Source organism: Schistocerca serialis, chromosome 7, assembly GCF_023864345.2.
Source record: "Schistocerca serialis cubense isolate TAMUIC-IGC-003099 chromosome 7, iqSchSeri2.2, whole genome shotgun sequence".
In the NCBI taxonomy this organism is placed as follows: domain Eukaryota; kingdom Metazoa; phylum Arthropoda; class Insecta; order Orthoptera; family Acrididae; genus Schistocerca; species Schistocerca serialis.
In genome coordinates, this window is record NC_064644.1 from 209,154,642 (window position 1) to 209,226,730 (window position 72,089).

A 72,089-nucleotide genomic window follows, 5' to 3' on the forward strand; every position below is an offset into this window, starting at 1 on the left:
ATGACCTGAAGAGGGCTGCGACGGGGGAAGACGATGAAATAGGGTAGCTGCGAATGAACCCTGGCCGACAGTCACTCTAGCGGGAACAAATGACGGGAAATTACGATGTAAGGAGAGATAAGAAGGCTCAGTTTGAGTATACAGGATCAATAAAAGGATGGATTTCGTGTAGAACTTGGCGGGAGAATGCACTGGTTGTCTATAAGCGAGGCTGATGGAGTGAGAAAGGCGATGCTATTAGGATACTTCGTCATTTCTAAATGTCTCGAGACCGGATTAACAAATTATGTAGAAAAGTTAAGATGATGTTTGTAATGCATCAGCTGTTCTACATAGTCCCATCCCCCCCTCCCCCCCCTCCCCCCCCCCCCCCCAAAGCCGTACTTGAGCACAACGCAGAGATTTTAACAACTCGCGAGTCACATAAGCGTCAGTACCACTTACTTCGTCAAAGCGTTGACCCTTTAAGTGAATTTCTAAACTTCGTCGTTTTCTGGCATATTCGTGTAGATAACACTAAGTCTCGTCACCCGTAGGGTTTTCTTCCAGCAATTAACTGTCCACGTCTTTCATTTCAAAGAAACTGAGGTAGGCGTCCACTCATTTTGTGTTTGTTCGAGAGTAAGGTGTGTGGACAACCTTGGCACACACTTTTTTGGGTCATCATAAATTGTGGAAAATATCTTGAACACTTGATTTACAGATGTTGCTCCAATGAGATCTGTGACACAAAACAACGGTGACACACTACGGCTTAACACTGCCCGCTCCCAAACGAGTGGTCGCCTGCGCATCTGCTGCTTACAGTCGCTAGTTCAAACTGTCACCATCGTTGATGCGCTCTCCCCGCTTATGAGCCAGGGATAAAATCAGTCTCGGAACTTTGTGGAAGGGCGGTGTACAAATGACGGATTATCTGAGTTACAACTGAAGGGGCTACACCTCGATTTGTGGAAGACATAGCGTCCTCCGTGAAGCACTGAAAACTACATTCATGCTCCTGACACAGAAAAACACAATGCTCTGTAAAATGGGTATGCTGTAAAATCAAAAACGTGACAAAAAATCAGTGTGTGATAAATGCAACCTTACCAGAAAATTAATGCCATTGTTGCATGAACTGAGAAATTTCAACTGCACCGTCGATATAGGACTACATTCATCTAAAGTTTACTATTTGACAACAGAACACACTAATATCTGTTCATTTGTGGTGTTCGCCATAAAATAACTTTTACAAATTTTAAGAAAATACCTACGGAACAAACAGACATGGTATTATTGCAAAGATAGCGGCGAGTCGCGTCTCTTACTCGCTATGTTCAATTGTGATGGGCTCTCGTTAGCAACGTTTCGCATTGCTAGACGTGTTTTGTCCCCCGACTGTGGTCTGAATTCTGTGCCCGTTGAGTGGATGCTCGGTGTACGCTTCCATAATGTGCAACGATGACGCCGAAATGCATAAGAGCTTTGTGATCCGATATTCGCTGCACTGTTCATTTGTTGGAGCATGAAGGTCTCACTCGCGTTCCGGCAGAGGTATACGAGCTGTGAACCCTCTTCCTCAACTCGTCCGACACGCATACATGCTCTCACACTTACTCAATCTGTATGTTCTTGTGTCAGGGAGAACTTTCAAAGAACTGAAACGAAATGCAGCCGGATTAAAGCACCTGCACTAGTATGTTCCTCTAACATAGTTAAAACAGTACTCTTTTCATGTGTGGCATTTTTCATATTATATACTTCAGTTATAAAGAATATCTCACCCAGTAATTCATAAATAGCTCAAGACATGGAAACAAATTTTTCGCCAAGTTGTAATATGGGGTGAATCAACTAAAAGATGTTCCGCAAATTATGTGGAATTGGAAAGTGCTATTGATGTGCAGTTCCCAGAATAGACTGGTAGTCAGGGGCTCGTATTGTTAGCCAATAAACAGACTGTAATAATAGAGAAACTATTTTTTGCGCTTAAATACACTTTTTTAAATAGAACAATGCCTATTGAGATTAACAAACGAAAAATTGGGTAAATTAGAATGTCAGTGTAGGTTCTTGCAGGATTCTAGTACGAGTCGTTTGCGAAGTATCATATTTTGAGAAGTTTCTTTTCTGCACTGACACTTGTTTGTGCTTTCCAACCTACGTATTTAATAACTACGATGATGTTACATTTGCTTACAGCGGGCTTGCGCGTTCCATAAGTGCATTGCGACTCGCTAGTCAGTGAGTGGGTGACGGTCAAAGCAGTAGACCGTGAGTGGACGTTGGGATTTACCAATGCAGAAAAAGCCGACAAGCACATACTGTATGGAGAGTGCAGGGAGAATGCATTCGTTCTTGTACGGTGTATGCGGGAAGATATACTATCAGACGTCAACCAACTCTGCAACTATTTGTCAACCTCTGCAACTAGTTACGTGAAAGTGGTATTGTAACACATAGACAATGTAACAGAAAGAAACAAGTGACGACAGAATGAGGGGAAATGAAAGTTCTTCGTGCTGTTGCAGTTGATACGTACGTTAGCTTCCGCACCATCGCACGAGGAAGTGGCAAGCATCCTACGAATTCTCCATCGACATAGGTACCATCCCTGTCACTTATGTGTAGATCAGGAGCTGCGTGGAAACTATTATGAGAATCTTGTTAACCTCTGTACATGAGCATTAAGACAGGATACCCCAAATGAATCATATATCTTGTTTAGTGATGAAGCCATATTTACCAATTTATGCCCAGGTAAACCGCCGAGACATGCACTGTCGGTCGATTGACAGTGCCTGTTGGCTTCAACAGGTGAAACTTCAGCGTCCATGTGGTGTAAACGTTTGATGTGGGATTAGTGACCATCAGCTCATAGGACCATTTATCGAAGGCGGATCACTGAACACGTACAAGTATCGCAGCCTCCTAACAAACCATCTTCCACAGATGCTAGAAGACGTTCCTCTGTAGACTAGGAGGAACCTGTGGTCGAACATGATGGCTGTCCAGCCCATAGCGCACGAAGTACTAAGGCACGTCTTCACGAATTGTTTCCAAATCGTTGGATTCTATGCAGAGGACTGTACCTTGGCCGGCCTGTTCCCCGCATTTGACACCTGTAGATTTCTTTCTGTGGGGAAAGCTGAAAGACGCTGTCTACAAGGACACGTCAACTTCAGCTGATGATATTCAACAACGTAGTACTGCAGTCTGTTTGGACATCACAGCTTAAATAAAAGCAGTCGTTCCATACTAGACTGGAAGCGTGTATTGCCACTATCGGTGGTCATTTTCCAAGCAACCTATGATGGTCAGTTGTCTCGTTACTGTTCAGAGTTCACATAACTAATGTACGTAGTCGTGTTGTTCTTTAGTGTGTGCTACCACAGGTATTGTACAGATCTCGGTGTGAGAACTTTTCAAAATACAATATCTCGTAAACCTACACAATATCTATACAATATCTATACAATATCTCGTAAACCTAGAAACCCGCAACGAACATCACTGACATTCTAATTTATCCTAATTTTACTCTTTCAGGTGAAGAGGCATTCTTCCATTTAATAAAAAAGTATGTTTACACAAAAAATGTACTGTTGAAGTATTATTTGAATCTGTTGATAAGCTGACAGTACGAGTCCTTGTCTACCAATCCTCTCTGCGAAATCGCACACCAGTAGCACTTTCCATTTCCGCAATACTTGCAGCATAAATTTTAGAGATTCACTCTATACATTCAAACGGGCAGGTTCAAAACATGTAAATAAGGATTTCGCTAGGGAGTAGAAGGCAAAAGGTGGATAATTTTTCTATGGTTGGCATTCACAACAATAAATACGCTCTTTATGATTAACTGGACGATGTACTGTTTATAATGGCATAACACAGATCTTGAAAAGACAGTTGAACTGGTGCAGCGAACTCCAATTTTTGGAGAAATACCTCGCAAAAACTGAAATTATGCTAAATTTGTTGAGTTCAGACTTCCAAACAAGCACATTCTGACGTAAGCGAATCGTAACAAGACGTAAACTGTATGTAGTACTCAGTTATTACATTAGTACGGCATCTTAAATCCGGCCGCTGTGGGACAGCGATAATAACCCTTCTGCCTACTAGCCCTAATTGAAATCTTAATTTCGATTTCTCGAACCATTTGTAAAAAAATAATAGAGGAGTCCACCGTCTGTGACAGACATTGCATAATCCATTAGCATCTTACACTGAGGAGACAAAAGTCATGGTATATCACCTAATATCGTGTCAGACCTTCTTTACAGTAACTCGACGTGGCTTGGGCTCAACAATCGTTGGACGTCCCCTGAAAAAATTTTGAGCCATGCTGCCTCAATAGGTGTCCATAATAGCGAAAGTGCTACCGGTGCACGATTTTGTGCACTAATTGAGCTCTCGATTACGTTCCATACATGCTAGATATGATTCATGCCGTCCAATATGAGTGTCAAGCCATGCGCTCGAAATGTCCACAAATTTCTTTAAACCAATCGCAAACAATTATGGCCCTATGACATGGTGCGTCCACAAAAATTCTATCGTTGTTGGGGAACTTGACGTCCTTGAAAGGCTGCAGATGGTTTCCAAGCAGCCGAAAATCAGGATACCCCCAGTCAGCTCCACGTAAACACAACCCACACCCTCATGTAGCGCCAAAAGCTCTCACAGTGTCTTGTTGATAACTTGCTTCCATGGCGTCATGGGATCGGTGCCACACTTGAACATTAGTATCAGCTCTTACCAATTGAAATTGGGACTCATCTGACCAGGCCACGGTTTTCCAGTCGTGTAGTGCCCAACCAGTATGGTCACGGGCCCAGGAGAAGTGCTGCAGGCGTTGTTGTACAGTTAGGAAAGACACTTCCGTCGTTCGTCTGAGGCAGTAGTCCATCAAAACCAGATTTCCCCACACTGTTCTAGTGAATAAGTCCGTAGTACGTTCAAAATTTATTGCTTCGATTGTTTCACGCATTGTTGCTTGTCTGTTAGCACTGGCAACTCTATGCAAACGGTGCTGGTCTCGGTCGTTAGGTGAATGTCGTCGGCCATCACGTTGCGGTGGTAAGAGGTAGTGCCTGAAATTTAGTACTCTCAGCACTCCCTTGACTCTGTGGATAGCAGAATACTGAATCCCGCAACGATTACCGAAATGGAATGTTCCATGTGCGTAGCTCCAACTACCATTCCGTGTTGGAAGTCTGTTAATTCTCATCGTGCGGCCATAGTCACGTCGGAAACCTTTTTACCTGAATCGTCTGAGTACAAATGAGAGCTACTCCAATCCAGTGCCCTTGTATACCTTTTGTATGCGAGTCTCCCGTTATCTCTATATGTGCATATCCCTATCCCATGACTTTGAGTATCTCAGCGTATTTCATATCAGGTTTCAGTGCTGTCCGAAATGTACTTCCTGTGATACTGGGACAATTTCGCAGTATAAATGGAGAGTAATTAACTTTGATCCGTTAACGCCCCATCCGAAGCAGTTGGTCAAATTACTTTCCAGCAACTATAAGGATGAGTTTTCATTAATGCTATAATATCCAAAATCATTATTCTTATTATTGACCAATTCCTTGAAAATAATGATGAAGGAATTAAGATCAGCGGCACTAAACTTCAGAAGCATCTAGGTACTCTCGATAGCCCCAGCAGTAGACCCCACAGGAGCTGCACAGAATACAACGTAAGGATGGAAGGAACGGAGGAGGAAGTTCACAACTCATAGAAACAGAAAGAAATGGTGTGGACGAAGTGCAGTGAGAATGGGGAAAGCTTGTAAATTGTCTTTCACTAAGAATACGCAGCGAGGACTTGGTGAGAGGTGTCGGGAACCACAATAACGGCCAGATTTCAGGTTTGCACCATAGCCATACATCAAAATCACACTAACCGCCATGAAACCGCATGCAGACGGCATGTTTATTGCATAAGGCGTTAGATGTTACCAACGGCATAAAACAGAGTATAATATAAACTGTGGCTCTGCTGGTGGGGCTACCTTAAAGTAAGCACGTGTCTTTTGGAGAACACAGTCACCTTACAATGCTGTTAATGGACATCCACCGCAACCACCGGCAGTTTTGCTACTATTGAACTCTACGCACGGTCTTTCACAATTTAAGTGGGCATGATACAATTGTAATTCGACCACCGAGATATTGAAAAGATTTCCCGGTCACGTGAATCATTCTTAATTACACACTGCATCGATAGCGTGGACGGGTATCTTGTCTTTCACTGTGTAAGTAGGCTGTTTATGTCTTCTTTATGTAAGTAGGCTGTTTATATTTTCTTTATGTAAGTAGGCTGTTTAGGTTCTTATATTGGTAACGCCGCCGCCACGTAGCGCTCTCTGTATGAAAATCACTGGCTGTGCTGTGGGCAGTCTGTGGCTAGTTTGCATTGTTGTCTGCCATTGTAGTGTTGGGCAGCGGCAGCTGGATGTGAACAGCGCGTAGCGTTGCGCAGTTGGAGGTGAGCCGCCAGCAGTGGTGGATGTGGGGAGAGAGATGGCGGAGTTTTGAAATTTGTCATGAACTGCTATATATATTATGACTATTAAGGTAAATACATTGTTTGTTCTCTATTAAAATCTTTCATTTGCTAACTATGCCTATCAGTAGTTAGTGCCTTCCGTAGTTTGAATCTTTTATTTAGCTGGCAGTAGTGGCGCTCGCTGTATTGCTGTAGTTCCAGTAACGCAGATTTTTGTGAGGTAAGTGATTTGTGAAAGGTATAGGTTAATGTTAGTCAGGGCCATTCTTTTGTAGGGATTTTTGAAAGTCAGATTGCGTTGCGCTAAAAACATTGTGTGTCAGTTTAAGCACAGTCTTGTATAAATTGTTCAAAGGGGAAGTTTCATATGTCGACCCTTAGCTGAGGATACCTCACTGAAATCTTCTGATTTTTTTCTTGTAGTTTGTGTAATTAGTGTAGATTTTGTTTATTGCTACTGCGTAATTGTAGAGAGAATCTCTTTGGTAGTTGTGGTTTTTCGTTGTTGCACAGTAAAACAGTTGTGGCATGCATGTAGATTTGCACCAAGTATTTCGCAGCTGCAATTAACTAGATATTATTTTCAGTTCTATGTTAATGTGTTCTCTTATTTTTGCTCTTAAAATTGTGCTTTTCTGTGTTGTCGTGTGAAATATCGTGACAATAATGGCGTGTGAAAAACGTAATACTAGGCTCCAAAGTAAACTGAGAAATGACAGTGAAGAAAGCAGTGTGTTAGCGCCACCGAGTAATGAATTAACTAATGTTCAAAGTAGTAATTTGGTAATTGTACATAGGGAAATGGAGCGGGCTGCAAACAATGGTGTAGACAGTGAAACAATTAGTGAACAGGGAAGCATTATCAATCGATCGGTCGGCAACAGCTCGCCTCAGGAATCCGAAATGACAGGACACAATCTTGCAAATACTGTAGATTCAGGTTTTGCGTCCTCACCCTTTTCTCAAATAAGTCAAGACACATTTTCTGCTATTCAAACTGCGAATATTGCCGGTTCAAATGTGTTGCCGAATAGCACTGAGGAACATGTTTCAGACACCAGTGCACTGTTATTACAGTTAATGCAACAAATGGGACAAAGGCTACAAAAGTTAGACACAATAGAACAGAATCTTCTAAAGTTAGACACAATGGAACAACACCAGAGACAAACACAGCAACAGTTAGACGCAATGGAACAAAATCTTCACACCACGCTTGAACAAACACGTGAAGATTTAACTACTGAGTTACATAACATTGAATCGAAATGTCAAAAAGTCTGTAATGACGTAAAAACACAAATTTGTGAGCATTTTCAACCTATTTTTTCGCGGCATGAAAATGCATTACAGAATCACGAAGCAGCCATAAAAGAACTGCAAACCATTGTTCATGAAAATAATGAGACCTTGTGGGCTAAAATTGACTCAGTTGCATCTACCGATTCGGTTACGCAACTTGCAAAAACTCAGGAAAACTTAAAGGACACAATAGATTCGATTTCAACACAAATGGACACTCTGAAACTTGGTTCAGAAAAACACATTGAGGAAATGTGTTCACTATCGGAGAAAGTAGCCGAACTTTCGGATCAGGTCACTAACTTATCTACAAAGGTAGATGATGATCTGAGTGACACAAGACCCGTAGCCTTCACTGACACAGAAGAGTATGAACAAATAAGAAAATTCAAACAAAATCAAAATCAAATCAATACACAGTACAAAAGAGAAATCCGGGAAGTACAAGATCAGTTGATGCAGGTGATACAAGAATTACATATTTCAGAGGACACTCGCGCTCCAACACGGGAAGAGGAACTTAGAAATACGGAAAAGCTACAAAATAATAACACAGGGCATTTCGGTAATTATGAAAGGAATTGGCAAGGTGGACCGAATTTTGAGATGGAACCGCCGACACGACGTAACAATGACCGATATGCTACTCGCCGACACGATGACTTTGACTATAAGCTGTTCATTACTACACGTAAATTCAAAACATTTAAGAATTCTGCCAACGACATTCATCCACAAGTGTGGCTCCATCAATTCTCTCATTGTTTTCCTCCCAACTGGTCATTAGAACACAGATTAGAATTTATGTGTGGCTACTTGGAGAATGAACCAGCTGTAAGAATGCGATCGGTCATTCACGATTGCCACAGTGAAGGAGAGTTTTACCATGCCTTCCTCTCAGCATATTGGTCTCAAGCCACACAAGACCGAGTAAAACATAGCATCATAATGATGAAACGTTTCGAACAATCTGAATTTTCCAGTCTTATGAAATATTTTGAAGACATGTTGCATAAGAATCAGTATCTTTCAAACCCATACAGCCCCTCAGAACTTATCCGCATTTCCTTAATCAAATTGCCTGAACCTTTACGACACATTATTTTGGCAGGACGTTGCAAAGACGACATTGAAGCTTTTCAGGGACTGTTACAAGAATTGGAAATTGACACTGACAATCGCGGAATGCGGAAACAGGAACACAACAATTACAGGTCACATCCGTCACAATTCCTCGATAATAACTGGACGCGACAAGGCTATTCTCACAACACATATCGTGACCAAAACAGACACCACCCGTATGACAACCGTTGGCAGAGTAGTAATAATTACAGGGAAAGATCACCTCTCCGCGGTAATGACTATCACAGAGACAATCAGAGTAACAGACAATATGGGAACCAAAACAATTATTATCAAGGGAGACAGAACAACTTTAGACGCAACGGTCCAGCGCACAGTTACGACTCAGGGAGAAATTCTCCACCACGTGACCGACAAGAAAGAAACTATGGAATCTACCGACATGACGACAGACGATATGATCGTAACGACAGACCTGAACTGCATCAGAACTGGCGGGATTCTCGTCACGGTGAATTTGTAGAAGTTAGGTCTCCAAATCCCAATAACGACGCGCGCCAACAAAGAGACAATAGGCAACGATTCACACCGCTGGGAGCCACAAAACATACTTATGAAATTGACGACGCTGCTGCCGTAGCTAGTAATTACGTAAAAATGGAAGACATTAGGGACATCTTACTCCAGGAACACGATGTAAAACATAACAACATTGCATATCCTGTGATTCACATTACAGTAAATGACGTAAAATTTATGGCAGTACTTGACTCTGGCAGTCCCATTTCAGTAATTAGTGAAACAGCTTTTAGCAAATGCAACAAATCGAACGATTGTGTAATATCTCTTTATATTCGATGAATAATTCTGATACAATTCTACCCTTGAATGACGTTTACTAATTTTCTATCTTCATACTCGCAGAAACCATGCGAAAAGTAATTCATACAATAGCTATGCCATGAGCGCATAAGTATTCTTTGTAGTACTCTCTCTGGTGGTTGTGAAAAAAAAAAAAAGAAAGGGAGCTTCCGAGATTGTCTTCGTGCCGATTAGCCTGAGCTTGGTTTGGATGAACTGTAATCTGATTATTGAGATTTATCACAGAAGATAACTGATACGAACTGTACGATTAAGAGGAAATATATATAGATTGCTCCTTCAAATAATAGGTGTGTATTTGAAATTTTAGAATTAATGTTACTATCGATATATTGCGTAGTTGTTAATCAGAAGGGAACTTCCGAAAGACTGGATACGAACCTGCATTTAATAATCCAAGAGCTCCATTACTTCTTCGGAAGGTTAAACTTCATCAAAGCCAAATATCCGCTTGATATGAGATTTCCCGACTGATTATACAACGCTCCCAAAATTACGAGGCATTTTATTTGTACAGATTAGCAGACTGCCGCAAAGCACGAGCCTGCAGAGAAGAAGAATCATCGCCTGATTTCATTCTAACAAGTAAAATTTCAGAATCATTTTTGAGTGACTGAACTATGACTGTGTTTCCTATCATGAATGATTGATTGCTTGAACGAATTGAGAGCTACATAATCACGTAGATTGGAGGAGAAATTACAGTGGCGCCAGTGTGACAGGACTCTCTTGGATTGTTATATAATATATGTATTTTTTTGTTTCATGAAAACCAACGAGAACGAGAGGTAACTAATCTGAAGAGAGATTCGGTGCCCATAGTAAAAGACTGCTGATACGAAGAAACGATTTCAACTATTGTACAACACCGAGACTACAGAACAAGGCCAGAGAAATCTAATTTTTTTATCCTGTAGTTAAAATAGTTTGAAATCAATTTAGAAAGAACTTTTTTCCAGATAGTAGTTAGATTGTAGAACTGTATATTGTGTGATTTTCGTATCTGGACATTGAACTTTATGCCACCTGTGAAGTAATTTGAAAGTTAAGTGTGTCTACGACAGTAAATTTGAAACCGTATTTAGTGATTAGAACCTGATATTGACAGTTATTTAATTGTATTGACTAGAGCGGCATTTAAAATGTCATTGAATCAGCAACGAGACGTGCAACAGCCTTCAGCTGTTTGCGCAGGAGCAGAGGCCACGGATAACAATTCTGAGACTGTTGTGGCTAGCGGTAGCAATATAAATAATCCCGCTGGTTCAGAAAACATTCATACAACAGCTGATCAGACTGTTGTTGACACATTAGTTGTTATTATGCAACAGTTGTCTCTATTAGCCGAAGGCCAAGCGGAGGTGAAACGAGACTTATCCGTTATACAAAATGAATTCAAAAATCAACTAGCCAAAAATCAAACAGAATTACAAAATCAGTTAAGAGCAACCTTTACCGAATTAGATCAGAGATTAAATACCCAGACACAGGAAATAAAGGAACAGGCAGAAAGGACCGAACAGAAACTTATTGCTCAAATTGAGCAGGTCCGCCAACAATGCCAAGAAAACAATAGTAAATTAAAAGCGGAACTAACCGAATATGTATCCGTCAAAATTGACACGATACAAAAACAAGTAGAACTGTTTCCTCAAGTAATACAAGCTCAAAAGGACATACAGTGTTCCGTAGCTATGATACCAGAAATAACAGAATTCCAAGATAATCTAAAGAAGCAATTTGACGAAGTGAAGGAAAAACAGGAGACAGTGGAACATAGAATGAATGTACTTGCGGGAAAGTTTTCAGAAATGACATTAGAGCGGCAAAATTCTCCTTCGGAAACGATAGAAGAAACTGTGAAAGTAGCTTTACAGTCAATTTCAGAGAGTTCTGAGGATAATTTTTTTAACAAAGGGTTAAAGGAAGTTCGAGAACAACTTGGCGAAGAATTCTCGCGTTGGAAAGAAAATATCGAAAGATCACCAAATCTCTCGCAGGAGGATTTAGAAACAGCGAGAAGTAGGAAACAACATCCTCAATCTGCGCGTGACATTCCGTCCACGTCAAGATCCGATGTAGACAGAACTGGAACGTCACAAGTTAGATTCGATATAACGGATAGCCACAGGGAAAAGTACGAACAGGATGATTTTTGGAATCGTAGTAGCGTTGAGGAGAAGATGATTAAACAGAGACAATTTCAAATCTTTAACCCTGACAAAAAGAATGTTCACCCTGTAGTCTTTATTCGAAGTTTCAGTGGTCTATTTCCACGATCTTGGACAGAATGGCAAAAGATTAGTTTTGTATCTGGATATATACAAGGAACAGGAGAATTGTGGGCATCCGAACAAACATCTTCTTGTAAATGTTACAAAGAATTTGAGCAGGCTTTTCTATCAAAATATTGGTCTGCTGGAGTACAAGAAAGACTTAGGCAGGAAGTATTATATCCTGAGCCTTTTTCATTTTCTAGAGGATCTCTAAAGAGATATTTTGAGAAATACATTAATAAATCTTTGTATTGGGATGTACCGATTCCTTTGCCGGATATACTTAGAATACTCAAGTCCAGACTACCCACCAGTATAAGGAATCAGCTGTTATATATAAATGATAAGGATATAGACTCATTTATGACTACGCTTGATCATATTGATATAATTGAGGAGGACAATAAAAGGGCAAGAGAAATGTCATATCAAAGAGGAGTAACAGAAGCGAATCCGAGCTGCAACTCGAATGGGAATGGCAGTAATGGTAGCAGTAACAATAATCATAACCAACTACACTCTCCGAGGAGACTTAGAAATGGACAAAATGCAAACAATAATTATTACCATAATGGAAAATTTAGTAATGGTGCAGCGAGGGGCTATTTTAGGAACCATAGGAATTTTAATCGATGTGATCCAATGTATGGCAACACAGGACAGTTCTACCAACACCAGCAAAACAACAACAATAATTACACGAATCAAGCAAGGCAATATAGTCAGAATTCACCACAACAACCGATAATCACTGAAGTAGCTGAAGAGACAAATACCAATCAGACCAATAATCAGTCAAACTAAACATGACCGCATCGTGCCCCGGAGGAGCGGTCAGGGGATCTGTTAGGGGCGAAACAGTAAAATTACAAATGTTAAGATATAATGATGGTGAGTTGTTGACTGAAGAGTTAACAAAGGATTTAATAACGTGTCATAATGACAGATCGAGTGTTCCGGTATCGGAAGTATGTGTTGAAATAGAGGAAGTTCCAACGAATGTGATATTGGACACCGCCGCTTCCGCCAATGTCATCTCAGGCGCTCTTTTTCGGAGAATTATTAGGAAGAAGAAGGTACCAATTTTGCCAGTACAGAACTGCAAAATCATCGGAGCTGTTGGAGCACGCTCTCCCAATGTCAAAATACAAACACAACTAGAGATGAAAATGGGAAATGTAGCAATAAAATGCACGTTCCTTGTAGTGGAGAAGTTATTAGTGGACTGTATTCTTGGTATTGGGAGTATGCAGGAGTACGAGTGTCAGATTGATTTTTTGGAAGGAATAGTTAAATTTAGATTAAATGGAGAAGAGATAGCACTGGATCTAACTAGAAAGGAAACGGTGCATGAGAAACATTGTCGCGGTGCCATAATTCAATTAACTGACACTACAAACGGTCGTTGGAAGGAGCTTTCAAAGGATTTGATCCAACAGGAGGACTTTAACCAAACAACAATGATAAAAGCTAGAGAATCAAATCAGCTTACCGGAGAACAAAGGCAGCAGCTTCATTATTTGTTAGAGGCATATGAAGAGATTTTTGATGAGAAACCAGGAATTATTAAAGGGTATATTTGTCACCTACAAGTGAAGCACATCAGACTTACTGTTACACGTACTACCCGACCCCCTGGCGTTTAAAACAATCTGTTCAAAGGGAGATAAATAGAATGTTAGAATGGAACTTGATTGAGCCATCAACTAGTCCATATTGTTCTCCGCTCTTAGTCGTTCCATAACCTGGAGGCAACGTAAGATTAGTTCTGGATGCGAGAGAGATTAATAAAATAATAGTACCTGTAATATGAAGGAAAATTGGAGGAAAAGATTCGACTCGCAGTTGTCAATTTAACTAAAACGGCAATACAACGGAAATTGACATATGATAAACGGATTCACCGGATTCAGACGTTTCATCTTGGAGAAAAGGTTTTATTGAGGCGACACATCCATTCCTCGAAACTGATGAAGAACATAAAGAAATGGAATCTTATTTATACCGGACCATATGTTATTGTAAATATACCAAATCCTGGATCATACTTGTTGGCATATCCCGAATCGAAAAGAATAAAGGGATTATTCCCGCATAATGATATTAAGAAATTTTTTGAAGGATCGTAGATCTGTGATACCAAATATGGAGAAGAATTTAGAGTGGAATTTGAATATGAGTCAAATGTGTACATAAATATCAAGAAGTTTATGTTGTCTAGAGGTTAAGAGACAGTGAGACTACTCCTGTGCTAGGTTAAGAGACAGTGAGATTACTCCTGTGATAGGTTAAGAGACAGTGAGATTACTCCTGTGATAGGTTAAGAGACAGTGAGATTACTTCTGTGATAGTTTAGCACAAAATTTTTAAGATAGGTAGAAGAATTTGTTAATCACTAGTGTTTGTAAGTGTGGACTATGAGCAGAAGCCACAGTGATATACAATGAAAGTGCATCTACATTTCCTCAAGACACGGCACTTATGTGAGAATTGCGTGTGAAACTTGAACAGTGTGGGATATGTAGGTAAATACGCTGTGTGTATGTGCGCTGTTCTCGCAAGAAAACAAATGAATTGTGAAATGAAGCAACAGTCGATAATGTTACTGTTGCAAACAATTGAAGAAACTCTCTGGTTGCGCGAGAGAAAATTATTATAATTTTTAGATTTTTTCATTATGCCTTCTTTACCAGGAGAATTAATTTAAGAATTTTAACTAACATTTTAAGAATAGCAGTTTGTGTGTTTCATATTATGGACATAATTGTTGAAATATATTTCCATAAATGTTCATGAGGGGATGAAGAAGATTCTACGAGTGGATGATTTGTTAAATGAACATACGTCATCATTAATGATATTTATTTGCAAGTGGATCTATAAATCAATTAATTATAAGAATAATGAAAATTTTTCAAATTATTCCTTTTGTGGAGTCAGTGTCATATGCCTGTTTTTAAAATTTTTCATCAGGTGTAAACTTAAATTTTATCCATAATTTCGTAATTGAAAGCAAACCTCGGACAGATTCAATGCTCTACTTCCACCTGCACTATAACAAAATGAAGATAAGATTAAAAATTTTTTTGAGAGGAATACATTCGATATGAGCTACAACAAAATTTAAATGCCCACAGTCTATTTGGCAGTGATTTGGACAATCAGCAGTTGTAATTGGTATTGAGGACTACAAAAAACTCGCAGTTGTCAGGACTGAAGGATGTTCCAGGCTAGTACAGATGGAAGAATATAAGAATCCACTCCGATTTTGAGTTCATCGATGAAATATGGACTTCGTTGCCTTAATCCACTCTCTTTCAGGGGTTTATTCAGTCAGAACCTTTTCTTATTCCACTTTAAACCTGTTTCATGTTCACGTCCCTGACCATCTGTTCCTGAGATCATCTTCCTGTTTCTACGGCACGTTGCCAGCTTCTATACTGTACCATCGCCTGTCCTCCGTGCCGCCTCCACCGAACGCTGTACGTCGCCTACCCGGTGTCCGTACCCAGTGTTCCTGTTCCATCGACTTCACAACGAGATCGCCGGCTACATCGTCGAAAGAAGAATTTATAAAAATTTTTTTTTGAGCAATATTGTAAAATTTTTTTTGGCTATGAGGCACTTTTCCTTCGATCGAATCTATGGAGCTTCTTATATTTCAAAATTACTGGATTTAGGCTTTCCTATCTTCTTTAATACCTGAGCTGGGGTCTATTCTTCCGGGTTTTCCAGGGTTTCCCTGTGAAGGCCAGTTCCCAAATGGGTAGACCTTTTTCGTAATTACACCAATCTACATCTTCCCTGGTTATGTACTCGGGATGCGGGTATACCCCGGTACATGTAAAAGCTACAGCTTAGGTATTCTCGTAACTTAACATGTTACCCGTACTCTCTATAGTAAAATTCAACTAATTCAAAATATTCCTCTTTTGAATAAACAACCCAGCAAATTTTTTTCTGTTAGCTCGCAAAGTGTATTATCATTAACTTTGCTCGCTGCGAGGGGCAATTGTAATATCTCTTTATATTCGATGAATAATTCTGATACAATTCTACCCTTGAATGACGTTTACTAATTTTCTATCTTCATACTCGCAGAAACCATGCGAAAAGTAGTTCATACAATAGCTATGCCATGAGCGCATAAGTATTCTTTGTAGTACTCTCTCTGGTGGTTGTGAAAAAAAAAAAAAGAAAGGGAGCTTCCGAGATTGTCTTCGTGCCGATTAGCCTGAGCTTGGTTTGGATGAACTGTAATCTGATTATTGAGATTTATCACAGAAGATAACTGATACGAACTGTACGATTAAGAGGAAATATATATAGATTGCTCCTTCAAATAATAGGTGTGTATTTGAAATTTTAGAATTAATGTTACTATCGATATATTGCGTAGTTGTTAATCAGAAGGGAACTTCCGAAAGACTGGATACGAACCTGCATTTAATAATCCAAGAGCTCCATTACTTCTTCGGAAGGTTAAACTTCATCAAAGCAAATATCCGCTTGATATGAGATTTCCCGACTGATTATACAACGCTCCCAAAATTACGAGGCATTTTATTTGTACAGATTAGCAGACTGCCGCAAAGCACGAGCCTGCAGAGAAGAAGAATCATCGCCTGATTTCATTCTAACAAGTAAAATTTCAGAATCATTTTGAGTGACTGAGCTATGACTGTGTTTCCTATCATGAATGATTGATTGCTCGAAGGAAATGAGAGCTACAGAATTACGTAGAAAGGAATAGATAGGAGGAAAAATTACAATTGCCCTACACTTCCGTTACGTAAGATTAAATTACAAGGTGCAATCTTTGGAAAAAGTGTAGATGTACGCCAACAAACCTATTTAGAATTCTTTTGCCAAAGCCACAGCTTCTCTACGAACTTTCTTATTGTTCCATTATTGTCGACGGAAATTATACTGGGAGTAGACTTTTTGAATGAATACAAAGCAGTCTTAAGCTTTCACGATGCTGAAATAAGTTTAGTGAAAGAAGGTAAGTCAATAGCTTTGAAATTTGAAGACTGGCTCTCAAACCATGATGAGGAAATTAATCGGCTTTACGTTCTGTTAGACAACAATTCGGAATTTTCTACGGAACTAGACACTAACAATCACTCTGCAAGTACTGACAGGGATGACATCGACGGCATATTTGAAATTAATGAGTTAATTCAGAATAAAATTCAAACAATTGAGAATTGTAATGACACTGATAGGCAGGACCTTTTTGAGATTTTACAAGCATATGCCACAGTTTTTACTCACAAAACAGGAACAATCAAGGGATTTCAATACCAATTTCGTGTTCGTGAGCATACTAAATTTTGTGTTAGAACATACGTAATTCCGTCGCATTATAGGGACCGTGTTAGAACAGAAATACAATCTATGCTTAATGAGGGCATTATCGAGCCTGCAGTAAGCTCATACAACAACCCATTACATGTTGTTGAGAAGAAAAATGGATCGATCAGGCTTGTTTTAGATTCGAGACAAATCAATACTATCATCATTCCTGAAACAGACAGGCCGCAGACGATGGAAGAACTTCTTCAAAATTTTAATGGTGTAAAAGTGTTGTCTTCCATTGATCTCAGATCCAGCTTTTATCAGATCGAACTTCATCCAGAATGTAGAAAATACACAGCTTTCCTTTGTTTCGGCGTTTGTTATCAGTTTCGGAAACTTCTTTTTGGTTTGAGCATTTCTTCGGCAGCATTCATTCGTGGGTTAAATTCCATATTACCTGAGTTCTTAAAACGTCACATCACCTTATATGTGGACGATATTCTGATAGCAGAAGCTTCATGGGAACAACATAATCGCATCCTCAACAGTTTGTTACGTATTTTTGCAGAAACTGGAATTACAGTTAACTTGGAAAAGTCTGAATTCGGTAGGACAAAGGTGAAGTTTTTGGAACATATTATTTCTTCTGAAGGCATTCAGCCGGATCCTGAAAAGTTAGAAGCAATCAGAGCCATTCCAGTTCCATCCACAAAAAAACAAGTCCGCAGTTTTCTGGGTCTCGTAAATTTTTACCGTCGTTTTCTGAATATGCAAATTCTTGTTACACCAAAACTTTGTTCTCTCACTGGAAAAAAATACTATTTGGAACTGGGACGAATAAGCACAATTGGAATTCAATTCTTTGAAAGAATCGCTACTTAACGCGCCAATACTAGCTCATCCAGATCTGTCACAAGATTTCTGCCTTAGCACGGATTCTTCCAAAGTCGGTCTTGGTGCCCATTTATTTCAAGAAGCCATAGAAGATGACATTACTGTTCAGAAAACCATTGCTTTTGCTAGCCGAGTGCTAACAAAATCTGAAAAAAATTATTCCGTTACTGAATTAGAAGCTTTAGCTATCGTTTGGGCATTTAACAAATTCCGTTTCTTTCTTTCTGGTAAGCACGTAAAAGTATACAGTGATCCTCGTGCATTACAATTTCTTATGTGTTCAAAATTAAATCATGACAGGTTAAAACGTTGGGCATTGTTTCTGCAAGAATTCCACTTTACAATAGTCTACATTCCCGGCAAGGAGAACATTGTTGCGGACGCACTGTCACGCGCACCAACTGGGCTTGAGAAAAGTAACACAGAAGGCAACCTCGAGAAAAATTTCAGTATTCTTTACATTCAGAAAGTCGCCTTTGAAAACTTCATCACCACATCTTTAAAGGACATTGCTCATGAACAAGATAAAGATCCGATTTGGAAAGACATCAAAAGTAAATGGCATGAAAAGACACACACTCAGATTCGGCATTATTACCTGGTTAGAAACAACATACTCTTCAAACGCTGCAATGTTGATGACAAGCTATGGGTACTTTGCATTCCAGACGATTTTGTTAATAAGCTCATTTGGTACATTCATTTCAGCTACGCACATTTTGGCCCACGAAAATGTTATCATATTCTTCGAACGACTTGTTATTTTAACAATATGGAAAAGAGAATTCGAAGAGTCTTGTCTATTTGTAAACTTTGTCAAAAGGCGAAACCATCTACTGTCTCACATCGTGCTCCGTTGTTTCCTATTATTCCTTCTAAATTAAAATAATTTGCTGCTGTTGATCTCTTGGGACCCCTTGTCAGAACATCGAATGGATTTTTGTACGTTCTAGTCGCTGTTGAACTTACTTCAAAATTTGTTTCTTTCACTCCGTTATGTAAAGCCACTGGACGGTCTGCATCCAACGCCTTTGTTAAAAATTTCTTACGTGAAGTTGGACACGTTAGTAAAGTCATTTCAGATAACGGACCTCAATTCAGATCTGCTGTTTGGTCACGCATGCTTCAGAATCATAAAATCAAACCTGTTTTTATTTCATTGTACTCACCACATTGCACCCGTCTGAAAGGATTATGAAAGAAATCAATAAGCTTTGCAGACTTTATTGTCACAGAAAGCATCAGCATTGGGACAGATATTTACACTTATTTCAAAATGTGCTGAATGAAATGCCTCATGATTCCACTGCTTTACCACCTATTCTTGTACTGAAGAATGAAGAACCACCGAACAGAATCAGAGAGCTTGTACCTGTCCCGAATACACGTAAACTTCGACACAAAGACATAATTGATTTGGCTCTTAAAAATATAAAATCTACAGCAGACAAAAGGAGAAAACTACACGGTAAAGCAAATGCAAAGAAATTGTATATTGGTCAGAAAGTTCTCATTAAAGCTCATTCATTGTCGCATAAGAAGAAACACTTGAGTCACAAATTCTTTCTAGTTTACAATGGACCTTACAGAATCTGACGTATACCACATGATAATTGCGTTGAAGTTGAAACTCTGCGTACTAGGAAGAGTAAAGGTTTACACCACATTTCACATGTAAAACCGTTTATTGAAAGATAATCTGCTTTTTAACTTTGTCTTTGCCATAAAACGTTTCACTTCACGTTACTAGTATGCTTCAGAAACTGTTACCATGCAACAATGTTTGAAGTTAAATATCCAGTCAAGAACCAAGAAAACTTATTTAAACAGAAATTACGAATGCATTGTTATTGCGAACAGACGACACAGTGTAATTGTGTGTGTACATTCTTGCTTGTTAGTTGCACGATTAGAACATTTACCAGTACTGCTAATGAGATTTTAATGCAACATTTTGGTTTACTTGAAAATACATTTGGGATTTAAAGTACTTTCTGTGAGATTAAAGATGACTTAGTATTTGGTTTCTTTGACAGCTACACGGTTATATTACGACACTACTAATGTGTGACATAATTTACATTGTTGCTTTTGCGGTGTATCTGTTTTATATCTGCACAGTTTTTCTGAATTCTTCTGGAAAGCAAAACATGTTTTATTAGTAACTTTTGTGGTATAGCTACAAGGAGACAGCCTTTTCCATAGCACAACAATACGTTACAGCACAGTACTTTCATCATCACAACAATAAGCGTAATAACTAAGATATCTCTACGCAAAGCATTTCACTTTTGTTTATCATGAGGTGAGTACATTGGCTTCTGCAGAACTTAGCTTTCGGAGGAAAATAACTACGACACTTCCACAGAGATTATCTTACAACAAGATGCACATTTAGCGCTACAGGACACGCATTTCAGTGATTAATTTTGTACTTAGAACATTTATTTTTAAAGATTTTTGAATTACAAAGAAAGTTTTCTGTGATACATTTCATTCCATTGCTGTAATCTGTAACACCTGAGGGTATGATTACATTAATCCTCAGGGGGGTACACGCCTACTTTGTGTACCATGTGTTTGGCAAGCACAAGGAGCCCTAGCTAATATGGTATTTGCTTATACAACTTTACACATCGCTACCATATTTCTCTATGACAGAATTACACAGCTATCTGATCATTTAACTGAGAGATAAACATATTTTTTTACTACATCAGTGACAGATGTTTACGTAATTACACAGTTGGATAACTTCACACTTACGAAATTGTATTTTGTCTGGACTTTGAAAAATGCTCATATTTTTCGGAACCATTGTGATACTACGAGAGCTTTGAATGATGTATTTGGTATGAGATCATGATTTTTAAAGTACGTTTGAGGCAGATGACACTATTGAAATGAGCAGAGAATATTTTTTATGGTTTGAAATTATTGCAGAAAGCTACGACCTTTTTGAGATTTGACTGAGGTGTTATGATGTTATTTTTACGACGACGATGTGTATTATGCTGTTGAGGTATGTTTATGTCAATAAGATGATGCTACCATATATGAGGAATGTGATTACGTGTTTATATGTATATGAATAATGAATAGAAGTTAGGGACTCCTGACTTGTGAAACAGGATGTTGGAAACCAAGAATCGTACTTTAAGAGTTATGAAATGTGTGTAAATGCGTGAATGTATCACAATGCCGGCGAAAATTTTTTTGGACACTGTTATATTCATAGGATTTTGTTTCTACACATTTGCAACGTAAATTCTCGACCTGTGAAATTTTTATATGAGACTGTCACTGTAGCGGAAACTGCTGTCGTAAATATTTCCATAAGAAAGTTAAGTGACCACCTGCATGTGCGTCGTCGGCACACCGCTGTGTCAGACACCTGGAGAACAAGCCATTAAGGTGTACCTTTCCGGAAGCACAGGTAGAAAAAAAAAAGGGGAGGCCATTATCCTCGCTATTGACATTTCCTTGTTGAAAGCATACTGTGGAGCTCGTAATTTATGATATTTACTGAAATGCCTAATGAAATGACGAGAAATATTTTTACATCTGCACACCTGATTACGACAAGCGTCTTTCTACGAGAGTTGAGAGAATTTCTACTAACTTATGAAATGTCACATGACTATTGAATGATATTTTTATGCTTTGGTTTGCGTAATTGCTTATTTCATTTGATACCTGTTTTCCAGCTGTGTTACAGCATTAGTTTTATAAAATATACTTAGATGCATTTGCTAATGTGAACACTTTCTGTCAACAGATCTATTAAATGATAATTTTGTAATCCACATTCTTTAAAAAAAGGAGCACTTGGAAAGGAAAGAACAATAAGAAGGGACTAGTAACAGTAACTGGACACATAATTTTCTTTTCAAGTACATGGTAATATTTTTTTTACAATAAGTTGTTGTGGTGCACCACTTTAATTACATAGACATTAAGATGTGAATATACATTTCCCTTATCTGCATTGTTGTTTTTACTGTAATATTTTTTCTGCTTGAGCTATGTCATGTTTAGGTATAAGTTGCTGCTGTTTGCCAGGCATAGTGTTATTGAATTTGACTTTACATTATTCTGTTAAGCCAGTTTTACTAATGATTTATTTTTATTGTTTGCTGCACATTGCCTTAGATTAGTTGTAATATTACAATTGCATTGCTAATTTCTTAATGCTGCTTGCTTCGCAAATCTGCGTTTTTTTTCATTGCTGTTTATATTAATTGTTTTATGTGATGCTGCATTGCCTCGTCCCTTAGTTTAGCATCTGAGCTCAGTAGATTTAAGTTAGCTTAAGAGGGGTAGACTATATAAGAAACTGACTATGGAGAGTAGGTAAAGAATGCGTTGCAAAGTTATATGAAAAAGATTTGGGCCAAAATGAGTATTGTACACTGAGAAATAATTATATTGAAAGAAATATGAATAGAATACAGAAAGCAGGTATAGATAGGACTTTTTGGGAATAATGATGAATGAAGGGAGATCTCCAAGAAGTAAAGAAAGTTTTGTTTGCAAAATACTGCAGTACAACAAACCCTGTCCTTTCCTTTTGTATTATCCCACTATATGTTTGTGTACCCTTGTGTATTTGTTTTCTTCCTGTCTCTGTGTAGTTTCATAGGATTTTTTCTTCTTCTAATACTAAGCTACATTCACTATGATGAGGAATACTGTTATCCTCAAATATAATTGGCATTAATAATATGTTATTTACCTTATATGCTTACACATTATTTATTCTGTTTTGTTTTAATGCTCATGTGTGAAGTTGATGTTTCGAAAGTGATTCTGATTTTTTATTTTTGTACTCATGTCATAATTCCTGTAACACTGATGTATATGTTTATTTCTATTCTTTTGTAAAGCCTGTACTACAAATGTTATCTGTATTGTTATGTTTTTAATGATGTATTTTGTACCTTTGTAATTATATTTTCGTGTTATAATATTGTAATTGACACCAGTTAATCAAATTAAGTAACATGTAAGTTCCATTTCACTGCACACGTTTGTGTTGGTCATAGTATATGGACAATAAGTGAGAAGTAGGGACTGTTAGTGTTTGCACGTGTGTTGATAATTCAGCAAGGGACTGGATAACAGCATTGCTCGTTCTAAGGACAATTCCAAAAAACTTTGTGAGTGCACAAGTGGTGGTTATGGACTTGCTATATTAACTGCAAGACTCTTCACTGGTGATTGTGCACCTGCACAATCACAACAGATGGCTGCTGGTCATCTCTACCAGGACTACAGTGGGCCTGTCCACACTTTCTACAAGGACTGCAGTGGGTCTGCACCTCTGGTGGCCCACCAATACCATACTCTCTACCAGGACTACAGTGGGTCTGCTCTGTGATGACCTACCTACCAATCTTCTTCAAACCGTCGAATGACTCTGCTGTGGGTTTGCTCTGTTGTGGCCCATTACCTGTCAGCATGTCAAGAGTCAGCACTGTCTTTCAGTTGGAAGGACAACAGTACTTCTTCAAGACTGCATGGAAATCCACTACTTCCGTGTGCATTTTCTTCTACTGCTCAGACTTTGACAAAAACACTACTATTTTACCGTGATGAATGATCAGGACTATCTTTATCGACTGTGAGAAAATTTTAGCTTTTGACCAACGTTGTATCAATAAGTGTGTGCATTTGATATCTTTGTTATTGTAATTATGAAAAATTTTATCAAATCATTATTGGCCACTGCCAAAAAATATTTTGTAAAATTTTTTGTGGGGAGCATGGGGGCTATGTAAGTAGGCTGTTTATGTTTTCTTTATGTAAGTAGGCTGTTTATATTTTCTTTATGTAAGGTTCTTATATTGGTAACGCCGCCGCCACGTAGCGCTCTCTGTATGAAAATCACTGGCTGTGCTGTGGGCAGTCTGTGGCTAGTTTGCATTGTTGTCTGCCATTGTAGTGTTGGGCAGCGGCAGCTTGATGTGAACAGCGCGTAGCGTTGCGCAGTTGGAGGTGAGCCACCAGCAGTGGTGGATGTGGGGAGAGAGATGGCGGAGTTTTGAAATTTGTCATGAACTGCTATATATATTATGACTATTAAGGTAAATACATTGTTTGTTCTCTATTAAAATCTTTCATTTGCTAACTATGCCTATCAGTAGTTAGTGCCTTCCGTAGTTTGAATCTTTTATTTAGCTGGCAGTAGTGGCGCTCGCTGTATTGCTGTAGTTCCAGTAACGCAGATTTTTGTGAGGTAAGTGATTTGTGAAAGGTATAGGTTAATGTTAGTCGGGGCCATTCTTTTGTAGGGATTTTTGAAAGTCAGATTGCGTTGTGCTAAAAACATTGTGTGTCAGTTTAAGCACAGTCTTGCATAAATTGTTCAAAGGGGAAGTTTCAACTGGAAACGTAAAGAACACCAACTGAAATGAATTATAATCCGACAGACGTATTCCCATTACACAGTGCACTATTAAAGTTACGAATTTACTTGTCTGAGCATCATTTTCATGCACTTGAACTGATGTGTTCAACACGGCACAACTTCTTTTTCATACTCCTAACATCGCCTGTTATTGGGACAGAATGGAGGTACATGGTTTGATATTTGCGATATATCATTTACTTATTTTCTCCAATAATTGAAGTACTGCTAGTAAAATAAATTGTATTGTGTTAATGCCATTGTCATATGTAGTAAATATTGCTGAATTTACGACTCACTTTAGGCTACAATGAAATTATTCTTCATTTTATTTTCATATAATTCCTGTGTCTGCGGCGGTCATGTGTCTATACAACAATGCCTGCTGTGTTTCCTATGTGATACTGCATTCTTACCAATTCAAGACAACAAAAACGATAACTACTACCTCTACTACTAACTGCACTCCTCCTCCTCCTCCTAATACTACCACTATTACCAGTGCTACTACCTATTTCTACTAAGACTATTAGCATAAAAGTCCTTACTATCGGCAGACCAACCAGTTCCACCAACAACACCATAGCAACATTATCACTATTGCTAGTACCATACCAAATGCACATCCACAAATAGTTCCACTTAGCACCACCGCTAACCACAAAAACTTCTGAATAACTACTACTACCCACTAATATGAAAACTTTCATTACTAGTACTTACCACCCTAAAAACAACTAAGCTTAACATCACCGTATTGTTGCTTTTTCTGTAACTGCAACTAGCAACACCACTACTGCACACTGATGTCACCATCATTATCTCTACCACAATCACAACAACAATAACAATTACTATTATTAATCTACTGCCTCTGGTACTACTACTGCAAAAATATGGACTACTAATACTGCTTCAACGAAACCCCATCTACAAACAACAACACACGACAACTACCACTATCATTACCTTACCACGACCAGAAAACCTGTACTATAACCATGTCCAGCCACCAGCACATTTACTACCGCCAACGCCACTATTACTCACTATCAACATAACTACTATCACAAAGCACCACCAGTACATCTGCACCTACATACACATTTCGTTAGCCACCATACAGTGCATGTCAGAGGGGATCACATACCACTACTGGTCATTTCCTTTCCTCTTCCAGTAGAAAATTGAGAGAGGGAAAAACGGATATCACTCCTGTCACTACTAGCACTACAACTGCCTCCACTAACAACATCATTATATTACTACTATAAAGTCACTATAATCACCACAATCATAACCATCATCACTACTCATTGTAACCACGTAATTGCTGTTGCCAACAGATTTCTCCCTAAACATAACCACCATCATTACTACTAGTACTTCTATAACCAACTGTAAAAACCATCATCATCACTACACTACTGTTACCATAAATTGTCATTTATGTTCGTCATCTGCAACGTACTTGACTTAAAACTGTGCTGGTCAACTGCTTCAGGCATTTAAAGTTCATCATTTTTAGTAAAGAGAGTGAAACTTGTAATGACACATTCCTATGCAGAGACATACGATATCTTAAAAGCTGCGCCAAAGATAAATTGAGAGGCATGTATATTATAATCTTTGTAAAGTTCTGAAAGATGAATTTGAAAAAGCACTAAAAGAACTACCAGATAAGAAAGCGGCAGGTGTTGATGATATACCTTCTGAACTAATTAAGAAATCAGGAGACAAAATGAAAGCTACATTACTGCAACTCATACAGAAAATATACAAAACAGGTGAAGTTCCTGAAGACTATCAGAAATGCATCATATTCCCCATACCTAAGAAAGCATCTACTATGGACTGCGAAAACCATCGAACACTCAGTCTTCTTTCACACGCATCAAAAATTCTAATAAGAATAATTTTGAAAAGAGTTGAAAACCAATTGAATAGCACTCTAAGTGAAGACCAATTCGGTTTTAGAAGCGGTGTAGGGACGAGGGAAGCAATCTTATCTTTAAGACTAATAATTGAGAAACAAATTTCCAAAAACAAACAAGTATTTATAGCCTTCGTAGACCTCGAAAAGGCATTTGACAATGTTGTATGGCCAGAAATGTTTAGAATTCTGAAGAAGGCTGGTCTGAAATATAATGATAGAAGGATAATCTTTAAAATATACCAAAATGAAACAGCCTTAGTTAAGAAGGAAAACAAAGAAGAAACAGCAAGAATAAGGAAAGGAGTGAGACAGGGATGCCCACTATCTCCAGTAATTTTCAACGCATATATCCAAGAAGCAATAGACAAAATAAGAGAGAATATTGAAGTAGGAATAAAACTTAACGGAATGAAAATAGATATGTTGCGATATGCAGATGATATCGCCATAATTACAGAAAGGAAAGAAGATTTAGAAGCCGCACTCAATGAAATGGAAAACACCTTAAAAGAACAGTATGGAATGAAAATAAATAAGAAAAAGACTAAAGTGATGGTGAGTGGCGCCCTGAACTACAATGAACCCATACGAATAACAATAAAGGGAGAGAAACTAGGGCAGGTTACAGAATTTAACTACTTAGGTAGCAAAATAACAGCAGATGGAAGGAGCAAAAGTGACATTAAAAACAGAATACAACTTGCCAAAATAGCATTCAATGGAAAAAGAAACTTACTGACGAGTAGAAATGTTAGTTTAGACGTAAGAAAGAGAGTCATGAAAACCTATGTGTGGAGTACAGCCCTTTACGGATGTGAAACTTGGACTAGTGGAAAAGAAGAAAAGAGAAGATTAGAGGCATTCGAAATGTGGTGCTACCGGAGAATGGAAAAAATCAGCTGGCGAGACAAGGCTACAAACGAAGATGTCCTCAGAAGAGTGAAAGAAAACAGATCTCTTTGGCGAAATATACAGAAAAGAAGAATAACCTTCATAGGTCACATTTTACGGCATAACAACTTCATTAAGAGAATATTAGAAGGAATCATTGAAGGAAGAACTCGCCGAGGACGACCTAGATTAAGCTACATTCAACAAGTAATAAATGACATCGGGTGCCAGACCTATGCAGATATGAAGAAGAAAGTTGACAAAAGAACGGAATGGCGTGCTGCTGCCAACCAACCTGTGGGTTGATAACCGAAGAAGAGAAAGTTCACATTGGATTCTCTTTTGTTTGATACTCCAAGGAGCTAAGGGACACTTTCGATTGTTGCCTTGTGGAGGATGGACGTGATTTTTGGACTGTGCGGAAAGGCAGCCATATGGTTGTAATTATGGTTTGTGCAACGAGCACAGCAAGTCTTATTGTGTTGTGAATAAAAAATAGTGAAAAGTATCGAAGTGTTACGAAAATTATTTAAAGCAACGTAGCATTGTATTCCTTGGTTTCCACCGTCTTCGTGAAGTGAACCGATGCCGACTCATGATGGTACACACGGTCAACAAAGAGAAGAACATCGATGGCGACTAATGAATTAATATTGTGGCAGAAGGACTAATTCTACGTCTAAGGTGAGAACTCTGATTAAATCAACAATGACGTGGAATTTAAAATATAAAATGTTTTTTATTTATTTCGCCACACTGGCGACCGTGACAGGACAGTGCTGGTGGAACAAAGAGTAAGTACTTCATTGTTGTGCTACAAATGTACTTGTACTAATTACTGTTTCTCTGTTACATGACGCACATGGAAAATGACGAATAAAGTGAAACAGTATTAACTGTATAAACGGATGGCACAATAACCAGTAGGAACAAGGACAAGGATTTACAAAACTAATGTAATCGTGAGTGATGCAGTTCAGTCGGAATTAAGGTAGGAAAGCGCAAACGCATGCAGTGGCTGCACCTTGGCTTAGCTCCACTTAAAGCAGAACCTTTTCCTGTCCATATTAAAATCCTGGTAGTGTTTGTGGCAACGCACAATTACACTTTGATAATTACTTTTTTATGTTCAACAATCGCAGAATTAGAAGACGTAGTGCCCCATCTTGTAAATTTCCGACGCGCAACAAATAACAATCGCGAGATATTTTTATTAATTCAACTGCGAGAGAATTTAAAGATTTAGATTAACAGTAAAGTACAGATAAAAATAATATCTTCACAATGGAATCGAAGAACTTTAATTTGACAAATGTTCATGGACACGTCACCGATTCTGACAATAGTGACGTAAATGATGACGCAATTAGTTTTTCAGCACAACATAATGTAGAAGTAAATACAATTCAATTGCACTCCACAGGGATTAACAATAACGAACCACTTGCAAATGAAACCTTGTGCACAGTCGATGAAGCATCGATTACCAGATCAGGTGAAAATATTTCGCGTGAAGTCAGTGAACCTAGCCCGGTTTCGATTCAATCAGACCGTGGCAGAGAAACAATGGCAACAAATAATGGCATAAATACAAACACACAAGCTTCGTCAGTTACGCTTGAGGCATTATATAGTCTGATGTCAAATGTGAGCGAGAAACTGGCGAATCTAGAAATAATGACAAACACAAAATTGTCAAACATGGAAATTGGGTTCCAACAGCAGTTTTCAAGTGTAAACACGCAATTTGAAAACATACACAGACATTTCGATCAACGCTTAAATAAACTCACCAATGAAATCGATCAAAAGATCGAAGACAAAGTCATCAAAACCGTCAATAGTGTATACAATGTATTGGCAAATGACTTAGAAAAGAAATTGTCAGATCTTACAACCAAACAGGAACAGGAACTGTCAGAAATAGTAGAAACACACAATCAAACACAAACCGTACAAAAAGAAATACATGAAAACGTACAGGCTATTCAATTAAATTTAACAAGAGTACAGTCCGCATGTGAAGAAATACCTGACCAAGTTAATAAAGTTAACGAAGAAGTCGGTTTTCTGAAACAGGAGACTCGACGTATCAACGCGGACATTATCAAAATAAATGAAACTTTAGAAAACGGTAGTGTAAATGAATCAATAACTGACCGGGAAACAAAACTTTTTGAAAAATTAGGTAATGAAATCAAAGTAGCCGAGGACAGAATACGTAAGGAAATTGCTGGTAGACCAAACGTTTCAAATGACTTGCCTACGTCAAGCAACAAGCAGCGCGACACTTATTCGCCCGTGCCAGATTACGATGTCAATAACGCAGAACATCACGCGCCCTGTCCGGCGTATGTGCACGCACCGGCACAGGTAAACAATGGCTATTCGCCAAACGCGGTGCTGCAACAGGCAGTAGGCGTGTCGCCTTGCATCTCGACGATTCTAGTCGATGAGAGCCTGTTGAAACATAGACAGTTTCCAGTTTTCTCCACAGAATCCAGAAAAATTCATCCAGTCGTATTCGTAAGAGCATTTAAAAATGTCTTACCAAGAAACTGGACTGAGGCACAGAAGATTAGATATGTAGTAGGCTTCACACAAGGCGACGCACTTTTGTGGGCCACTGACATGGCTGAACAGTGCGTCACCTACGAACAATTTGAACGGGCTTTCTTGGAGAAATATTGGTCTGCTGGGGTCCAAGAAAGACTGCGCCGTGAGGTATTCAACCCACAACCGTTCAACCTCAAAAACGGCGGGTTGAGAAAGTATTTCGAAAAGTACTTGAATAAGACGCGCTATTGGAACAATCCAATACCGCACGTAGACGTTCTCAAAATTCTGAAAAACAGACTACCCGCGAATTTACGCGAAAAATTGGTAACCATACCGGAGAACGACCTTGAATACTTTCTTTCCGTGCTTGACTCAATTGATCTAATATACGAAGAAGAGCCGAACACAAGTAATCGGAATGAATATTCCGGAACCAATCAAAACAACGGTAACGGATATCATTTTAATGGCAGTGGACAAAACCCACACAGTTGGCATCCGTATGCGACAAGGCCAAATAATGGAACCTGGAATTACGGGAATCGGAGGAATTCGGCGCCACAGAGACGTGAAGACCGAAGGTATAGTACAGATTACGGTCCACGCCGGTATGGAAATGATAGAAATCACGTGAATGATTGGTCAGGCCCGCGTGATGAAAGGCGGCACACAAATGAAAATTACAATAGTTACAGTAATAGGAATGATAGACCAAGGAGGAATAGCGACGGCCGGTCGCAAGAAAATGTTGCACGCAGCGGTCCGGAAACTAATTGGCGACAGAATAACCACTCAGTACACTTTGTAGAGGTAACGGACACTACTGAAGCAACGCCGTTGTCTCCCCCGGTAAACAACAATCGGTCGTAATGAGCCCCCACCGGCCGACCGATTTGACAGCAGGGGGCACAAACAAGCACACATTACATCTTAGACAATTATTTTTAAGATATGATCAGGATGCGACCGTAGAAGATGATCTATGTGAAGAAGAGATGAAAGCACCGGACAAGGTAAGTGACCTCGTGCAGGCTGTAATAACAGCAAAGATAGGAACTATAATTACCAACGTAATTTTAGATACAGGCGCATCTACGAATATTATTTCTAACAGTTTATTTAAAGAAGTTTCGAAAGCATTAAAAGTACCAGTGTTGCCAACGGAAAATTGTAAAATCTTGACAGCTGTAGGTAACAAGTCAAAAAGTATTAAGTGGCAGACGCAAATACCTGTTACCATTAGCGATGTCACGATAAACTGTACATTCTTGATCGTTGACAAGTTAATCGTCAATTGTATTTTAGGCATGGAAGTTTTCTGGCAGCATAAAGTAAACATCGACATAGGCAGTGGACTTTGCTATTTCCGAGTGGGCAGTCGTAGTGTGAAGGTCAATCTTGTAAAGTCAACAATAGATCGTAATGGCCAATCACAGAAACAAGCTGAAGTAAAATTAGTTTACCCACAAGTTTTATGGATAGATATTCCTTTCCCCGAACAATTAGACACGGAAATGATTAACGAACAGGCCGCCCACGAGAAGGTAGGAAAATCCACGTGTCTTTCAGAAACTCAACAAAATGAACTAGCAGATCTTATTTATGAATACCGAGACATTTTTAGAAAACAGCCGACAATAATCAAAAATTATGAATACAAAATGGAAGTCTACCCACATAAAACGTACTGCCATAAATCATATGCGATACCATGGGCAAAGAAGGAAGCGGTTCGCAAAGAAATAGATAGAATGGTTCTGTGGAAGGTGATAGAACCTTCACATTCACCGTACTGCAGTCCCATCCTAGCTGTTAGCAAACCTGACGGATCAGTCAGATTAGTACTTGATGCGCGGGAAATTAATAAGATTATCGTACCAATACGCACTAGGCCGGAGAATTTAGATGAGCAATTGCTTAAATTTCATGGAGTGAAATATTTAACATCCGTTGACATGAAGGCTTCGTATTGGCAAATAGCCCTACATAGTGATAGCAGAAAATATACTGCGTTCATTCATGCTGGCAGAAGCTATCAATTCCAAGTACTGCCATTTGGACTCAACGTGAGTGCTGGGGTGTTTATAGAGGCTTTAGACAGAGTATTGGGTCCAGAACTGATTAGCAAAGTGACGTTGTATGTAGACGATCTCTTGATAGCCACGGAGACCTGGCAAGAGCATGTAGAATTGGTACACAAAGTGTTCCAAAAGTTCCGAGAATATGACGTCACAGCAAATTTTAAGAAGTCCGAATTCGGAAGGGATCGAATAAAATTTTTAGGCCACATTATTTCACCAGGCGGAATTTTACCAGATCCAAAAAAGCTTGATGCCATAAAATATTTCCCCTCACCACAAACACGTAAACAATTGAAAGCTTTTCTGGGGCTCACGTCATTTTTTCGAAAATTCGTGCCCAAACAGTTACTGAATAGTGATTACCTACTCAACCTTTTAAGGAAAAACCACACATGGTTGTGGACAGAAAAATGTGAGGAAGATTTCGTAAAAATCAAACAGGCACTCATAACCGCACCCATTCTGAAGCATCCTAACATGAACTACAACTTTTGTTTGAGCACGGACGCCTCATGTCAGGGATTAGGCTCTTGTCTGTTCCAATTAGTAAATGACAATGGAAAACAGAAAGTAAACATAATTAGTTTTGCCAGTAGAACGTTAACGGAATGCGAAAGAGCCTATTCGGCAACTGAACTTGAAGCGTTAGCTGTAGTGTGGGCTTTCCGCAAGTTCCAGTACTATCTCTGGGGAAGGCATACACGAGTGTTTTGTGACCATCAAGCACTATCGTTTTTACTCACATGCAAATTGTTGCACAAACGGATTGCACGTTGGTGTTTATTCCTCCAGGAATTTGATTTCGAGATAGTTTATATCAAGGGTGAACAGAATGTAATTGCCGACGCATTATCGCGCTTGCCACAAGGTTTGAGCGAGTTCAATGAATTGATCGAACAGACTTCCGATTTTAAAGTTTTTCTGATGCATGATGGCACATTTCAACCATATTACAGAAAGATGTGTAAGGACATGAGCAAACTACAAAAGGAAGACAATAGATGGAGACAAGTTATGCAAAAACTGCAGGCAGATGACAATAGTACATTGAAACCATATTACACAATGTCAAACGATGTTCTTTTCTACAGGCGCAATCCACAATCCAACACCTGGCGTGTCTGCATCCCGGAAGAATACATAGACAATTTGATAAGACACACACATAGAGTATGGGGACACTATGGGGTATCAAAATGTACAGCGAAAATATCAACGTATTGTTACTTCCCAAATCTCAGACGCAGGATTGAACAAATAATAAAAAAGTGTACAGTATGTCAGAAGGTTAAACATCTTAATAGATCTTGTTTGGACGTATTACACCCTATCATTCCAACTAGACCAAGAGAACTAGTTTCCGTGGACGCAGCAGGACCATATCCACGAGCTAGGGGAGGAGTTAGATATGTGATCGCATTTTATGATGTCTCCACAAAGTACTTAAAAATGTATGCTATAAAAGCAGTACTGTCGGGATCAATAATCAAACGCATGATAGAAGACTACATACCACTAGTGGGAAAACCGAAAATTATATTAACTGATAATGCAACAAACTTCACTAGTAATAAATGGAAAACATTTCTCGGATCTCAAAACATAAAACATATATTGGTATCCAAATTTCACCCAGAATCGAGCCCGATTGAGAGAAATTTTAAAGAATTTAATCGCTTTATAAGAACTTATGTACCAAATAAACAGACAAAATGGGTAGAATACATAGCTCCATTTCAGCATATTGTAAATAATTTAATTCATACTTCAACAGGCTTTACACCTACAGAGTTAATGTTTCAAGGCACAGAACTTGACGAATGGGCTAAACCTTTACCTAAATTAGTCACAAAGGAAATAACACTAGGCGAAAAGGTACGTCAAGCATTACTACAGATGGAAGAACAAGCAGAAATAAGGAGAAAGCAGTTCAACAAAAAGATAAGAAAGGTTACAGAATTTAATATTGGACAGGAAGTACTATTACGTACCCACCCAAAATCCTCTAAAATTAAGGCATTAAACAAAAAGTGGCAGTTGTTGTATGATGGCCCTTTCATTATAATAGACAAACCTCACCCAGGATGTTATCTGTTAGGTAACACACGAACGGGCAAGGTGAAAGGGTTATACCCCCACAAGGACATCAAGGAATTTTTTCATTAAAGGTTATATGTTATTTTAGCAAAATTGAAATTGTACAACCTTGGATCACATAGTAAAATTGCTGTCATTAACCTAAGAAACTTGCGAACAACTGGGGGCATATGCCAGCTTAAAAACGCATATTTAACCAAAACTAATGAAACATGTGTTACTGTGAGTCTTAACACTATAAAATAAACCATACGGTACTTTTGTAGTCTAACTCAGTTATTTAAGAGAGGGGAACAAAGACAAATTAGCGCGAAGGTCAGAGTTTGTTCGCTTGAGACGAGCAACAAACCACACGTCGAAGTTGCAATCCAACGCTCAGCTCATGAGCACGGGATAGCTGCATGTCAAGACGAGGTCATTGGCCGCGCTGTAGGCAGCGAGCCGGGGAGAAATCTTCCCCCCTTCCATGTCCGATCAGCTGAGCGTATACAAAGCGCGAAGGCGCATGCGCGGTCGAGTCCAGGTGTCACGTGACTATTACACGACGGTGGCTATCACGAATAATGTTCACCAACAATGCAGAGTTTTCCCCGCACCTACAGTCCAGTCGTGGTACGTAAGCGCGCATGCGCGGAAAGTTTAAAAGTTTTGAGACCACTCTTACCATGAGACACAGAGACGAAAGTCATTCAAAAACAAGAAAGGAAAGGGTTCACAAGTCTTGTAAATAGTAACTTAGAAACTTTAATTATAAGCTGGTATTACGTAATAAAAGTGAACATACAAGTACATACTGGTCGTGGACGGTATTGTAATATTATATTATACTGAGTAAAATCTTGGCTTGTACGGAAGGAGAAAGAAAAATAAATAAATAAATAAATAATGCAGATATATAACCGGAAGAAAGGCTATGTACACGAGAACAGCACACAATTACATATAGGGAAAAAGCAGCAAAGAGGAAAGAAAAGAGATAACGCATACATTTACATTACACAGTAGCGTGTGATTTTCAGAATGAACAACAAGGCAAACGCGTTAATTTTTGTGACTTAGCACAAGCTTTAAAATAGGAAAATAATAAACAGATCTACGCAACGTGAGTAACGAACTGAATCGCCCTCAAAACAAATACCTAGGGTTTATAGAGGGAGAAACACATTAACGTTAGGAAACACCTAAAGCACTCAGCAAACAACTTTGTAGAATATATAAGCTGTACACGAGGGTACATGTACGAAAGCTAAAGTGTAAAGGAGGAAAATAGGGAATGTTGCACATTAATGGACTGTAAGGCAGTTATGTATGTAAGAAGAAATATTTAGTTGTAAGTATTACTAGTATAAGGGACGATGCTCAGCACACCCTGAATTATTTTGGAATATTGAAGGAATGGTGCAGAGTACCGAAAAAGGGCCCCACCAGCAATTGTATATTATAGTGGTAGATATTTTTTTGTGTATAAACGTATGTATGAATGTGTGAAAGGCGAAAGAAGCCCTGTACATGTACTGAACTTAAACAACGTAGAAGTGTATAAGGAAAATTGAACTCTAAGAGAACCTCGTATAAAGAGGTATACCTAACGTCAAGAAACAACTTAATTAAAACCGTAAGACTCTACGAGTTTACGAGAAAATGCGAAAAACCTGATACAAAGTGTAACATTAGCGATGCTTCACTCATGTATGCAAAAGGAAGGTATGAATTACTTTACCCACTTGAAACATGAAAGGATAAATCATGTTAAAATTATATCTTTCATACATATAACGATTTACGGTCACAAAGAATGAAAATGACATGCCGCTATACGAGAAACAGGTAAGTAGTGTGATCGACGACCTGTAAGCAAAGGAATCGTCTATAAAATGAATTATGAACAAAAGCGTCGTAAAGAATTTCATGCTGCACTGAAACTATGAAAGTCTGATTGTTCGTGTACATAGATTTTTATGACAACCGATGCATTAAAATGTCTGTATTTTTTCTCCCATGATAACACAAGACGCCTACAAGCGCACTTTAATTGAAAATGATACACGCACACAAGGGCGCGCCGCTATTGTGAAACACTGTACATATTAATAGTAGCTACACCCTGAACTTCAAGATTGTATGTATATATGTCTATGTTAATGTAGGAAATTTTATTAGAGGTAATGATTTACAAGCACACCAGAACCTACTTAAGCACAAAACACTGTACATATTAGGGTTATGCTGCATATAAATGATTATTTCGTGCATTTTCAGATTTTATACGCAAAAAACCGTAGCATACACGTAGTCGTTGCCACTACCCTAAGTAGAAGGTAGAAAATTCCCTTTCCAAGCTTCAGTGGAGCGGCTACAGGTGTATTCTCTGAATGCTGATGCATGTCGTTGCGTATGAAGAATACGTAACGGAGGTAAACCTTAACTTATACTCGAGTTCAAGAAGGAAAACAAAGGACTTGTTCCTTCTAACAGATTAATGGAAAAAGGCGAGTGTGTGTGTGTCAGTAAAATCCAAGACGAAGAAGCCACTATGAGTGGTGAAAAATTTTTTCAATTTTAGTCGATGGTTTTTTTCCTGCAGTTAATGTAAACAATGTATCGTATGTATTATATGTTATTCCATTGTATGTGATGTATTTTGTATTTCATGCCAAGTCCCGTGACTTACAAATTATGTGCATTGACCAGAAGTATTGAGGGGAATGAATCTCAGTACAATAGGTAAAAGGGGTTAATGCGAAGAAAAAAGAGTGTAGTGAAAAGGAAGTTTCGATCGCAATACTCGCGGTTAAAGTGATGTGTGTGTAGAAATTAAAATTGTGCAAAGTAGTGCTACGTTGCAAGTGTCAGCGAGCCTAAACAAGTGACATCGAAAATTGAAGCTTGTATCGTCAAACGACCCATGGCGTCACAGTAGGAAAGGATAATGCCAAACAAGTTTGACATGGTACGCTTCTTACCAGGAGCTGAATCGACGGGATCGTCCTCCGCCTCGCACATAGTGTGGTGTGTTCTTCGGGGCACATATTCCAATGTACCTCGTCGTATCCAGTCTAAGTACTGGAAGGAACTACAAAAAGCACACGCATACTGAGGTTCGGAAGTCTCGACGGTAACCGCACGTCGGTGTATATTCAGTGCACTGGCGCGCGCATTCAAACAACGTCGCCCACTAACGGACGACCAAACAATCAGGCGCGCGTATCACCCGCCCATATTCAACACGGGCTAGCGAACAAAGCTCGTCGCCCCAGAATAAATACAGAAAGCAATACAAGGACTTAATTTTCACCTCGGATGAGGAAGGAAACATTTGTATGTAACGTTGTATTCAGTGTATATTTTATTGTACAAACTTTACTACATGATGTCATTTTCTCAGTATTAACCAGAACTTTGTATATTAGGATTAAGGTTTGTAAATATTAGCATAAGTATACCAAAAAACTGACACACACTCAGAAATACCAAAGAATTCACAGTGCCATGAAAATGAGACAATAAAAATGAAGTTTGTAAATAAAAGACCCCCAAACCTATCAATTGCAAGGTCGACTACTGTATCCTGTCAATCAAATAAAATTTTCTAGTGACAGTATACAGTAGGGGGGCAGTTGTAATGACACATTCCTATGCAGAGACATACGATATCTTAAAAGCTGCGCCAAAGATAAATTGAGAGGCATGTATATTATAATCTTTGTAAAGTTCACATTGGATTCTCTTTTGTTTGATACTCCAAGGAGCTAAGGGACACTTTCGATTGTTGCCTTGTGGAGGATGGACGTGATTTTTGGACTGTGCGGAAAGGCAGCCATATGGTTGTAATTATGGTTTGTGCAACGAGCACAGCAAGTCTTATTGTGTTGTGAATAAAAAATAGTGAAAAGTATCGAAGTGTTACGAAAATTATTTAAAGCAACGTAGCATTGTATTCCTTGGTTTCCACCGTCTTCGTGAAGTGAACCGATGCCGACTCATGATGGTACACACGGTCAACAAAGAGAAGAACATCGATGGCGACTAATGAATTAATATTGTGGCAGAAGGACTAATTCTACGTCTAAGGTGAGAACTCTGATTAAATCAACAATGACGTGGAATTTAAAATATAAAATGTTTTTTATTTATTTCGCCACAAACTTTCACAGTCGATCATAATTTTCCAGTAGAAACGTCAAACAGATCAATGCGTGATTAACATCATTGATGCTTTGCAGACACTGATCTCTCCCATTTATCATGTGCATAAACTCAATAACGGTTATTACCATAAGGAGCACTCTTGGGTCCTTACCGAATGTGAATACTCCTTTGAGGCACATGTCGGCATTATGTGTTGCTTCTAACTGTCCTAAACGCTTTATATACTTACACTCTCGAGTCGTACACTTGTGACCACCGGTCGAAAGCCTGAAGGACCTTTTTGCAGCATTTGCAGATTCGATGAGGTTTTGGACGGAACCGACATATGTAGTTATGATGACTCCAGTGTCGTTCCAAGCTGTGATAGGTTTCTCAGTTGAGGATCCTTGGCACGAACAGCCCGATCGTGGTGGTCCACAGATTCTCGATTATGTGTAAATCTGAGGCATTTGGAGGCCAGGGAAGTACGGTAAACTTATCCTGGTGCTCTTTGAACCACGCATGTACACGGCGAGATGTGTGATACGTAGCATTTTCCTGCTGGTAGATGCCATAGTGCCGAAGACGAAATAAAGTGCATGTACGGGTTGACATGGTTCCGAAGGACAGATGCACACTTGTGATGATCCACTGTTCCTTGCAGAATGACCAGATCACCCAGGGGATGCCAGGAAAATAATTTTCCGAACCATAAAGCTCCCTCCTCCGACCTGGCCCCACCTGATGATTGTCGCTGGGTGTTTGTTTTCAGACATTTCATGACGTGCACGCCAATGGCATCTGTCAGATGTACTATGAAAAGCGATTCATCTCAAAAGACTATCTGTCAACACTCAGTGGACGTCCATATACGGTACTGGCGTGGAAATTCCAGCATTCACCACCGATGAACTGTAATTAGCATAGGAGTATGTACCAGGCCCCTGCTGCGAATCCCCATACGCAGCAACGGGCGCAGAGCAATCTACATCTACATCTACATGATTATTCTGCAATTCACATTAAAGTGCCTGGCAGAGGGTTCATCGAACCACAATCACACCATCTCTCTACCATTCCACTCCCGAAGAGCGCGCGGGAAGAACGAACACCTAAACCTTTTGTTCGAGCTCTGATTTCTCTTATTTTATTTTGATGATCATTCCTACCTATGTAGGTTGGGCTCAACAAAATATTTTCGCATTCGGAAGAGAAAGTTGGTGACTGTAATTTCGTAAATAGATCTCGCCGCGACGAAAAACGTCTTTGCTTTAATGACTTCCATCCCAACTCGCGTATCATATCTGCCACACTCTCTCCCCTATTACGTGATAATACAAAACAGGCTGCCCTTTTTTGCACCCTTTCGATGTCCTCCGTCAATCCCACCTGGTAAGGATCCCACACCGCGCAGCAATATTCTAACAGAGGACGAACGAGTGTAGCGTAAGCTGTCTCTTTGGTGGACTTGTGGCATCTTCTAAGTGTCCTGCCAATGAAACGCAACCTTTGGTTGGCCTTCCCCACACTATTATCTATGTGGTCTTTCCAACTGAAGTTGTTCGTAATTTTAACACCCAGATACTTAGTTGAATTGACAGCCTTGAGAATTGTACTATTTATCGAGTAAATTCCAACGGATCACCTCACACTATTCGTTATTTAGCGTCAACTGCCACCTGACACACCATACAGAAATCTTTTCTAAATCGCCTTGCAACTGATACTGGTCTTCGGATGACCTTACTAGACGGTAAATTACAGCATCATCTGCGAACAACCTAAGAGAACCGCTAAGATTGTCACCCAGGTCATTTTTATAGATCAGAAACAGCAGAGGTCCCAGGATGCTTCCCTGGGGAACACCTGATATCACTTCAGTTTTACTCGATGTTTTTGCCGTCTATTACTACAAACTGCGACCTTCCTGACAGGAAATCACGAATTCAGTCGCACAACTCAGACGATACCCCATAGGCCCGCAGCTTGATTAGAAATCGCTTGTGAGGAACGGTGTCAAAAGCTTTCCGGAAATCTACAAATACAGAGTCAACTTGAGATCCCCTGTCGATAGCGGCCATTACTTCGTGCGAATAAAGAGCTAGCTGCGTTGCACAAGAACGATGTTTTCTGAAACCATGCTGATTGCATATCAATAGATCGTTCCCTTCGAGGTGATTCATAATGTTTGAATACAGTATATGCTCCAAAACCCTACTGCAAACCGACGTCAATGATATAGGTCTAAAGTTCGATGGATTACTCCTACTACCCTTCTTAAACACTGGTGCGACCTGCGCAGTTTTCCAGTCTGTAGGTACAGATCTATCGGTGAGCGAGCGATTGTATATGATTGCTAAGCAGGGAGCTATTGTGTCAGCGTAATCTGAAAGGAACCTAATTGGTATACAATCTGGACCTGAAGACTTGCCCGTATCAAGCGATTTGAGTTGGTTCGCAACCCCTAAGGTATCGACTTCTAAGAAACTCATGCTAGTAGCTGTTCGTGTTTCAAATTCTGGAATATTCCATTCGTCTTCCCTGGTGAAGGAATTTCAGAAAACTTCGTTCAATAACTCCGCTTTAGCGGCGCAGTCGTGAAGAAGGAATAGCCTCTTCGTTCATGTTGTCGATCAGCAGTCCAGCAGTTGCATATCTGTTCAGCCGTACATATTCCGCAGCCACCGTTGTTCAAATGGTTCAAATGGCTCTGAGCACTATGGGACTTAAGATCTGAGGTCATCAGTCCCCTAGAACTTAGAACTACTTAAACCTAACTAACCTAAGGACATCACACACATCCATGCCCGAGGCAGGATTCGAACCTGCGGTCGTAGCGGTCGCGCGGTTCCAGACTGAAGCGCCTAGAACCGCTCGGCCACTCCGGCCGGCACCACCGTTGTTCACCTCTGCCATCTGTGGCCGGTGGTACACCACATTTACCTCGGTGCTCGTTTTGGATAGCGCAGTTTTGCCATTCATGGTATACCTGACCCACGGCGTCACGCGAACAGTTCACAGACTAGCTGTTTTGGAAATTCTTCAATCTTTGGCCCAGAAACCAATGTTCACGCCTTTATGGACGTCAGATAAATCGCTCCTATTGCGCATTACGGCAACTACTGCACCGTTTTCGCGACCACCCCTACAAAGACACCACAGATGCTTTATTCTTAACTGCTGGTGCTATAACCCGCTGTCTATGAGTCGTTATTCCACGTTGACGTCGAAAATAGGAGGCGGTTAGAGTAGTGTGACCGGACCGTGTAGTTCTTGCACAGACCTAAATTCATATTTCGAGTGAGGACGTTCTTTAAATTGGTGGATTAGGACCACTGAAACCTAATCAACAGACTGCTTTAAGCGAAATCTTGTTTGCGAGAAGAAGATGAATGAGGAAAGATAAGGAATGGTCCGAGCTTAAAGTGTTAAATTTTACGACATCGTATTAAAATGCTCACAAGTTCACCAGGAGAGAAATGAAGCAGTGAACCACTGTGGCCTTGATGTATGAGGAATATCCAACTTTTCTCTTTATGAAACTCGTGAAGTGACAACGGCCTTAAGTCACAAATGCATTTTATTTTACGTTATATTCATGTACAAATATAGCGAAAATAGTCTGGTAATTATTAGGTCTGCAATATCAGGAACCATCAGGAGGCCAAAGTGCAATGCCACAAGTTCTGCTACCCACCATTACTATGCAGAAATTATCTACAAGTCTCACCCGAGACAATGATCTGACGTTTAGTGTGAGTTATGCTAAAAGCAGGGTCATGTGTTGAAAGCACTTGTAAGAGTACTCCATTCGAAAGGTCGATGTGGTCCAACACACATGACTCACGCCTATCGCTCCGATTTTCAAGAGCCGTGATAAGCGGACGGTGACTCACGAACTTCACTAATTGCAGCCATCCGATAAGTAATCGGTGAGAGCGGCCAATGACTTGCTGATCTCGCCTGCGTTCGCTATGTGTCGCTTGTTCGTGTTATTATCTGTTAGCAACACATGACTGTATTAGCAGACATCCTAATGTTACTGATATCATTTCGCAACATGTTACAATACTAACATGTAACAATACTACACTCGTATGGCTGTAGCAAGTCTGGCCAACTATGCACTCAAAACCAGTTTTCAACCTTATGAAACCGCTGACTTCATCATCCTATATCGTGACACCTTTGCATATAAATACATATTTAATTATGTGACCCGAAAATGTAAGATGTACAGTGGCAAGGTGGCAATGTCGGCAAACTTTAAAAAAAGAAATATGGTGATGGTGGGAAAGTTTATTTTGTTTAATATTCGATGAAATGAAACAGCCAATCACAATACAATTTTTTACTAGTACAATTAATATGAAACAGCCAAGCCGTTTGCATCCGAGCAGTATGTATCTCACCATGTTCAAAAGCGTCTACGTTTCTTTTTGTATGTGCCATGATCAAATTTTTCTCAATACAGCAGTATTTTCAAGAACTACATAAGCTTCACATAAATTGCGTAAATCGACATCATTCATGTCTCTCTTCCTCCCTTCCTCCCTCCCCCTCGCTTCCTCTCTCTCTCTCTCTCTCTCTCTCTCTCTCTCTCTCCTTTCTCTCTCTCTCTCTCTCTCTCTCTCTCACACACACACACACACACACACACACACACACACACACACACAAGCACAAACAAACAAACAAACAAATATACGTGTGCCTGCCAACAAGTGTAGATCATTGTAAACTGGAAACATTATAGGATTTTTGGCACAATTGAGAGTAAGAAAACAAATATTTTTGCACTAAACTTAATATTTGCATATATATTTACACTCAGAAAAGAAATCTTCCTCTATTTATGTTTGATGTAGTTTTAGTAGTATCCTGGTTAATTTTAAGTGAGCCTACCTTCAAATCATGCAGTTCTTTTTCCCACCACTTGTTTGACAAATACAAACAAGGTATTTTCCGAAATTCGAATGTGTATCCATGTTTTTCCTGTAACTATCACTTTTCTCATCTTAAAAATTGGCTTCACTCCTTCTTGCAATTTTTCTAGCTGAGAGCATTCGAGGATTTTGATTTTTCATTTTCTGCACTACACCAGTGATAAAGCATTCAGCGACCAATGACCTCTCAGTTTGGTCCCTTCCTCCTCTTTTAAACTAACTAATCAACGATAAAGCATTCCACCTCCACTCAGGTGTATATTGCAGTCTCTTCTCCTCCACAATTTTGGGAAATTTCAGTACAGAATCCTTATTTCACACCTATTGCAAGCTAACGCTCACTGCCAGGTTATGGTACAATAGCTTCTGTTGTTAGGAAACTATTTCAGATGTTGTAGCTAACACCCATTGTCAAGTTATGGCTTCTCGTATTACAATGCAGTTTTAAGATCCAATTAGTGTCACCCATCTATCAGCCTTCCACATATAGGATGCTTAACCACAAAATTTACGTATCAAACAGATTCTGATCGTATGACTAGAAGTGATGTCCTGTTATGTGGGATCTTAGAGCAGATAAGAAGCCTTGATGGCCACAGCAGATCAGTATTTTGTAATGGTAGAAAGTGTTAACGTGGTTTTCCCCAAAACGTTAAAAACTTCTCAGCTATTAGTGAGGAAGATGATACGAACCATTGAAAGCTTTGTTTTGTGGTTATTTTTGGAAACAAGGACCCTCTTGTTACTGACATTGGTAAAATAAATTTCATCGATAACGAAATCCACCTTGGCAAGAAGAATTGATATGTGCTTACATCCATTAAAGAACCGTTTTGTGGCAGCATCATCGTGATTAAAATATGTGACCAAGTTGACTGTCATGAACATTTATAAAAGGTATGGTCTGTAATTTTTTAAAAAGGAAGTGTGCAATTCATTTATTAATTATGTACGTGGTAGATTCTCAAAGGTTATCTGTGTTAGACATGGAGTGAACGCAGTGCTACCATTTTTCCTACCTGGGAATAACTACGTGAGAGCAAAAAGCTAATTGGAAAAAAATGGTTTGAAAGCGGTGGAGCCACTTCGCAAAAACATAAAAATCCAGTGTAAATTCAAGGTGGACATGGGAAGAAAGGAAACGAAGAGGAGGGGCTCACTGCTGTCAGCTGCATTGGGACATCACGCTGAACTGACGGCGAAGATTGAAAATGTGTACTCGACTGGAATTCAAACCTGCGATCTCCTGTTTACTAGACAGGTGCGTTAACCACTGCATATTCACGTAATTTAAAAATTCAGTGGTTGCTTCGTATAAAATATAGTTTTCTGATTCTAAACTAGCTTAACTAATGGATGAACTGCCTGGGTTATTGCAGCATTCCTGTAAAGACGATTATGGTCGTGGATATAACTCAGGATTTTTCGGGGATTTTTAATGTACTGGAAATATACGATTACCTTACATTGAATCACGACTTCTGAGTGCAACACAATTACCAAGGAAGTAGTAATGTGATATAGAAGAACGTCAAGACGATTGGAACTGACTGTTTAATATGGATAAGCTCCAATTATACAGATACATAAAGGATTAATATGTCAAATCACAAGCTTAGGAGTACACAAAAATAAAGTTAACCATCCTACTGATTTTATAAAGTGCACCGATATGCATCTACGAGAAACTTTTAAGTCTTCCTTGGCTTGAGAACGTAGTATTATCAGATTGGTAGCTATAATTTAAAACTACACAGTGGATGATGCGTTTGACCACGTGGAAAACTGCTGAGTATGTTAAACACCAACAAACCGTACTTACAACATGATTCGCTGTTTTATGTGTTAATTGCGTCTACGTTGTGTCCTCTGTTGGTCAGCTTTCAGACCATTTCCTGTGACAATAAAAGTTTCTCAGGCTTCCAGCTTCATCGAGCAGTTTAAAAGCCATGAGCTTTCGGCCAAGTACTCCTCAGCCATTGTCAGTTGGTGACAACGTCACCACTTGACAACGGCCCAGGAGTACTCGGCCGGAAGCTTGTGGATTTTAAACTGCTTGACGAAGCTGGAAGCCTGAGAAACTTTTATTACTACATGTCGCTGTGAAACTATGCACTTATATATTTCCTGTGATGCCTATAACAGTGTTCTGCAGTTTGCCTGCTGGGACAAGAAGGATACCCGAAAGTTAACTCACGCACAAGTAAATCTTTCGAATAATGCGGACTGAGAAAATATTGCAAACTGTGTTCTATCTGACATTAGTGTCAATTATTTGTATGCACAGTACGTGGAAATTATATTAAAGGATTGCAAAAGATGCTATAAGCATTATGTTAATACTGGAGAAACGTATTTTCCTAAATTCGGGACACTGTACTACACAACACCGCCAAATATAGGTATTGCCAAATTAGGATTGGTTGTTATTGCACAGATCTCATGAAAAAGAATAAATCTACACCACAGACATGAACCATTCCTTATTAAAGAAATTACTTCCGTAAGTACATTTAATGTGTTATATATATGAAAAAGAGAACTAAAATAAAACAGATCACAGTCGAAACACGAAAACTGGAGAATCTTGTGAAGACAACCACCACAAAGGAAGAATATTAACGGTTATTGGAAAAAGTACAAGACGCTACAGGTGTACAAGCACTTTCATGTCTACAAATCACAAGGAAAAATATCAGAATCATAAAAAGTATTATCTGTTTCGTACATTGCGGGTAGATACAAGGAAAAATATTTTCAACAATACGGAATCACACAAGAGAACCTAACTTCACCTGAGAACTGTGATATGTTTGAATCCAGCACCTGAGGTACCAGTATGTGGACGCTGGTACACGAATATCGGTTAAACATGGTAGTAAACTAAGTTCAGTTCAATGTGAGTTGACTGTGGCCATAGGTGTGTAGTGTTTGCGCCCATGGACGGCTCGTCTCGTCAGAATGACCTGCTATCGACCGGGACTCCTTCGCTTAGTAGAAGCTCCATTTGATTGTCTTTTTCTCTGCTCCTTAGTGTACTAACTTGAATCGGATTACATATTGTAGCTTCCTGTGTTGACAAGAGTTTTCATTTTAGGCATGGAACCCGCTAATCTCCTTGATAGGCACCTCTTGTGACTGCAGAAACCATTCATCCCCTTGTTCGGGGGCAGATGGTCTACCTGTCTTCAAGGTTATCTCACCAGATTGGTTAGCACTGCAGCAACTCACTCTTTTCACTAAAAATGTGAGAGAAAGTTGTTCCTCGGCCCAGCATATCGTTCTTTCCTTCTCTTCCATCTCCTTCCCCCTTGATGTGGCTGCACATTGCAACCAGATGCGTTTCCAGGACGGACTGCATCATCACTTGGTGATGTCCGTTTACATACTGTCGCCAACCAGTGTGCATAGCTTCCAATTGTATTATCCTTTGGCCTCCTGCTCATTACTCAAGGTCCAGGAATAACAACGTTATTCTGACTTTTTCATTAATACCGCATATACATAAGTGATACGTCTTTACATTAGCTGTTCTCTGAATGTTTTGTACTCCAGCAACATTTCATCCGCAATATCCAATTCAATTGAAAACTGCAAGTTATCCTGACTGATTACTTTTACAATAAATCTCTTATTTGTAATAATCTTTTCTCTTGCTGAAGAAACATCTATCCATTTTAAATAGCAATATATTAACACCATAAATTTACTGTCTTATATAGACTATTACGATATCTTTGTTAGACGTTGGTGAACACATGTTGTAAGTAGGCTGTTTATGTTTTCTTATTGGCAACGTTACGTAGCGCTCAATATGAAAATCACTGGCTGTGCTGTGTGCAGTCTGTGGCTAGTTTGCATTGTTGTCTGCCATTATAGTGTTGGGCAGCGGCAGCTGGATGTGAACAGCGCATAGCGTTGCGCAGTTGAAGGTGAGCCGCCAGCAGTGGTGGATGTGGGGAGAGAGATGGCGGAGTTTTGTAATTTTTCATGAACTGCTATATTTATATATGATGATATCAAGGTAAATACATTGTTTGTTCTCTATTAATATCTTTCATTTGCTAACTACCCCTATCAGTAGTTAGTGCCTTCAGTAGTTTGAATCTTTTATTTAGCTGGCAGTAGTGGCGCTTGCTGTATTGCAGTAGCTTGAGCAGCGAAGATTTTTGTGAGGTAAGTGATTTGTGAAAGGTATAGTTTAATGTTAGTCAGGGCCATTCTTTTGTAGGGAATTTTGAAAGTCAGATTGTGTTGCGCTAACAAAATATTTTATGTCAGTTTTAGCACAGTCGTGTATAAATTGTTCTAAGGGGACGTTTCATTATGTGACAGCTACACGATTTTTATCACGACGCTACCAATGTTGCTTTTGCAGTGTTTCTGTTTTATATCTGCACAGTTTTCTGTTTTATTCTGGAAAGTAAAACAGGTTTTAGTAGTAACTTTTGTGGTATAACTACAATGAGACTGCCTTTTCCGTAGCACAACAATACGTTACAGCACAGTACTTTCCTCATCACGGCAATAAGCGTAATAACTAAGACATTTATACGCAAAGCATTTCACTTTTGTGTATCATGAGGTGAGTACATTGGCTTCTGCAGAACTTAGCTTTCAGAGGAAAATAACGACGATAACTACAACACTTCCACACAGATTATGTTGCAACAAGACACACATTTAGCGCTACAGTACACGTATTTGAATGATTAATTTTGTACTTAGAACATTTATTTTTAAAGATTTTTTAATTACAAAGAAAGTTTTCCGTGATACATTTCATTCCATTGCTGTAATTTGTAACACCTGAGGGTATAATTATCCTCAGGGGGGTACACGCTTACTTTGTGTACCATGTGTTTGGCAAGCACAAGGAGCCCTAGCTAATATGGTATTTGCTTATACAACTTTACACATTGGTACCATATTTCTCTAACACACAAATTACACAGCTATCTGATCATTTAACTGAGTGATAAACATGTTTTTTACTATGTCAGTGACACATGTTTACGTAATTACACCGTTGGATAACTTCACACTTATGAAACTGTATTTTGTCTGTACTTTGTAAACTGTTCATATTTTTTCGGAATCATTGTGATACTATGAGAGCTTTGAATGATGTATTTGGTATGAGACCATGATTTTTAAAGTACGTTTGAGGTAGATGACACTATTTAAATGAGCAGAGAATTCTTTTTAGGCTTAGAAATTATTGGAGGAAGTTACGACGATTTTGAGATTTGACTGAAGTTTTATGATGTTATTATTACGACGACGAGGTGTATTATGTTGTTGAGGAATGTTTATTATGCTACGTATTTCTCACGATGAAATATTGAAGAAGTGTCGACGAATATGTATATGTATAATGAGGTAAGGAATAATGAGTAGTGTTTAGGGACTCTGATTTATGAAAAGGATGTTGGAAACCAAGAAACGTACTTTAAGAGTTATGAAATGTGTGACTGTATCACAATGCTGACGAATATTTTTTTTTGGACACTTATATTTATAGGATTTTGTTTCTACAGATTTGCAACGCTAATTCTTGACCTGTGAAATATTTTTATATGAGACTGCCACGGTAGCAGAAACTGCTGTCGTAAATATTTCCGTACGAAAGTTAAGTGACCACCTGCACGTAATTCGTCGCGGGCACCCAGCTGTGTCAGACGCCTGGAGAAAAAGCCATTATTGCGAGCCCTTTTCAGCGGCACAGGTAAAAAAAAAAAAAAGGGGAGGCCATTATAATGACAAGTGTCTTTCTACGAGAGTTGAGAGCTACTGACTTACGAAATGCCACATGACTATTGAATGATGTTTTTATGCTTTGGTTTGCGTAATTGCTTATTTCATTTGACATCTGTTTTCCAGCTGTGTTGCAGCATTGCTTTTATAAAATGAAATGCATTTGCTAATGTGAACACTTTCTGTCAACAGATCTATTAAATAATTATTTTATGATCCACATTCTTTAAAAAAGGAGCACTTGGAAAGGAAAGAACAATAAGAAGGAACTAGTAACTGCATTCATAATTTTCTTTTCAAGTAATTGGTAACTTTTTGGTAGAATAACTTCTTGTGGTGCTCCACTTTAATTACTTAGACATTAAGATGTGATTATACATTTCCCTTATCTGCATTGTTATCTTTAGTGTACTATTTTTTCTGCTTGAGCTATGTCATGTTTAGGTATAAGTTACTGCTGTTTGCCAGGCATCGTGTTACTGAATTTTAATTTGTGTTACTCTGCTAAGCCAGATTTAATTTTTTGTTTACTGCGCATTGGCTCATATTAGTTGTAATGTTGCATTGCTTGTTAATTTAGATTTACTTTAGCTTGCTTTTCAAATTTCCATTTTTTTTCTCATTGCTGTTTGTGTTAATTGTTATGTGATGCTGCATTGCCTCGTCCCTTAGTTTAGCATCTGAGCTCAGTAGATTTAAGTTAGCTTAAGAGGGGTAGACTATATAAGAAACTAACTATGATGAATTGGAAGAAATGCATTTAGACGCTATAAGAAAATGGTTTGGCCAAAAAAAAAAGTATTTTAGGTAGGATTTTCTTGGAAATAAATGATGAGGTAAGATAATGGAAAATAAGAATGAGGTAAGAGATGTGTGAACATATAAACACAGAAAGCATGCTTAGTTAGAATTTTTTTTGGTGGAAACAAAGGATGAAATAAGAGGAAAGATATATGAAGTTTTGGGTTGGACTGCAGTACCAAATGTTACACTGAAAACGAACCCTGTCCTTTCCCATTGGTGTTATCCCACTATGTGTTTGTGTACCCTTGTGTATTTGTTTTCTTCCTGTCTCTGTGTACTGTTTCATAGAACTTTTTTCTCTTCTAATACTAAGCTACATTCACTATGATGAGGAATACTGTTATCCTCGAATATAATTGGCATTAATAATATGTTATTTACTTTGTAAAGATGTTAGACATTATTAATTCTGTTCTGTTTAATGCTCATGTGTGAAATTGATGTTTCAAAAGTTATTCTGATCTTTTATGTATTTACTAATGTCATAATTCCTGTAACACTGATGTATATGTTATTTCGATTCTTTTGTAAAGCCCATATTACTACAAACGTTATCTGTATTATTATGTTTTTAATGATGTATTTTGTACCTTTGTTATTGTATTCTCATGTTATAAAATTGTACTTGACACCAGTTCACCAAATTAAGTAACTTGTAAGTTCCATTTCACTGCACACGTTTCTGTTGGTCATAGTATATGGACAATATGTGAGAAGTAGGGACTGATAGTGTTTGCACATGTGTTGGTAATTCAGCAAGGGACTGGATAACAGCATTGCTGGTTCTAAGGACAATTCCAAAAACTTTGTGAGTGCACAAGTGGTGGTTTATGGACTTGCTACATTATCCGCAAGACTCTTCAATGGTGATTGTGCACCTGCACAGTCACAACAGATGGCTGCTGGCTATCTCTACAAGGACTACAGTGGGTCTACACCTTTGATGACTCACCAATACCATTATTTCTACAAGGACTGCAGTGGGTCTGCACCTCTGGTGGCCCACCAATACCATACTCTCTACCAGGACTACAGTGGGTCTGCTCTGTGATGACCTACCTACCAATATTCTTCCAAACTTCGAATGACTCTGCTGTGGGTTTGCTCTGTTGTGACCCAATACTTGTCTGCATGTCGAGAGTCAGCACTGTCTTTCCGTTGGAAGGACAACACTACTTCTTCAAGACTGCATGGAAATCCACTACTTCCGTGTGCATTTTCTGCTACTGCTCAGACTTTGAGAAAAACACTGTCTTTATGGACTGTGACAAAATTTTAGCTTTTGACCAACGTTGTATCAATAAGTGTGTGCATTTGATTTCTTCGTTATTGTAATTATGAAAAATTTTATCAAATCATTATTGGCCACTGCCCAAAAAAAAATTTGTAAAATTTTTTGTGGGGAGCATGGGGGCTATGTAAGTAGGCTGTTTATGTTTTCTTATTGGCAACGTTACGTAGCGCTCAATATGAAAATCACTGGCTGTGCTGTGTGCAGTCTGTGGCTAGTTTGCATTGTTGTCTGCCATTGTAGTGTTGGGCAGCGGCAGCTGGATGTGAACAGCACGTAGCGTTGCGCAGTTGGAGGTGAGCCGCCAGCAGTGGTGGATGTGGGGAGAGAGATGGCGGAGTTTTGTAATTTTTCATGAACTGCTATATTTATATATGATGATATCAAGGTAAATACATTGTTTGTTCTCTATTAATATCTTTCATTTGCTAACTACCCCTATCAGTAGTTAGTGCCTTCAGTAGTTTGAATCTTTTATTTAGCTGGCAGTAGTGGCGCTCGCTGTATTGCAGTAGCTTGAGCAGCGAAGATTTTTGTGAGGTAAGTGATTTGTGAAAGGTATAGTTTAATGTTAGTCAGGGCCATTCTTTTGTAGGGAATTTTGAAAGTCAGATTGCGTTGCGCTAACAAAATATTTTGTGTCAGTTTAAGCACAGTCATATATAAATTGTTCAAAGGGGACGTTTAAATGTATCATTCCCCCTTTCATCCATGCCACTGCTAGTTTATGTACATGCATTAAGGAGAAAGTATTCTACGTGTTGGATCCAACGCACCCCAGTTTAATACGCAAGGTGAAGAGATACCTGCAACCATTACCGATTCGGTGTCTGTGTGTTTGGTCAGCCAGCTGTCCTTAGTTTACTTCTTTGTTCATTCTTTCCCTCCTTCTGCTCCCTGTTATCTGTCTTCTAAGCCAAGATCTCACTGATGATTCTTGAAGTTACTTGCCTGACACTGCGCACATACAGCAAATACTTAATCTGTGAACGTTGATTGTAGGCAAAATAATGCATACACCATCTCCTCGTTTCAATGTAGATACGTGGACCAACACATATTTCATAGAAACTGTACCATATTTAAATTTTTATTAGAGTGCTTTCCCGTTTTTTTCTAATTTTTTCCATTATTTTAACAGATAAGCCACTGACAGTAAAATTCTATTGCTCTTCCACTCGAGTCACAAATTTTATAGTTACCAATTAGTAAGAATCGTTGTGAATAGGTGTCATCTTAATACAAGACATGGCTACATAAATTTCACGTGGTCTTCCACACGAGTCACGAATTTCATAGTCATTAATTAGTAAGGTTCGTTGTGAATGGTTGGTCATCTTAATGCAAGATATGGGTACTGGATTGTCTCAGACCATAAATGCCCCTTCGAACAGTGTAAGTAAAAAAACTTGCTTACCTCTGAAAAGCAATACCCATACTTTCTGTGCTCCAAAACAAAAATACAAAAATGCCCACAAGTAACTTATAACAAAGCCCCAAATGCATTCTCAACAATGGACAAATTCAAATACTTCACTCACTTTTCAATTGTGTCCTCACGTTCCCTTGGCGAGGACATTAACTACATTACACTTTCTCCAGGGTACTGACACTTCTCTAGTATTGATAGAACTACATACAACATGGCAATAACTCTTTTCACCAGCTAAGGACAGTTGTAGAATCAAGCACGATTCTAATACCCATCTCTATATTTCAGTTTATAAAAACAAAACAAAAATGTTCCCCTACTATATGCAGTATCTTGAGTGGAGAGCACCTCTTTGTTGATAACTACTTCTTTCTTCCCAATGTCGTATGTGGCTCTTCACTTTGCTTTGAGATCCTTCACGTCATTCAGTTGATCATCATCTACTCCAGGGACTTTGGTTCGACTTACATCTCTGTCTAGTGCTTCTTGCAGTATTACATTTCCTACCTCATCTTCATCTATACCCTCGTCCCTTTCTGCAATATTGCTTTCAAGTCCATTTCCATTGTATTGCCCTTCCATTTGCTCCTCCCACCTTTCAGCTTTGAATTTTTAATTAATCTAGGATCTTCATATTCATACAGCTGCTTCTCCTTTCTCCAAAGACCACTTGAATTTTCCTGTAAGTAGTGTCTGACTTTCTCCTAGTTATGTATGCTTCTGTAGCCTTGCATTTGTTTTTTATCCATTCCTGCTTAGCCATTTTGCACTTTGTCAGTGTCATACTTATAACATCTACGTATATTTCATTTTGACTGCTTCATTCGCTGCACTTCTTATGTTTTATCCTTTAATGAACTAAATTCCATGTCTCCTGTGATACCTTAGAGTTTCTTCTAGGCCTCGTCTTTTTACTAATTTTATCCTGTGCTGCTTTCATTGATTCATCTCCCAAAGCTGGACGTTACCGCTCTTTCAGACAATTATTGTCTAATAATCGCTTGAAACTTTGAATAACATCTGGTTCTTTCAATTTATCATGGTCCCATCTTCTTAATTTCCTATCTTTTTGCAGTTTCTTCAGTCTTGATCTAGTTTCTTCGGTCTTTCTCTACAGTTCCTAACCAATAAATTGCGGTCAGAGTGAACATCTGCCCCTGGAAATGTCTTACATGTTCTGCAATATCTTATTTACCATTGCATAGTCAGACTAAAACCTTCTGGTGTCTCCAGGTCTCTTTAACGCTCTACAGCCTCGTTGATGCTTATGGAAACCAAGGATTAGCGATGGTTAAAATTGTGCTCTATCAGGCAGCTTCTCTTACATTCCATTCGCCTACTCCATATCGTCCTACTATTTCTCTTTCTCTTCCTTTTGCTACTATCGAATTCCAGTTCCCCATCACAACTAAATGCCTCTTTCCCTTAACTATCTGAATAATTTCATTTGTCTGTCATACACCCCTTCAATCTCTTCATCATGCACATAGCTTCTATGCATATAAACTTATACTATTGTGATGGATTTTGGTTTCATGTCTATCTTGGCTATAATGATGCACTCAGTAAGCTACTCATAGTAGCTTAACAGCATTCCTGTTTTTCGTGATCTTTAGACCTACTCCTGTAATACCCTTGCTTGACTTTGTATTTATAACCCTGTACCCATCTGATCAGGAGTCCTGTTCCTTCTGCCACTGATCTACTGATGCAAGAGAACCAACTTCTATGTATTTTAATTTCTTTAATAGATAGTCAGAGGTCGAATTAATCCTCTGCTAAACGTTAAGCTTGGCAATAGTACTAATAATTGAGCTGTACGTATTTTGATAAGTAATACAAACAATGAAGATGTGCATGTATTTAATTTCAAGGTCCTCTCTGCCTTGAAAAGTGTGGTACGGGTATTAAATATTACCCGACAAGTTTAGACGACAACAACTGTTACTTAATGGGCAAGTCTGAGCAGTAATGCGAATCTGTGAGCCATGTGTAACTTCCTTTACACCAAACAATTTAGTTACAACAGTAGGGCCATATGTGTTTGTACTCGAGATCTTTTGGTGAAAAATCAGAGATCTATAATTAAACCTGAGTGTTATAAGTAACTACTGTGTGTTTTGTAACTGAAATCTTATGTATTTTGATAATTTAATTTGATGCATGGGTCTTATTTTAAAGATAACGAACTTTCTCTGTGTGCAAGCTTGTCCACAAGTGCCTTTTTCCACGATTATATCTTATATACTTACCATTACGAAGTTACATTTGTATTTTACGAAAATATGTAGTCCAGCCTATGCAAGAAATAAAGATCTCATCAAAAACGCCGTCTTCCCCTCCTCCTCTCTCCTCCCCAAAAAATTTGTGCTTTGTCATTTTGTTTGTCTTTCGCTATGTTAATCTACATCTACATATATACTCCGCTAGCCGCCAAGCGGTGTGTGGCGGAGGGCACAATTCACACCAAAGTCATATTTCCCCTCCTCTGTTCCACTCGTGGATCGCGCGAGGGAAAAACGACTGTCTGAACGCCTCAGTACGAGCTCTTATTTCCCTTTCCTCTGAATGGATGTTCATTGTGCGATTTGAAAGTTGGTGGTAATAACATATGCTCTACGTCCTCGGTGAATATCGGATTTCGGAATTTAGTGAGCAGCCTCTTCTGTTTAGCGCACCGTTTATCTAAAAGAGTGTCCCACTTCAAACTTTCTATGAGATTTGTAACGCTCCCGCGGTGGCTAATTGTACCAGTCACGATCCTTGCCGCTCTTCTTTGGACCTTCTCAATCTCTTGAATCAGACCCAACTGGAAAGGGTCTCACACAGACGAACAACACTCCAAGACTGGACGAACTAACGTATTGTAAGCTAATTCCTTTGTTGAAGAATTGTGTCGCTTCAGGATTCTACCAATAAACCGCAATCTAGATTTCTCCTTACCCGTTACTTATGTAATCTGATAATTCCATTTGAGATCATTTCGAAAAGTCACACCTAGGTACTTGACGGACGTTATCGCTTCCAAAGAATGATCATTTATTTTGTACTCTTACATTAATGGGGATTTTCACCTTGTTATACGCAGTAGGTTACACTTACTAATACTGAGAGATAACTGCCAGTCACGTAGCCCAATTCGGGCGTTATCTTAGGTTTTTTGCCTAGAAGGTTAACCTGAAGTAACAACGGACCTCAGTTCACATCAAATGAATATGAAACTGGACTGTTGTGTGTTCTTACATCTTGTGCTTTAGAGTGTTACTGCTAGATTTTGGTATTGCTTGGTACTTGATTATAGTAAGGAAAGAAAATTCAGTCTATGATTTAAGAGAGCCGTGCACTTTTCGGCAAATGACACAGCCTTCCTCAAAAGTTTGTTTTGTATGCAACCTCAGGTGGGCCCAGATTACATGTATTAAATAGCATCACTGATTTTATTTTTATAACACAAAAATTTGATGGATTATCTGTATCCACAAAACGCAGCCTCCCTTAATTGGTCCTTGGTGAAGTGGTGTACAATTAAAAGTGACTCATTTTTTAACCAGGAGTAACCATGGTCTCAAGGAAGCATACAATTTATGTACCAGTACTAAATATCTCGTCAAAATGCATCCTTTTTTGTACGTTTGTTGAGTTACAGGGTTGGAAAAGGTACTGTTGGTGTTTAGAGCACCAGTGGAGTGTAACCACATGTAGATCTCAAATGAAAATGTTATTAATTAGAGCCATATTTGCAAGCCCGCCAATTTCCTGTTGAAGAATGTGATGCATTGTCTTCTTCGCTTTTAAAAGGGTACTTGTTCTGCTCCCTTTTCATTCATACTCCCTTTTAGGCGTAGGGTGACACTTCAGTTGCCTTCTTAGCAAGCTACCTATGTCTTTTACAGTTGTAGGACTATTTGGACGTGAAATTAACATTTTTGCTGTTAATATGAGATTCAGTCGTGCTTTAGGTGCCTAATGTACTATAAATTATACATTAATTGCACTATTCCAGTTACTGATAGTTATTCAGAGAGCCTATTTGTCTGTGTGCTTGACTGATGATCATAGCATCTCCGTCAAATTGTGTCTTGTGCATTTATACAGTTGGTCAAGTGCGTTTTTTGTACCCAGGCTCATTTATGTCTAAAAATGAAATGTCAGAAGCATAGTTCCTTTGTTATCTTCTAGTCACACGTGTTTTTATAACAATTTTGCCATGGAAGTGATACAGGGGCGCTGAATTTGAGACTCCACAGTCATGTTTTGGAGGATATACTCGCGCGTGCGTGCGTGTGTGTGTGTGTGTGTGTGTGTGTGTGTGTGTGTGTGTGTGTGTGTGTGTATGAGTAATATTGTGACACTAGACAAAAATATCGCGTTTTTGTGATTATGATGTATTTTTGCAGACATTTTAGAGCAGAAATAAGGCAATAACAGTTGACAAACATCTCATGTTTCACCGAACGTTAATGTGAGGAATTATTTAATCTGAGTGCCTATACCACGTTACACCAAGTATAATACAGATATCAGTAACTTCGCAGCATAAACATTGTGTATATATGTTTGTGTGAATTTACTTTATGGCGCCAGTATATGCAATTCAATTGAATTTTAATAACTTTCAGAATTCATGACCACACTTTTTATTATTTCCAAATTCGCCTTACGTGTTTCGACAATCCGTGATTTTCTAAGGCTGTAAGATACAACACAAAACTGGTTTAAAAAGATATGAAAGTACGTTACATTTCACCATTCATTAGAGACGATGTATAATTAATAGAATATGGCTCTCTAGCTAACAAATTCCGCCAATGGGGACGCATGGGCATCACCTGTCCTTAGTTATTTTCGACCATCTATTACATACTGTTTTGTAAAGAAATTACCTTTTTAAAAAAAACGCCGTGAAGTTTGCTGATAAATTGATTACTGATGAAATTGCTTTATGCTATTGAAAGTGGAAAATTCAGTTTTAAACGAACAAATGCTTCGTGTACCATGTATCCAGTGCCGCCCAGTGGTTTCGTTCACTTTGTTTCCACTTTTTCCTTTCGTACCAGTTTACACTTGTCTCGTAGTTAACGATGTTGACGAGATACAATGTATCTACTGGACAATTTTATGTGACTGACACAACAATGGTAGGTTAGAAAGCCATATTCCATTTATACTAAGTCTCTAATCAATGATAAAATGTAACATATCTGCATATCTTCTGGCACCAGTTTTGTGTTGTATTTTATAGCCTTCGAAAATGACGATGTCGAAAGAGGTTAGGCGATTTTGGAAATAATATAAAAGTGTGGTCAAGGCATCTGAGCGCTATTAAAGTGCGTCCAAATGTTTGCTTCACTTCATAGCATTTCATGCAAATTGCAATTCAGGGTAATCTTTCAGTTTTTTGTAATGGTATGTGCGGATATGTGAAATAATATTTAATGAGTATCAGGAATTTTAGGAACAACGTATGACATAAAGCTTTTTGTAAAGTAATACAGAAGTGGAAAAAGAGTATTGTCACATTTTTTGACATAGCACAAAACATCCAGAAACCTTTCTCCATGGCAGCTATATAGTGATTGACTTTTTCATCTGAATGGTCTGTAAATATTGGTCTGCTATTAGCCGTTTCGCTTTAATGACAGGTAAATGATAGAATGTGGCAGGAGGAGAGGGGCAGAGAGGAGAGGAGTGGGGAGGAGAGTTTGGGGGGGGGGGAGGGTTTTAGGGAGTTCAGCGACATGATTATGTCATAGAAACGGACCGTCCTTTTAAATGAAATGATACTATAAGAGGAACCATGACTGCCTCCATCTTCGGTATCTTTTGTGACTGATTCAAATAACTGTGTAGTAGATAATACGCGGTGCTAATGTGTTACTGTTGATATATTTATAATCTCTCTCTCGAGATATCTTGTCGGTGGAATATTACATGATGAAGCTCTGTTTTGTATCTCACTGTGCGTAAGCGGAAGGTAAAGGTCAGGTACGCAGACTGTTGACAGACTGACCAGTACAAGCAATTCTGGCAGGCAGTGGCTGGAGTTCCACTTGGGACGCCTGACACGAGCCTGAAAGGTAAGTCATCAGATGTGGCTTACTTTGCTACAGGCGGTGGCCGTCGTGGTCACCCTTACTCTGACCCTCAACCTAAACAACTGGCGTCTGTTGCGCGCTATAAGAAGTAGCCGGGACCCTTCTTTCTTCCATTCATAGGGATCACCTATGTATATCCCTTGCGATCGCTAGAAGGTAAAATACTGTTGTTGATAGTGTATTTACTTTACACAAATGACGCATGCCGCACAGCTGTTCCTCAGTTTCTCTTATCCAAAGACTCAACTTTCTTGTTGCTTAACCGCAATCCTGACACCTCACAGTACCAACATCTCGACAATGACCTACATCCCATATACCTAAATCTATATCTACATCACTACTCTACATTCACTCTTAAGTGCTTGGCATAGGTTTCATCGAATCGCCTTCAGATTATTTCTGTAACTCAATACTGGAAAACGAACGCTGAAATTTTTACGTGCGAGCGTTGATTTCTCCTCTTTTATTAGGCTAATCATTCCTCTCTTTTTGTAAGTGGGCATCAGAAATATATTTGCACAATCGTAGAAGAAAAACTGCGATTGAAATTTCTAGGAAAGTTCTCATTGCATCTAAAAACGCCTTCGTTTTCATGGTTGCTACCCCCAACATCCATTAAGTCCTCTCCCCTATTTTCTGATAATACAAAATGGACTGCCTTTCTCTGAACTTCGTCGATGTAATCTGTCAATTATATCTAGTAAGAATCCAATACTGTGCAACAGTATTCCAGGAGAGGGCGGGCGAACATAATGTAGGTAGTGTCTTTAGTAGATCTGTTGTATCTTCTAAGCGTTCTGCCAATAAAACTCAGTCTCTGGCTCGCCTTCCGCAGATCTCCTATGAGATAGTTTCCGATTACCTTGTAATTGAAATCACTGCTTATTTAGTTGAACTGATATCCTATACAATCGTGTGATTTATCGTGGAACCGAAATTTAACGGATACCTTGTTTAGAGTAAGTTGCCACTTATCGCACCATACATGTATCTTGTCAAAATTGTTTTGTATTCTCAGGAGGCAATAGGAACCACGGCATTAAAGACACGTTAAGTGTATCCACGGGACATGGGGCCTGTAACTGAAGAAGTGTCATGATGATCTCTCCATTGGCAAGAGATTCCGGAATAGTCCCCCTTTTGGATCTCCGGGAGGGGATTGCTAAGGGGGAGGTGACCATGAGAGGAAGATTGAAAACCCCATGAAAGGAAAACGAATCGGAGGGGTGGAAGTAAGAAGCTTGAACGTAATAGGGAGGCTAGGAAATCTGAATACGGAATTGCAGGAGCTTAATATAGACAAAGGAGGGGACAGTGAAGTGAAATCGAAAGAAGGTAAGGATTCCTGGTCAGATGAGTATAGGGTAATGTCAGCAGCAGCAGAAAATAGTATAAAGGGAGTAGGACTGGTTATGAAAAGGAAGGTATGGCATAGAGTGTGTTACTGTGAACATTTAACTGATAGGGTTATTGTTATCAGAATTATCAGCAAACCAACACCGACAACGATAGTTCGGGTGTACATGCCGACGTTGCAAGCTGAAGACGAAGAGATAGAGTATATGACGATATTGAAAGGGAAATATAGTACGTAAAATGAGATGAAAATCTAATAGTCATGGTGGACTGAAATGCCGTTGTAGGCTAAGGGGTAGAAGAAAAGGTTACAGGATAACATGGGATTGTGACAAGGAGTAAGAGAGGAACAAGACTGAGTTCTGTAATAAGTTTCCACTAGTAACAGCAAATACTCAGTTCAAGAATCGCAAGAGGAGGAAGTACGCTTGAAAGAGGCCGGGTGATGCGGGAAGATTTCACGTACATTACATCATAGACAGAGATTCCGAAATCAGATACTGGATTATAAGGCGTACCCAAGAGCAGACATAGACTCAGATCACAGTATGGTAGTGATGACGAGAAGCTGGAAGAGATTACTCAGGAAGAATCAATACACAAACAAATGGCATCCGGAAGTACTAAGAAATGACGAGATACCCTTGAAGTTTTCTAACACTATAGACACAGCAATAAGGAACAGCTCTCTAGGCAGTATACCTGATTCGTCTGATGTGATAGTAGAAGAAACAGGAGTCGATTTAGAAGAGATAGTGGATCCAGTATTAGAATTTAAGAGAGCTCTGGAGGACTTCAGAACAAATAATACTGAAGGGGTAGACAATATTCCATTAGAATTTCTAAAATCATTAGGGAGGAGTGGCAAGGAAACTACTATCCACGTTAATGTGTAGAATGTATGAGTCTGGCGACATACCATCTGACTTTCGGAAAAATATCATTCACACGCTTCAGAAGACTGCATGAGCTGACAAATGCGACAATTATCGCGCAATCAGCTTAACAGCTCATGCGTCAAAGTTGCTGACAAGAATAATATACAGCAGAAAATTGAGGATTTATTAGATGATCAGTTTGGCTTTAGGAAAGGTAAATGCAACGCAGAGGTAATTCTGACGTTCCGGTAGATAATAGAAGCAAGACCAAAGAAAAAATCAAGACACGTTCATAGGATTTGTCGATTTGGAAAAAGCTTCTACAGTTAAAATGGTGAAAGATGTTCGAAATTCTAAGCAAAATTGGGGTAAGCTATAGGGAGAGACCGGTAATATACAATATGTACAAGAGTCAAGAGGGGACAATAAGAGTGGACGACCAACAACGTAATGCTCGGATTAAAAAGGGTCTAAGACAGCAGTGCAGTCTTTCGCCTTTTACTGTTCAATCTGTACATCGGAGAAGCAATGATGGAAATAAAAAAAAGGTTCGGGAGTGCAACTGAAATTCAAGGTGAAAGGATATCAATGATACGATTCGCTGATGACATTGGAATCCTGCGTGAGAGTGTAGAAGAATTGCATGATCTGTTGAATCGAATAAACAATCTAACCAGTAAAGAATACGGACTGATAGTAAATCGAAGAAAGACGAAAGTAATGAGAAGTAGCAAAAATGAGAGCAACGATAAACTTAACGCCAGGACTGATGGCCACGAAGTAGATGAAGTTAATAATTCTGCTACCTAGGCAGCAAAATAACCAATGACGGACGGAGCAAGGAGGATCAAAAGCAGACTAGCAATGGCGAAAAGGACATATCTGGCCAAGAGAAGTCTATTTCATGTTCCTGTGAAACATCGCCAAGCTTAGAGATTTCAAGTTCTTTTAAATATGGCATGCTTTTTCGTTGCTTCTGTAACAGTGTTCAGAACTCTTTTGTGTGCTGTTATGGATTTCTTATGTCTCTTATTAACTTGGTCTGTATAAATCTCTCATCTGCCATCATACTGTTTCTTCGTTGCATTTAAGCCACATATCATCTACGCTTACATAGTTTGGAAGGAACAGAGACTGTCTTAGGAAGGCGAAAACGAAATTTTCATCTGCCTTTTTAAATAGAGGTGTAATTCGTTTAATTTTGGTTGATATGGATGGTACGGTATTTAGTCTCGACAGGACGACTTTATGATAACTAACCACTGTATCAGTCATAACACTCTGTATCTGCGCAGAATTATTTGTTGCTAAGAGGTCGAGTATGATATCGCAACTGTTTACACTTCGAGTGGAATCCTGAAACAATTGCTCAAAACAATTTTCGGAGAGAGCCTTTAGTACAGTTTAAGACGATGTTTTATGCCTACCGCCGTCTTTCAACACGTGTATTGGACAACATATCAACGGTAAATCGAAATCACCAGCAATTATAATTTAATGAGGAGCGTAAAAGGAACCAATTATTAATTTATTCCGGTTGTCAAGTATAACCTCTACCCAATCTAACTAAGGAATTATCTTCTTCAGTTTCACTACCACATAAACTACTTCAGACAATACGAACACGGCAATACAAACTATACTTGAGCCTTTCTGAACACCGTTTGGTTCTTTGTAACAGCTCAGGCTGTCTTACCTCCAGCTGTAGCTATATTTCAATACCTATAACGATTTGAGTGCAAGTGATTTCTACTAGCGGTTGGAGCTATAGATCTTTCCCAACACATCTACGGTGGATTAACCTATAACACTAATAGTTTCTATGTGTACCATACTCCTATGTCTGACTTGCAGCATTTGTGGTTGGAGCCCGTTTTGTAATTTCCCAGGAACGTCTATCCTACAAAACCTTCATGTCCACCCCACAGAGCCCCTGCTACCCGCACAGCAGTCTGCTGTGTGTAATGGACCCATGACCTATCAAGTGGAACCTTACACCTCTTCTCCCTATAGCGTCAGTCAAGGGATCTGCAGATTACATGGTGGAGAAGCGTCAGAGACTCTGGTGCTGACCCTCCAATTGGTTCTGTAACAAAGTTCCGCATTTGGTCCTGCCAACCATGCTTCATATGGTGAGCTCTGCCTTTATGTTTCAGTCATGACCCTTACTCTTTCATTTCAGATAGCCACCGTACACCAGAGAGATTCTCATCCAATCCAAAGTGACACACCACCATGGCCTCCCATTGGTAGACTGAGTACTTTGAGCTGGGGTAAGGGCCGTCGGGGTACAAGCACAAGCCACCATCTGGCAATATCAATCTTGTTCTTGCAAAAAAACAGGAGCAACCCCAGGATTCGAGTCGTCGGTTTGACCCACGAAGGAGACTCAAAAGCTGGAATGACCAAGCTGCTGGATTACTAAGGGCTACCTTAATGGATTCAAAGGCGGATTGCTTACTCTCTCCCCACTGAAGATTTCTCTCTTCTATCGCACTTTATTCACTGTGGCGGCCAACTGGGCCAAATTATGCCCAAATTTCCTAGCGAAGTTGGCCATACCCCGTGACTCCCTTCATATTCTTGTGGGTGGAGGGGGTAATTTTCTGTCTTGATCTATTCGAATACCGTCAGCTGACATCAAACGCCGCAAAGAGGAAATTTGTTCTATGGCAATAAATCTTGGATGGCTTAACCATCAAGTCGGCCTCACGGAAGCGGATCAGCACCTGTTCGAGATGTTGTATGTGCTCTTGGAAGTTGTACACCATTACATCACCAGAGTAGTTATACAGGGTTTGAACTTTATATCACCCAGTAGCGCGTCTAAGAGTCGCGACAACATTGTTGCCCCGCTGGATAGCCCAAAATGAACTTATAGCGTTCTTTGAACCACAGAAGGGGAAAGAAAATACGGTACTAACCCGACTATAGCAGATGTTTAAAGTGACCACCAATCAACTCTCGGCACTTTTGCTGATGGCTGATCGAAGCTGGATTGCTGGACATGCTCCAGTATCATCCGAAATGTTCTGTTGCAGTTCTTGAAGACTATGAAGGTTCTTTAGATGCACCTTAGACTTGTGGGCTCCCCATATAAGGTAACCACACACTGACAGATCAGATAACCGTGGTCATACTGACAGATCAGGTGACCTGGGTGGCCAGCTAGGACAGCGATCAGACTGCAGGTCCATGTGGAGTCCGCATGATCGACTTGATATGTCGATCTGTTGCGACAGGCGTCGGCATGATTTGGTAGAACACTGAACCATTTTCTGCTGAACTGCAATCCTATTTTCTGGTGTGCGGACACGTTTCGGAATGTTTTTCGTCTTGTTCAAAACAGGCCTGACACCATTTTCGGACTAAGCGCTGCATGGTACTCTTTGTTGGCACTTTGGCACAATTAAACTACTGAGCAAACAACTGACCACACCGTTTCCACTACTTTGTTGTCAAGTAACTTTCTGCAACGAACGCCTGCCGATCCACTGTGTGTACCATCGTCCATTCTGCGCTACTCCACTCATGCGGACACAGCCCGCACTATGCTTTGACGGGTGTGCGACACTTGGCGGGCGTACACGTGGCGAATGGGTACAGGGTGTGGTTATATGCACACATTCACGTCCAACCGTATCCCCTTGTCCGAGCCACTTTTATTTGCCATACCCTGGTTATTTTTAATATAAATATCAGACGACAGTATCTAATGTAATAAACCCAAAGAGAGAATAGACAAACAGAGTTTATGAAACTAAACCAGGACAAATGATCTTTGTTTCTGGTCTATAAAACGGATAACATTATCAACGTTGAGCTCTCCCTGACTCTGAACACGAAGCTGATTAAAGTCTTGTATTGTCATGAGTGTCAAGACCCGCCAGGTTAGCCGAGAGCGCTAATGCACTGCTTCCTGGACTCTGGTAGGCGCGCCAGCCCCAGATCGTATCCGCCCACTGGCTTAACGACGTAGGCCGGTGTGCCAGCCAGCCTGGATGTGGTTTTTAGGCGGTTTTCCACATACCACTAGGTGAATACCGGGCTGGCCTCCACGTCCCGCCTCAGTTACACAGCTCGCAGTCCTCTGAACACATTCGCACTATTCCATAGATTACACTAGCCTCAGACAGTTGGGGTACACTAATTCCATCCCGAGGGTGGCGGCAGGAAGGTCATCTGACCACCCCTTCCATTAACCTTGCCAAATCCGATTAACCAAGGCGACCCTGCATCGTTGTGGGAAAAAGGCACAAGCAAAAGAAAGAAAGAAAGATTTTCATGAGTGTCATCTTTTGTATAAGTGATTAATATTACTGAAATAACAATCTGTTTTTTAAATATCTGTCATGTTACTGGTTTAAATTTACCCTCCTCACCTGTACAATGATTTCCTAAATAAATGTAAATGTGGCCGTCTTTCATAAATGGTATCGAATAGTAATTTTAAAGAAGCTATTGTCGAGAGCCTTTTTGCTCCATTTTTATTTTCTTAGTTTTGCCGAAACAGAACCTGACATATTTGTAAAAGAAGTCCGATTGCCTTTCAAACTAAATTAAATTTCATAGATTATTATTTTGGAATCAATGTGCCTGCAGTTTCAAAACGAATCGATACCAAACAAATGATGAGCCTGGCTATGAATATGAATGTTCATTAAAGAGAATTTATAGTAACTAGAGCCTTTATGAAAATAATTAAAATCATGTTGAAGCCATTGCACATCGGCTTGTAGCAAAAGCAGAGAGAAACACTATTTTTTATCCAGTGTTGGCTAACCACCTCAACTTGAATTTCGATTAGAAAAGGGTGGGAACTATTCTACAGATTTTATAGTAAACGAACCCAACAGTAGAGTGGGAACCATGTCAGGACATATCGGGTTATCAAAAAGTCAGTATAAATTTGAAAACGTAATAAACCACGGAATAATGTAGATAGAGAGGTAAAAATCGACACACATTGACCTCAGAAGTTAAGTCCCATAGTGCTCAGAGCCATTTTTTTTTATCTCTTGCGCGCATCGTTTGGTTGATGATCGTGTGCTCAGCCGCCACTTTCGTCATGCTTGGCCTCCCAGGTCCCCAGACCTCAGTCCGTGCGAGTATGGGCTTTGGGGTTATCTGAAGTCGCAAGTGTATCGTGATCGACCGACATCTCTAGGGATGCTGAAAGACAACATCCGACGCCAATGCCTACCCATAACTCCGGACATGCTTTACAGTGCTGTTCACAACATTATCCCTCGACTACAGCTATTGTTGAGGAACGATGGTGGACATATTGAGCATTTCCTGTAAAGAACATCATCTTTCCTTTGTCTTACTTTCTTATGCGAATTATTGCTATTCTGATCAGATGAAGCGCCATCTGTCGGACATTTTTTGAAATTTTGTATTTTTTTGGTTCTAATAAAACCCGATGTCATTCCAAGCATATGTGTCAATTTGTACTTCTCTATCTACATTATTTCGTGATTTATTCAGTTTTCAAATTTATACTGACTTTTTGATCACCCGGTATTACGTCTTATACAAAACGTAATTTACTGCTTTTTAGTATTGTGTACCTATAATTTGTGTTTTCTTTTCCATGTACAACAATCACATGAGACAGAGTGTTAGTACAGATAAAGAATGAAAATGGAGGCAAAACGGAGAAACCAACTAAAAAGAAAGTAACATTTTCATAAGATTTGAAGAGAATCAATGACTCGCTGTTGTGCTGCCGTAAGTAACGAAAGGTAATGATATCACAGTTTTCACTTATCTATGCGTGTGTTGTTCGCTTAGGAAGCGATGAATCGTGTCCCGTATTAGCGTGGATTAATTTTTCTGAATGTTTTCAGCGCGTAAAAAATAGTAATGTTTTGCCAGAATCAAAGTCGGTAATATGGCCGCACTGTAGCACAAATAATGTAGCGCTGCTAGAACTTTTATAATACATCCCACGCTAATAAGTATTAAATCAAGATAGATCATAAATAGTACTTTAGTGGGACCGATAAATCATCACTAAATATTCGATTTCAGTAATAGCTGTTTGTTTAACTAAGAATCGGAAAAATAGGAGAACGAAAAGAAACAGCTACCGCCCACAATACGAGGTGGAATCGGAAATTGATGAGCGAGAAATAATAGGCACGTCAATCGAAAATGCAGATTCTGTCGTAGCGGAAAAAGAGAAGCCAGCAGGAACTCAGCAAACCGCTCAGTCGGTATCCGGATCGTTCACTGACTTTCGTAAGGTTTTTGAAGCGATAGCTATAACCCACAGAAAGCAACTGAACGCAAACTTTAAAGATATGGCATGTGAATTATATACTAAAGTAACTGCACAGCTAAGTTCAGATATGAATACGGACTTTGAACGCGTGGCATCTGAATTAGACATTAAAGCAATTGCACAGTTAAGTTCAGATATGAACAGGAATTTTGAACTTGAAACAAGAATTAATTCTTTCAGAGTATTGGAATGGACTTTATCTTACTAAATTATACAAAGATTTTTCGGCGACTGTGCACAATTTGTCTCTGCAGGTCGAAAAAAACCAAAGCTGCGCAGGGAACAATAGAAGACACTCTTCAATAGCTTGTTGGAAAAGTGCAAGAAAAAGTAAACACACACAAGTGACATCCAATCACCTGCCCACATTCGAAGTCTGTGAGTTCCGCGGATCATCCCATTCTGCTCTCTCACGCTGTCAAATGACTGCTGGGGTCGCTGATGTGGAGTACCTGGCAGCAGATGGCAGTAAGAGTTCACCTAATATGGGAAACGTATGTTTTTGGGGGTGTTCGGATACTTTTGATCACATATTGTACACGAAGAAACGAAATTTTATGCTAGTAATAGCAGTGGTGAGCATTTTACAAACAGTAACAACCACTATGGAAAATGGAAATGAGTGTTTGGCGTCCCTGGCAGGGAGGCCCCTTGCGGGGCAGGTCCGGCCGCGTTGGTGCAGGCCTTATTACATTCGACGCCACAGTGGCCCACCTGCGCCCGAGATGTGGATGAAATCATGATGAAGACAACACAACACCCAGTCCCTGAGTGGAGAAAATTTCCGACCCAGCCGGGAAGCGAACCCGGCCCCGTAGGACTGCAATCCGTCACGCTGACCACTCTGCTATCGGGGCGGACAACAACCACTGTTTTAATTACAATCATAATGGCAATGGGAGGAACAATAATGCATCACCACAGCATCATAATGGTGCAGGTAACAGACTAGGAGATGGCGCAAATTCGTCACCTTTTAGTAAACACAGGTAACAAGATATTAGATACAATCCTTGCAATTTCCAGTACGGAAACAATCATCAAAACCAATACAAAAAAGTCAGTGTAAGTAACTTGTGTATGGAATACACTCACGTCAGCTGACAACGAGAACGCGCAGCAAAACACGCCTGGATCCAGTGATACAGGGGAGCAGAACTGGTGACAACACGTGTCCACCATAGTGATCGAAGGATAGCAGACACCGGCCCGCAGGTGCGACAAACTTAACTGCCACCACATTGTGCCACGAATTACTGTCACGGAAGGAGTAGGGGGCGAGCCCGTGAGCCAGTAATCTTAATGAAAAAACATGACCCACTTTATCACATCTTAATATATGTAAGGGCTTATAAAATCACCAGTATGGAAACTGATTTATTACTACCAAGTACACAATATTTATAAACGAGCATAGTTCATTACATCTCTCATCTGTGTATGCTCTAAACGAAAATCAATATTTAAATATTCTTTGCGAAGTATTACCTTACATAATTACTTCCAATTACTTTAAATTACATTATGGGAGTACTGTATTCAGAAAAAAAATGTTTGAAATATTGACGTGCTAAAGCACGGTTGCTTTACTAAGTACTAAAGGAAATTAATTTCTTTCAACATCAGTCTTTGGCTAAAAGATGTAACACATTTCCTTTCATACCGCATTAGTCATACCACAAATATACACATGAAAATAAACATGTACTAAACATACAAACAAAAATGTTTTTGAGAATAACAAACATATTTGTCACCGAATATATATTTTTTAATATCCTGATGAGGATATAAATCTTTAATACGGTTCGACTCAGGATATCCATGTAGATACCTACATTCATAAGAGATTCTTATGATCTTGTAGGATCCTGTAAATAGTATCTGCCATTTCCAATTTTTCTTTTTCATCAAGGAAGGTTTTGGATGCATTCGAAGTAGGACCTTTTCGCTAAACTTGTAGCTTTGCGTCGTATGGAATTTTTTGTCATAATGTTTCTTTCTTAGTGGTCAAGATGTGTGAGCGACACAATAGTTTGCCTTATTTTATCTGATAATCGACTCTCGATTGGACCTGTCAATCGGCCGTGTAGTTGATCAATGCAGCTAAAGTGAGGAGGACGTACTCGTTCCGAGAGTAGAAATGCCCTCTGTCCTAGCGCTTGAACTGTGATCTGCGGGCCCGACGGGAGGGGGGTCCCTGTAAGGAAGCTTTGACGGAATCACGTTCAGTGGACGCGGCCGCGCCTCGGCAGTCGATATTGGGCGGTTGTTTTGATGTACCGGAGAGCGGCGAAAGCGGGTCAGTCAGGTGACAGTGTTCGACTGGGCGTGCTCCACGAGTGTTTGAGTTGTTACTGCCTTCTACTTCGATCCACCACATTAACTCCATGCTAAAAATTTTGTTTACTCATGTTTCCTTCGACAACTCTTGTACAAGCAGGAAGGTTTATATGGGAGCAACTAAACTTCCTGAGTGTGCTGTGTAACCTCCCAAGAGATATTTTGAACACAATAATTGAATGTTAATGGGAATAGAACCTAATGTAACCTCCCCACAATTAAATTTAATGACAACGACAATAAATCAGAAATAGCAATCAGAGCCAGGTATAAGCTGCCCACAAAAAAAAATGTAACACAATTCAATGATAATGAAAACGCAAATAGACCGAAATGTCGATCTTAGGCCCTGATTAAACTCAAATTCTTACCTCAGTAAAACTGCATCTGCTCTTATTTTCGCCATAGCTTGGAGGAAATGCATCGCAAATATTCTTTGAATTTAAGTAAATTTTTCTTTAAGGAAATGGAAGGCAATTATTCTTTCAATAAAGTGTTTGCTTTGTTAAATTGCTTGGTTTGAAAACAAAATTATCATTGGGGCGATTCTTGAACAAATTAGTTACAATTACAATACATTATTAGATGAGCGCAATGCTGCTTCATTACCTTATTTAAAAAATATACCTCGTCCTGAATCTTGACCAGAGTGCCATGTCGACGCCCGCCGACTCCTCACACACAACTGCGACTATCTCTCGCGCGCTACTACCACAGACTATGTCATCTCGCATGCGCTACTACTCTCGAACTGCTAACTCGCGACTGAACTCTCTCGTAACTCGACTGCACTCTCGCGCGGTCAAGCGCAGACTAGGAACGACAAATAGCTCTCTGGTCAGAGACTCTGCAATGCCTCGCCATCGCCGCCACACAACATACGTGTTTCATGACCCTCAACTGGGGGGGGGGGGGGGGGGGCAAAAATTTGGCAGCGATGGTGAGTCATTTGGACTTGCCAGGAGCGGCAAAATTTTTTCTTTAATTAATCAACTTTTACAATTTACAGAATATTCAGATGTAGGGCATGAATTAAATGTGGTGCACATGCACCGAGTACAAAATATTTCAGACAAAGACAAAATATAAGTACAAAACATATCAGGAAAATGTATATGCAAATTATTTGATAGATAACAAAGTGCACACGCACTGAAAAATTCTTTAGCATTTTCAGAACAGAATGACAAAAAGTCATGTTGACAAGTGACATGAGTGCACATGCACTGCAGTTCAGAACATATCAGCAAATGACGAAATGTATATACAACGAGTAACAAATGACATAAGTGCATACGCACTGAAGTATTGAACGTATCATAAAAGGTATACAGAATGAGTACAAATCATATTGAAAAATGAGAAAAGTGCACAGGCACTGAAGTTCAGTAGAAAACATTTTAACACATACATAAGTGCACATGCACTGAAAAACTCTCTAATATTTTTACGACAAATAAACCTAATGAGTACAAATTATATTGACAAATGATAAAAGTGCACACGGACTGTAGTACTCTCTAGTATTTTTCTACAACAAACAAACAAATCAAGGAGTGTAATAAAGTGCACATGCACTATTGAAGTCTTTAGTAATTTCAGGATAACTGATCTTATTAACAATGAAAGGAAGTGCACACGCACTGTATACGACTTTTTCATTTTATAAGAATTAGGGAAGGAATAGGAAGGATTGCATCATGGTTGTAGCACTTAGGTTGCACGCAGCTGCACTGAAAGTCCATATCTTTCCACAGAAGTACAACACCAAGTGAGACAATTTGCAGTTCTCTTCCCAGAAGTATTTATCAGCGTATCCAAGACACTGAAATGTCGTAGCAATATTTCCTGTTGTCATTTTGGCAGTACATCAGGTACACCAAACAGTGGGACCGTAATAACGTCTTCATCGCTCACAGTGGTGGACAGCATGTCATGTCAACACCACGCTCTTACAAGGAACACCAACGTAGAATTAGTGTAAAAACCAAATATAGTGCTCCATGATCATGAGGATGGACAGGACAAATGGATATTACAGTAATTCCAGGTAGTTAGGTCAGAAGGTGAAGGACATTAAGTCACAGACTAGTCTTGATTAGGAATTACATTAGTAGTTTGCGGCATTCACAGCCAAGTTATTGAACATTTCTGTACCATGTATTTAGTATTACAGAATATTGTTCATAAAATTAAATTATTGGCATCATCGGTAATCGTATTACAATAAACAGTGGCAGTCCTTGGCCAATTACAAAGCATATTTAGTATGACAGAATAATGTTCATCAGAAGTCATCATTGAAAAGGAGAGTCAATTATTGGCATAGCATTAACATAATTCATTGAGTTATACAAATTATTGGCACTCAGTGGCCAGTTACCAAAACATGAAAAGTCATCATTCAAAACAGGAGCTAATTAATGGCATAATTAATAACATAATTAATTTAGTTACATTAATTATTGGCACTCAGTGGCCAGCTACCAAAACATGAAAAGTCATAATTCATTTAGTTATATTAATCATTGGCACTCAGTGGCCAG